Genomic DNA, 72,089 nt, shown 5'->3' with positions numbered 1-72,089 from the left:
GGATATCCTTGACATGGTATGGAAACATTTTACAAAGGTAAGCATTTTCTACTTCATCGTCTGCTATAGCAATGCAATTCTTAGTTAAGCTAAATAAGATATGTCACATTCTCAAATGAGTGCAAGTTTATCATCTTAATTCATATCTAAATTCAATTCTCAGTTAGTCAAATGTCTGTGACAAGACGTTTCATTACCACTTGTTTGCTAAATTTTATCAGCGCACCTTATCGACAAAATCGGACACAAGTTTAATACCTTAGAGTAATCAACTAATATAAATTGCTTAAGTGTAAATTACAGAGTAATGCTCAATTTATTAACAGAACGTACGGCACTTTCATCACCGCCAGTTTCATATGATTGCGACAAGATGTATTGTGTTTTAAATGATTTAATGTTGCGAAGAAGCGAATTTACGCACCAATAGTTCTTTTCCATATGCGAATATTGGAACCCTTCAATGTTTTAAACACCATGTGAAATAAAGAAAAGACAATGGGTTGCAGCTTCGATCAAAGACTGTCGTATTTCATGAAATTTATTTAATATCTCGGAACATAAAAAACGTCGTAACTGATAAGAATTCACTAAAGAGCAATATATTGAGTAGCAACATTAACCCAAAGTGTTTCTAGAACCTGCGACTCCGGTGTGGTCCTTGAAATAAGGTCTATTAATATATATCTGACAATTTATTTTCTTTTATCTATTCTACCTTCTTAGCACTATTTGGTAGGACGAACTACACACACCTGCTACTTCATGAGTCTAAGCCCTACTGAACAACATGATGTCCATACCAACTCAGGATTGGAACAATCAGAAGTACGGTATCCACACAAGTTTCTGTGATTTTACGGAGAACATATAACAATTCATTCATTAAAGATTATATCATCATTAATCAATTACTATTAATCACCAGTTATTAAATTCTTGGCTCTGCGGTATCAAATTCTAAGTTTGGTTTTGGAAGGTAATATTCACTTGTTTGTCTTTTATATAAGCTTTTGATTGCGTTAGATATTGCTGGTGTAATTTTGCATTAATCTTCAAGCTATCTTTAAGTCATTCTTATAGAGGAGTTGGTCAGAAAACACCCATTCTATATTGTCAAATATAGTTAATTTCAATGTTTCAAAAAGGTCTTCGGCTCAAAACATCACGAAACTATCGTATGATGCAGTTTAATTTATTGTTTAGCTGCTGTGAAGTAGTTCTTGCCTGTCTTCATACTGGTTACATGAAGACGAAAACAGACCTCGGTGCATATCACACAATGAGCTATTTACTTGCAGTCTTAGCGAGATATTTCTGATACTAACACAAACTGAAACGATGAATCTAATTTTTGGCTTATATGAAATCTATCTTTTTTATTTTAACAAGATATGACCTTCTATGTTCACTGTTATTCTAAACTGTGTCATGGAACTCATGTGTATGAGAACGTTTTCCTTTGTTTGATGTCGTTCGATTGATCTCCTCTTGTGTTGATCTTTAATGATATATACAATACTAAATATATTATTCTAAATCTCTATTGAAAGAAACTTTTCATTTGCGTGTCTTTTGTACGCTCTATGGTCTTAATATTTGGTAAGAAATATGGACAGTATGTGAGTTTCTACTGTTACTTTTTTGTGTTTTCGATTTCATTTGCTGGAAAATATTGTGCTAAGGCTGATAATATATTACTCCTGAGGTAAATACGTAAAGGAATCAAACAATTTTAAATTTGTCTTTTTCTGAATTAGTAAAACTTGCTAAATGACGCATTCGAAGAGAAAATAAAAGGATTCAAACAGCTAAACAGCTTCCACTGAATTTTTATAATGATAGTGATAAAACGAATTTATAATTGTCATCAAAGAAGTCTTCCATTTGGAATTTTGTAACATTTTGAAATACTGCAAGATAACCTTTATTTGATGCACTGTTATTCCTTCAAACAGCTGAAGATGATACAAATGATCGGAGGCGGAGAGGATGAGCTGACCTCAGACCAGATGTTACGGCATAATCATATTATAGATCGTATGTGCAATCACCATACATTATACATGGTTGGTCCGGTATCTACTGTTGGCCCAACACCTGTTGGCTAATTTGTAAACATTTGTCTACTTTGTTGTAAGTATCTGTACCTGTTGACTCTAGAATTAAATGATCAAGTATCTCATTTGCTACTTGTAAATAACACATCGTTCTTATTATCTTGTGAGTTCCACCATGTGATATATATATATATAAGCATTGAATATATCATGTTTTGTGTTCGTCATAGATGTCAACAAATCTTTATCTATTGTGAAGTATAACATTGTTGTCTAGATCAATAGACCGTCTTAGTTAAGTTCGCTATAATAGAAACAATGTTGAAAGTGCCAAGGCATTGCCTATGGAAAGAACGAATGAATACAATTGTTGCGAATCAAAAGTACCGTTATTTGGAAAATGGCATACAGGATGTTTAGTAGTGCAAGTATTGATTTTCTCAGATGAAAAAAAGGCATTCATATTTAATTTGTCATATATGAACGGTGCTTACCAGTATATTCTATCATTTCAGAAAGGCACGGATACCAAACCAGGAAAAAAATGTGTTTGTCACAAGTTTAATAAAGTTTTTATTGCATTTTAAAAGTTGCATTCTTATCAGTCGCACGTTCATTATGCAAAATATCAGTTTTCTCTCCATTCATTATCAAAATTCAATTTGACTTTAAGTCAAAAACATATGCTACCCTGGAAAGTGAAAACTCTATGGGGAAAAAATAAAGGTTCACAGTAATTAAAACGAAATTGGACAAGAGTTATTTCTTTTCTTATTCATGTAATCATTTATAAATTAAAGCGGGTGTTCGCGGGAACTTCGGTATACTCGGCTATCTATCGAAAGATCTTCAAATTAAATCCTGCAGATGGAACAAATTTAACGAATTTCGATGCAAGGTTAAGTGGCACTCTGAAATCACAAGCGACCTGGTCGGATGAATTCTCAGTTGTAAATAACACGACGTGTCTTTCTCTTATATCTTCAATATGTTTTCCAATATAGACACATCTTGTGGTAAAATTTCCCGACGTGAACCTATTTAAGACATAATTCTATGTGCATAAGAAGTGGTCAGAGCGTGGAGATCACGATAGTCTAAGGTATTTGAGTAATTGAAGCCAAATCTTAATGAATATTTGTTTTCCATGACGGCAGCTGTGGTCAATAGTGGAACATTGTGATCATGTATCATGTACAGTATGTAGCTACTTGTTAGAGAAAGATTTCAAGTCTCCGCTCTTATGGGTTCCTGTCCCTCTGATCCCTGAGGAACACATGTCCCTCATTTGGATTTATAGAAAACATTTCATTTTATCTATGATATTTCAGATTATATGTGTTTTGAATCAACACATTTGTTCATCAGAAAGAGAAGAAATTAAATCAGAATGTACCCTGTTTCCCTGATTAAGTCCCGCCCCTCTAGCGCTAAGAGCAAGCATATCTTCATTAAAAGCCAGGTTATAGTTCAGGTTGCAAGCAACAACCAAATATAACATAATTTCCTTCTTTTGGCCCTGTTCCTCCGTCACCAGTGGTCAACCTTTTTATTTAAGAAAATATTTCTCTCCCCAAGGCTGTTATAAGCAACATTTAACTAAAATCGAACCAGTCATCAAGGAGGAATAGCGTTTAAAAGCAGGTTTTGGTCAACCTATCCTTTTAGGGCCTTATGTCCACGGGTCGAATCAACTTCATTCCTGGAAGTATTGTTACCCTCTCCTTATGACGATTCTTGTTTGAAATACGCTTCGTGCTAAAGAAAAAGACTTTCAATAAAACGTATATTTGCACATTTCTTCTTCCCTCTCCTCCTGTCCAATGGTTTTGAATCAAATACATTCTTTTCAGCAGTAATTCCCTGGCAAAATAATGTGTTGGTTAAAATCTACATTGTCGTTATAAACGAGTAACATTTTGAGGCAAATGTTGCGTTTTAAGCCCCTTCTCGTGTTCCAAGGATTCAAGTCAACCTTATCTATTAACAAAAAACATGATTCTCTTTCACCAATGATGTATCTGAGAGAGCAAGCTTGGTTAAAGTATGGTCAGACATTGAGGAAAAGTTAGATTTTAAAGCAAAATTTTAGAAAAAAATCCCTATTTGACGCCGCCATCTCTCAGTCTCCTTGGATTGAATCAGCATTCTAATTCTAAGAAAGGATTGTTAAATCATTGCCAACTCGTAATAAAGTTGGGACAAATTTAATGAGTGCAAGTGTTGAATATGCACGTTTTAGGGAGGCTGCGCTATGTTCCTGCTAGCCTTATTTTGGTGCGAATCTGAAGTCGATTCACTAAGAAGGTAGGCTAATTAAGCATCTTAAAGGAACACCGATGATGGACCGAACACGATAGCAATAGGTCATTCACATGGCCTTAAATGATCAATACCGGCCCGATGAGGCTGTTCATTATCCTGGTTTCCATCTAGTAGTATTCATAAAAACAACAACAAATAAATACCTAACATGTAAACACAATCATAATTCAAATTCAAGAAACCTCGGCAAAACATGAACAAAAGATAGATTTACACTGGGACTCACCATGAAAAGGAGAATAAGACCAGGTGTTCCGGAAAAGAAAAGGTCTCCTTCTTAATCGACGATACCCGTAATTTAAGTCTTAGTCAATCAGAGTAAATAATGTCACGTTCTCAAATAAGAACGTGTTTAACAACGGAACCATTAGGCAAACTAACGACCTTCAAATAAATCAAGCTTCATTTCGAACAAAAGACATAATAATGCTCAAGGAGATCATTTTGACCACCGTAAATCGTCCCAATAATTTGTTTTCATTAACTTGAATGTTTTGAAACCCTGCGTTACGAGCCGGTCAGTTGACGACTTCTTGCTTGAAATCATAATAATGGAAAAAGGACCCTGGATGTCGAATCAGCTGCTACATGTAAACACCATATGTTGGAGACGCAGGAATGTTTTTCTCTCTGGAAATGTGATAAAATACATTAGGGAAAATAAAACATCATTCTTGGACTTCATATTTATTACAAATGATGTAACAAAAACTTATCAGTATTAGTATCGATATTGTTTGCCTTCAGTCCATTGCTTATATTTGGTAACTAAAATGACAATTTAGTCGTGTATACGTTCTCGGGGTTAAACCTAAATCCATGTGTCCTGTTCAAGAACCTGCAATTATATCCTGTCATTATGTAGAGTATATAATTGACCCACTTACCTGTTATCTGGGGCAAGGGGGTGCATGGACCACTGGTAACCAATTTGCTGATAGGACGTTAACAATATTTGCAAAGCCATTGCAAAGACTTTATGGACAGGAAGACATCTTCAATATTGACAATGAAAAATTGTATTTCTTGAGAACTACATGTAATAGATATGTATAAATCTCGCTGAAATCTCATATGTAGAGTTTTCTTTTGTCCCTTGTCGTGCGTCTATATTTTTTGACTAATCAGGAAACGAAAATGACGTAATGACTGATGGCCATCTTTGTTAAAAATAATATGTTTATTATTAGTATTTTTATAGAAGTTTGGTGTTATTCTGGTCCGTATTTATCCTCATTTGATTTTGGGACTGATCAGAAATAGAAGAAATTGCTCAGAGGCGGCCATCTTTGTTTTTTTCTTTTATTTTTTTACCTCCATTTCCATTTCCATGATTATTGAATCGGTTAGAGGCCGATCAGAAAAAGATATGACAAATTGCAATCAAGGACTTTGCAAATTATTATTTTTTTAAAAGTGCAAAATAAACCTTTCTCAAATTTTAAATTTGAGAACCCCTTAATCCTAGTTTTGTCAATGCTTTACAACTAATTGATTCTTCTTTATTCAATGATATTTGATGCGAATTGAACCATGCATTGTGTTTTCAACATGTGTATTTCTTTAATTCTTCACTTTCCATGTAATATTCATAATTATTTATAGATTGTTATTGAAACCAAATGTAATATTTTTTTATTTTAAATGTCTCGGTAGCTAGTCTTACATTAAAGATGTCTTGTTGGTGCATATCGTCGACAAATCCCATGTCACAACAAGAGTGTCACGATTATAGATAAATGAACAGTTTACAAAAGGTTCATCTGAAGATAATAGCCTATATAAAACAACTTATCTTTGTTTTAAATATCACTTCAGTTTGGAGACCACCTGAGACGAACATGCTAGGAAAAATTTGCATAGTGGCCTTGGTGGCATGTGCTACCGCACAGGTAAGGCAGACAATGAAATATAGATATTCGTCTTATTAATGAATTAAGAAGAATGATGGGAAAACGGACTACCTAGTAGAAGAACTATGTTAAACATATATAACGATTCATAAAAGTGTTAATTAAAATGATATTCTGATAAATCTTATTCCTGTTTTTGATTTTTCATACACGCGATTCGTCTTTGAATTGGTCGCCGCTGACGAATACGACGTTATCATTTACAAATTTCATCCTTTAACTATTTTTTCCATCCACTTCCGAAATGTCTAATTACATAAATAATGAAGGATATTCTTATAAGATCGAACTCGCTTTTATGACTAAAAAATGTAACTTAGTTAGCTATATTTTGCCCCTCAATCTCATATTGCCTTTGCGCATAGCCTGTGTAATTAAATCCAACGCATCCTGTCACTACTCTCCCACATTTTGACGCACTCTCCATTTTTTGTCTGGTCAATCTAGAAACACCATCGTCCTATGTGGTTAAGAAAACAGGAATAGACATCTAAGAGCAAATTTATATTGGAAAGTTCGCTAACATTATTACGTAGGCAGTGGCTATCCTTATGATTATTTTGAACAAATGGTTACTTATTTTGAAAGTTTGACATTAGACATATTCGTGACAATCATATCAACTATACTTTCAAGTAAGTATGTTAAGGATGATTTTTTTTTCAAATATACATGATATCAAAAAAATCGTTCTACCCCTTTGTTGATTCCACACATGATTCGTTGATTACATTCTATCTAGTTCTAGAGGTTTGAGTAGTCAAACAAGGGTTTCTCTTCGTATATTTAGCACGTATGGCCACTGATAATGTCATGAGCAGTAACGTGCTTTTAGGTACATGAGAAGTAAGGAGGAATGCCATCCTTCGGCCTTGACATACCTAAGCTATTGAAATAGTACATCATGCTCACTTCTGGTTGCTCAGCATTGAAGGGGATGCATCACCTTCTTATGAATAATAATCAAAATCACCGCTATTAATCAAGATGGCTTAGATACATGAACATATTAAATTATTTAGATGTTTTCATAATTTCTCATTTTTAATATTTGTATGTTTTAGATATTCCATCTGGGTGGAAATCACCATGATCACGCAGAGCTCGGTTCCTTCAGCTTCTTTTACGATCCAAAATCGGTAAGCGGCAAACCGTTTGACGATGACAATTTGATTGCACACATAATTGCACCGAATCTGAAGGCCAGACGAACAGTGAAACATAAATATTTTAAAATATTTGTCATTTATCATAGTAGGGAAGTTATTTAGATAGGTAAGCGTTTTCTATTTATTGACTTGTATCTAAGAATGATCATATAAAGTACAAAGCCACGTCAAATGTCAAATGTGACGATAATGTTTTTCCTTGTTGTTTTTTGGAAATTCCACCTTTAAGATCGATCTAATACTAACTTGTTTTGAAAGACCATTACGTAATAGACTAAAATGATCTTAATAATTATATGTGGTCCCTATATTCATCACTAAATGAATTGAAATATTCCTTTATTCGGGAACCCTTTAGATCTACGGATCTATTACACCTCTTACTTCAACATCGAGTTTTGGAAATCCATTTAGTAAAGTAAAAGAAAAAATCAATGTTAATTTGTGTAAGAAGAAGCATTTAAGCTATTTAAGGGAAATTTTCTCGTTCGACATGATGTTGGATATGTTCGATGTTCACTAGAACCCCTAGTGTTTTCGTTTGTTTTAAAACGTGTTCTCTCCTTTGGGAAAGTGACATTACATACTAAGATTGAGCAATATTCACATGGGAGGTATCGTAGATGACGCATGAGGCGCTTATCGTTGCGAAATACTGTCTTATTATGCCTGTACTTTATCAGGGGTCTGTATCAATCATTTCTTTAAAAAAAACAATTATGTCATCTTTGCATTTTGAGTTTCGTGGATTTGCCAATACGCTTCAGACTACATACAAATAAGACAATATATCCCAAAGTCTCCACAGGCCGAATGTCATAGTCTGTAGCTGTCAATGGTATGATGTGCTATGAAGCATTCTTTCCTTTGCATGCGTGTCAATATTACTCTGTTACTTTAAAACACATATATTTAAAAAATTGCGTTTCATTTCAACCACTAACTAATTGTATGAAGCAGTCCATACATTCCGAATAAATCATATTACCGACTGTCATGAAAGCTTACATTAACACTCAGCTCACTTTCGTCATAATAATTGATATGTATAAAAAAACAGCAATAGAATTAGATCCAACATTAACCAGATGTTGTCGAGTCTAGAATGTCAACATGATAGTATTCAGGGAAGAAGCTTGCGACTCAAATGTTTTCCGTGCAGTATGACCGATAAACGTCTGAAAAATGTTTTTTCTCTCTTGTTAGCACTACTTGATAGGACGAACTAGCCACAACTGCTACTTTATGAGTCTTGGACCTACTGAACAACACGATATCCATACCAACACAGGATTGGAAACATCAGAGGTACGGTTTTCACACAAGTTTCTGTGATTTTACAAAGAAAAGATAACTCATACAGTTTTTATTCATTTATCTATCTATAAAAGCAGTGGATCGAGTAAGGGATTTTGAATTAACATTGATAAATATTCTATGTGGATATGATAACATCACTAATTATCTACTATTTTATTAGTCATCGATCACTGATATCATTAAAATGTGGGCTCCATTTTATATAATTCAAAATTTGTTTTGAAAGATGCTATCCACCTAATTGTGCGTTGTACAAGCTTTTGATTTTGTTAAGCTTGCTGGTCTCAGTGCAATGCAGCATTGTCTAACTTACAGCTATAATGAGATATGTTTTGATAGTATAACAAAACATAACTCTAAACTGTGTATGGAAGTCGCTAACTTTTATAAATTTGTATTGACAGAAACTTTCCCCTTTGTGTGCCTTGTGCGAAAAGAATTGAAAAGATTTCACGTATGAAATAAGTCCTTTCCTGGCACAGATTTCAGAAAAAATGCGCTTTCGTGTGTCGTGGCAAAGTTCATAAAGCTATGCTGAAGTCCGTCCGTCCGTCGTAAACTTTTATCAGTTCGGACATCTCCTCTCAAAGTTTTCAAGCTATCTATTCCTAACTTGCTGGGCTTAATCATTATGCCATGAAGTTGTGTTTGCTTTGATAGCATTTTGATTTGACTTTATTCGAGACAGTTTCTGTCCTTTGCAGTTCGAGAATCTTCTTCTATAGTTTTCAACCGATCTTTTCACACTGCCTGGGCATAATCACCATGACATGAATCCGTTGGTTTGAGTTTGATTCAAGTGTTACTGCCCGTTCTTGTTCTCATATTTAATATTGTCCTTAGACTTCCTGTAATTTTCAATACCGATCTTTCTCAAACTTGCTGGACTTATTTACCATGACATTAAGTTGGTTTTTATTGAACGGCAGTGGTAGTTCCATTCGACTGTATTTAGATGAGCAACTGCCCCATGCTGTTCTTCACATAATATTAATCATTCATGAAATTTCTTTTGAACTTGGTTAGCAAACTAAAAAGGATTCAAGCAGTTACACAGCATATAAACCTTGGCCTACATTACCACTCCCGCCACACAATTCTGTAATGAAATATCGATTTGATGATATGAACAATATACAAATGCTATCAAAGTATTTTTTTTTTAAACTTTGTGCTGCATTCAATATGATGTTATTGAAATATCATACGTCAACTTGATACATTGCTATTTCCTCAAACAGCTAAAGATGATTACAATGATCGGAGGCGGAGAGGATGAGCTGACCTCAGACCAGATGTTACAGCACAGTCGTATTATAGATCTTATGTGCAATCACCACACATTGTATATGGTTGGTCCGGTGTCAACTGTTGTCCCAACAACTGTTGTCTAATGTGTAAACATTAGTCTACCTTGTTGTAAGTATCATCACCTGTTGACTCTAGGATTAAATTTCCAGTTGTCTAATACTAATAGATAACGTAACATTTGTATATAATTGTCCATTGTAATGTGAGTTCCACAAGATGTTATATATAAGGAGTAAATATTTGATGTGTGTTTCTTTAAACAAGTGCTCATTAATTGTTTGAGGAAGAGGCCTGTCAGGAGGTAATAATGGTACAGTATTGAAAATGTTAGTACAGTACACTGACTATTATGAACGACATTCTAATTTGATGGTAATAGGAAGCGCTTTCATTTGCATGTATGATATTTTCTATCCATGTTTGCTTTTCTGAAGCATTCTTAAAATGCTACTTGTTCCATATAAAATCCCTATTGTTTGTCGTGCATGTACATGTCTTAAAATATACTTTATCATTTCAGAAAGACAAAGACACCAGACACTTATTTGCATTTAGAAAAACAATGTGTGTGTTACCAGTTTAATAAAGCTTGCCTAACAGTTTTGCGTCATGTTATTCTGTAAGCTGTACCTAGGAAGTTTATTTTCATAAACTTTTAATATTTGTCTCCATCTGCTTCCATAATTAAAGTTTTTGAAAAATTAAAAGTCAAACAAATATTCTCTGGAAAGTGTAACCCCTACAGCAAAATCGAAGGTTCATTGTGAGATACTGAAATAGGACACTATAGTGAATTCTTTCTAAAACACAACTTGAGATTTTCTTAGAATTCTTTACAAAGCAAAGCGAGTCTTTACGGTCATTTCGGTACAAAACCATTGACTTTTTAAAAGATTTCAATGTCGTTGCTACCGCTAAGTCAAAAATTAATGGTCACATAAATACATGGCTCTGTGACGTCACAGGTGACTGGTTGGATGGATCTCCCCTTGTAAATGATACAACGTACCCTCTCTTCCTTTGATAGAAGCGAGAACTTCATCAACAATAAACTGGAATCAAGGACTTACCGAAAAGAGTATAATAACCACCTTGACATTCATACTATTTATAGAAAAATCTTATCAAACATCGGTCTTCCAAGACGGCAGTTGTGGTCAGTAGTGTTTCAGTAATTGAACATAGTGGCCTAGTATCAATTGGCAACTTGTAAGATAAGGATTGAAATTCCGTTGTCTCCACTCTCACCTGTTTCTGTCCACGGAAGCCATGTGCCCATTGTTTCCTTTTCTAGAAAACATTTCAGTTCGGTTATATTGTTTCAGACCATATGTATTTAGAATTAGTAAAATTACCCTATGCACCAAAACCGTCGTGCACACATCATGCATACATAGGGCGAACACACACGCACGATACAGTATCGTAGGATAGGATAGCACATTTTGTGCGGTTAGGTAAAATGGTTGGTTAATTTTACGGACTGAAAATTAAACGGAAAATTCTTGAAGCATTTACTAAATAGCATCCACTGGTACATTAGTCATTTTAATACGATAGCTTTCGAAATAACACCGGATTAATTAGTCTTATCATATTTAGTTTCACATCTCATAAAGTGGGGAATATTGATGCCTCTGGTGACAAAAGTTTACCAATACAAAATTAATGAAAAATGAGTAATACAGAAGTAATGAAAATAAAATTTCCTTTTTTTTGTCGGTATGATAATTTAAATGATTCATTGCGGTCAATATATCGTCAATACAAAATCAAACCTTCTTCACCCGCTTATGCTTTAGGACAACTTTTAACAGGATACAAGTATTCCATGGGAACATGACAGATTTTTAAGAATTTTAAAACTTCGACCTCAGAGCCCTAAGACCTCTGGGATCCAAAGCAAACCATTTACTTTAAGATTTGTTCCCCTTCCCCGAAGGATGCTTTTGACGAAATCATAACTTGTCGTTCTTTTACTAGTAGCAGTTATTTAGCAAAAAGGGACAAATGGACGACGGACGTCGCTTTATGGCATAATAATGGTGAACCCAAAGATACCTTTGGAACTTCTTATTCCAGCGTTGACATTGAATTGCAATTTAAAATTCGACAAGCTTTTTATTTCCAGTTGCGTTCGATTTTTAATGACAAAGGTCATTACCAAAACTTTACTCTTGCATGGGAAGTAGAACAAGTATGTTGTTCTTGTTGGATGGCATCAAAGTCTCCGTCAGTTGTCAGTGTGGTGAATTCCATCTTTGAAATGTCAATTTCATTTGTTTTGACAGATATATTGCTGTTTACAAATGTTATAATACTAAGAATATGTGGTAATGTTATGGGTCTGAAGGGTCGTTATAGTGACGTAAAGTTCAGGCGATGAAATATTGTAAGCAGACATTAGTATTTCAGTCGCCTCGACGTCGAATTCACTGATAGGGTCTCTACTAATGGTCTATTATCATACCTATGATTATTAACTGTGCCCCTCTGTTTGTGTTTATATGAAGCTAATTCTATCAAAGAGTTCATCAAAATAGGTCATAGAGACCTTGCAAAGTCGATAAGTTTTAATTTTAGGTGTATTCATGACTTCTTGTCTTTAAATACCAAGAAATGTGTTGATCACGTCCATCGTATAACAGAGTTGGAAATCAAGGACACGGATAGGTCTTCTTTATCAGCTGCTTATCTGGATATTTTCCTACAATAAACCAACATTGACAGTTTTCCACCAAGCTGTATGATCAACGCGATCATTTCGTTTTCCATAGTGTAAATTTTCCATTTCTGGATAGCAGCCTCCAAGCACCCCATATCTACATAAGGTATTTACATGTCGCAGTTGACTAGATATTGAAGAAACGATCTGTTCCATTTATCATGATTTTCCTGTAAGATGTCGTCAACTGAAGGGCAGTCACGTAACAAGGAGTTTCAAAAGATGCATGTTGATGAAAATTATGGGGAAGGTTTAGGGTCGTCATAGTGACCGCGTTGCGATTTTGAAAATAAGATGAATTTGAAATTTATTAGGAAAATCTAACATATTCAGCCAATAATAATTACAAACAGTATAAAGGATTTGTACCAGAGAGCCTGAAGTCTGTTGGAGTGGGTTTTTAATGTTTACAGCTCTACTTACATAAATACATGTTAAAGTTAAAAAGAAAGAAGACGAAGAAAGATAACATATCAGAACACTGAGTTATCGCGTGACTCATCTCGTTGGTCAATTTCGTAGGTGTGAGTAGGGGCGGCGTCTTGTGAATTAATTATGTTGCGTCATACAAGCGGCAGGTAAAAATGTAAAGATTTTATCATTCCTAAAACATTCAAAGAACATGATCAATCACTACTCACAAATCTATCAATTGGGGATACAGGCGCTGCAAACTAAGTTTATATGGCAGTTATTGTTCACGGTGCTCCTTTTCTCTCTCTCTTTTTTTTTTTTTTTCGTTTTTGTCTGTCATATTTTAAAATACATTGTTCGTATTTCCTTCATACTTACATAAACAGATGTCCGCTTCTTTCAAAGCAACAATGTGACATTTTGTTAAAGTAGACATCATTAAACGAATACGAAACAGCTGCACAATGCAGTTCGCCGTTTCGCTCCATTGTATCGAACTAAATTTAGGAATTATATAAAAAGGATTAAATTCATTCTTTGTTTTCTGACCTACCCGAGTCAGTCTTCGTCAGCTATTAATAAAATCCTTTCCCGATACTTTAATCCATAATGCATTATGATGATTCAGCAGTACGAGCGTCTAACCAACGATTTAATGTGCAAAATGTATATGAATTTTCACCAAGATTAATACAACCCTCTTACAATAAAGGTCATTTAGTCATTTCAATATAGCTTTTATACAATAACAGAACTTCTTTAAATGCCTGTTATTAAAATCATGATTTCTCCATTATCTTTTCCAACTTTTGGAATTATTTTGGAGGACAGATAACAGTTTTCTAACTTGAAAAAAATCCCTCTCTTCAACTCACTTGCACATATCCTTAGAACAAACATTATTCCTTACATTTGTGCTCCATATTTTGCTTATTCTCTGCTCTGTTTTTTACTGACAATTTAACTGCAATGGTGTTCATTTGATTACTTCCTTGGTATTTTTAACGCATAGTTTTCAATATCGACATATGAACTACTCGCGCATAGAAAACATATATTTGTTAATCGAGAGAGCGTACTGTTTGGATCCCAAAAATTGTGTAATATATGTTTGCACTTTTCACTTCCATAATCTATAGCACAAACTACTGGCGTGTTTGTAATGTATGTAACAACCCTAGAATAGTATAACTTGAAACGCAAAGTGTGTCCACGTATTTTAAATCAGTGACCCTGTTCGTGTGTACAGCAGCTGTCTTGTTCTCAAGCTGATAGTTTATCTATCTAAGACAAATCTAATGACATGTTCATCTGTCCTTTATGGGTGTCGACATTGAAATTTAGCAGAGTCGGTACCAAATGAAACGAAAAGGGAAAATGCACAGAACATTTGTATTCACTTCCTCTTCCCTAAAATCCTTCAAGTCATATGAAAAAAGAAAATATATAACAAGACAGTTTTCTTTCTTTTCCTGCTCTGTCCTGCTGGTAATATTTGACATTTATTTGGCCGTTCGACTGTGCGAGGAAGTCTGTCTGTGCTGTCCAGTTGCTGAGCCTACCTGAGTCAGTTGTGACAATTTCCAAGCGTTCAATAATCACTGTTTTCCCGAGGACAGTATAATGTGTGCAATAAGTGTTTCTTGCTGGGGTTCTTCTTGCAGTATGCTGCAGTGTAGTAACACAATACAGTCGGCACTGACATAAGGGGGCATAAAATAAATAATAAATCTGAACAAGAGAATCATGAGGCATGCATTGCTCACAGGGTATTTCAGTCATTTGTCATTTAACAAAGAATATCAAAATTAAAGCATAATTTCTGAAATAAGAAAATGATAATTCAAACATAACCAATTTCATTGTGTGAAAAGAGTTTTAAAAATCTACATCTACATCATTTCTAAATAGGGCTTCACATCTCTGTGTTAGACTGCTGGTTTATACAAATCTTTTCAAATAGATATACTTCAGAGTGAATCTGGACAGCAACAAGTCATTCCCACAATGCAATAGAGATGTTTTCTCTATTTTCCCTGCTGGGTAGAATATCGTTTACATTACCTAGGTTATTAACACAGGTAAAAATACCTCGACATCATTAAGTATACCTGTATTGTATATGTACATACAAATTAGGCGAAGTAAACACTGTCCTGTAGGTAACTTGTACCTGCTGCACCAATGGCGTAATCGTAAGACTGAACTAGGAACATCTACATTTTCTCATTTTACATAAGATATATTTGCCTTTAGTTTTAAGGCTACTGTGAGAAAGGCTTTTGGTCCTGTTCCATGATATACCAAAGTGATCAAAGGCGATATTTATTTACTTCAGTATTGTGGTAGTGTATCGACTGGTTCCCCCATTGTAAGTACAGTATAATGTGATTGAGTGGGGCATCCTGTTGGAGACCATTGTATACATCAGTGTGGTAGCACAGTAAAGTCGGCTTCTCTTCCACACTACCTAAAGGAGGCTGACATAAATATAACGCGTACTCCCAGAAATACATGTTCTAACCCCACATATAGTTGCATACATTATAGCTGGGCTGTTGATAAGATATTTGATAATATACACCAAACCAAACAAATGGTCCAGGTACACGTTGTTAACGTAACCGATTGCTATTGCATACAAGTACTAAATAGAAGAATAACAGTTGATTACAACTATATACATTTATTTTCTTACGTTAATTACTCCTAAAGGGCACATCATACATCACACACTTACACTCTATTTCAAAACACAACGAGATATAATACTTTACACAACATTTATGTATATCTACTATATTACAATATACCCTCACTAACAAATCTGAGACCATAGTCTACAGCTTTCAATAGCCGGTCCCACATAGAAAGTCAGAATACCTGCTCCTAATTTAACAACAATTATCGATATCAAATTGTTCCTGTTGTCAAGATAACTGTTTTGTTCTCCAATATCGGGATGTCGTAGCAAATGGCGACAGCGTCATAATCACATGATGAGTACTTTCGTCAAATATACATTATGTAGTGGATACGATGGCATAAAGGCCATAACTGGCCACCATGCCGTACAACCCTACAATAGGCCGTAACACACAGGCTTCCATAACCACCATAAACTCGTGAATACATGTATGAAGGTTCGCTGAGCAGTATGTGCTTCCATAGGTCTCAATCAAACAAAGGCAATACATTTGAATGTCCTGCACGGTAAAAGCTACAACAGATGTATAAGGTCCTGTTACTATTTACAATATGATAACAAAATGATATCTTTTAAATGTAATTAATATAATATAACGTTCTAACTTTATTACACAACATATCTACACTTGTACTTCTCTGTTCGTGTAAACACACACGAGCATCAGCACTAAATCCTACATACACATTTAATACACATTTAAAAATGAACGTAATTCTAGAACAGTATCACTGACAAAATCTATAAACATTCAACGTAGTCGTAAACACCTCTCGCATACCCGACACAAGACACCTGCATGCATGTTCATTACCTACAAACAACGTACTATTAAACACCTGACTTAGACCATATATAGACATGTGTTAATACACCACAATGTATGGTTTGTTATACTATGAACGAAACACATAGGTACAGCTAAACTAAGCTTACATTTAATTAACTGAAAGTGAATTAGTATTTGCCGTGATCTGTGTTTCACGCTGGATTTACGCAACCGTCTTTGTGTGTAAGCATTTCAAACGTGTTTTCAACTCACCTGTTTACATGCGCTCTGGCCCTCTATCTTACTCATATTAATGTACCCGGCTAATCCAGCATTACATATCTGTACTAATTACATATCGATGTGCGACACATTTTCATGATATAATGAACACACGAATAAAATATTTTATCAATCAGTGCTGTATCTGTTTACATGATTTTTTTTATGTGCATTGTGAAGAGTGCTTAACAATAAAACTGAAAATTGTACAAAAAACACAATTGAATAGCACTTTTAAAAACAAATTTATTGTTAGATACAGTAGAGCCAAAAGTGACAAACAATCAATTAAACTGCATCAAGCAGATTCTTCGTCCTTTTTGATCCCATCGGTGTTGAACCTAGGTGGCGACTAAAAAAACCAAAGTTATCGAAAGGAAATTCAAAATATAGCATGGGAGGTGCACAAGAACCATATTCAATTTGCATGTTTCAGATAAAACCACAACGTCAAAAATATATGTATATTCTGAACCGTGCCACTATTCGAATAACGTACAGAGGATAAATACAGTCTTAAGAATGTTTAAGGAATTTGGAACAATATTTTGCCTTTATGCCTAAGAAATGTACCAGAGAGCTTTAACCGTTCGACTGTGTGTTTCATGGATCACTGAAGAGAAAGACCATCGAAAGATAATCGAAATCATTATAAAATATGTTCATGAGAACCATAAAAGGTGGTTGAAATGAATGTTTACTGCGTCCGAAATTATGCAACTGTATTAAACGTTAAGGTATGTGTTACTACACTTCTATTAGAATCAATCTTTCTTTGATTAAATACAATGTGGCTTAGAATGGCTTGGGAGGAATCTGTGTATTTAAAACAGGATACTGTAAAGAAATATCTCCCAGTGTATGTGGTATGCTCATTTACTAGAAAAACCAAACAGAAACATGAGAATTACCGCCGACAAACAGGAATGGAAAGATATCATATCAGTGCTATGCAACAGAATTTAAGCACTTCATATATGGAAACATATCAAGTTTCTTCACCTTAGAGTAGTAAATTGTCTTTACTTAAGAGTTAAAGAGACTAGTCACTTCTGTGAAAATTGTTGAAAGTAACTAATTCGCAAATACTGTCATTATTACTGCGACTTATAACTAGAAACACTGTGATAAATATTAGTGTACTTTTTAATTGATATTATAGATCACTGTTTAGTTTGAATATTTTATTTAAACTGCTAAATATTAAATTAAAATATTGAAAGGTGCCGGTAATTTCAAAAACATAGCATGAATTTGTTTTGAAATGACATTATTTCTTACTTTTCCCGGATCTGTTTTATATATGTACATACCTGAATTCAATAAATAAATCATTGTCTTTTTAATCTAATTGTTTTATTTCTGATATTTAAAGATGTATTCTTCTCAGATGTAAAACAATTCAAGTTTCAATTTTTTTCTGATGTTGATGTTATGAAAGGTTTTGTAATGGTATGAAGTCAGCATATTCATACAACTTATCTTGATCATTCAGGCAATGCTTATCTACCACACGAAATTCAACACAGTGTTTCCTTTCACAAGCCATATAAACATCGATATGAATTCGGAGCCTAGAGAAGGGTTCACAATATATGTTTCGTATGAAATCGTGAACTGTCAACATGATCAGTAATTGCTGCAACCTGTTTATCCGCTGATATTAAATAAGCGAAACCTAATTGTTTACAAAGGTAGCTAGATGTTGTTTACTGATAATATTACTTTAATTATTTTGTCCTCTTTATGTGCTTGACTTTTAAATCCACGTAAAAAATAAAACAATAAGCATTATACTGAGAATCTGGATAAGGTTGCCGGTGACAGTCGGTTTGAATGTCATAGCCTGGAGATGATCGCTCTGGTTTACCATGGCTTCGGATACAGAAACAAATATCCCAGGCAAAATTTCCTTGATTAAATTCGATGTATTCTTAAAGGTCGGCCAATGCAGCGAATGTTAGTACAACGTTGTAAAAGGAGCATCAAACAAGCTAGAATTTAAAGGTCAAAGCTCCATTGGAGATAGATTTACAAACACGACATTACACTTACCAATATTGCAAAATCAAGCGTGATAATGAGTTTGTACATCGTATGGAACAAACCAATAATTCTTATGTATTCTGGATTGTTTTCATATATTGATATTTTCAAATGAAGATTAAACTATACAGTTACTGTAAAATCGTATGTTTCGTGAGACTCAATTTCTTAGGGTTTAAAAAATGAATTGCATTGATACTTGATTTTCGAGAATAAATAAGCTCAATAAATCTTCAGATACGAATTTCAAGAACTTCTAGACATATGTGGTTAAGAATTTGTGTGAATCTGTGGTTAAGAGTACCCAGGAAATTAACAACAACAAAAACCGACGAAAATTCATACAGTAATCATCGGTAGATAAAATATTACGTGAAGGCCGAAAGTAAATGCCATCCAGTATAATGCGTTTTATAGAAACTGACTCACAGCATGTTATATATGTACATAGTCCGTCAATCTAAATACTTCAATGAGAATATGTATTGTGTTGGAATGATCTACTCACAAATGCAGGAACAACGTTATCACAGCGTTATTCTCCAAGTTTGGGTTTTGTAGAATGTAATTTGTTTTCTACACAGTCTTTCTCATCATTTTCTTACTTTCACACCTCAAATCGTTATAAAATTTTGAGGATATATAGTGTAATGTAGTGATTCGGCCTTATTGGCATACGGTCTACCAATTCGTTAGTTAGTGTTCCCACAAATACGGGAACTATTCTAAAACAAAGAGAACATAAACAGGTTTTTTTTAGCTAAGATTTCTGTGGAATAGATGGGGAGTGAAAATAAAATTAACATATTGCAACTTCCTTGTATATGTTAGAAATACCATAGCCTGAGTGATAGTCAGGGATTTTGTAAAAGAAAACGTCCCATCGTTTGATAGACGGCATCCAAAAGCTACAATTTCGCAACCCACACTAAGACTTTAGTCATACTGTTTTATGAGCCATCGATATAGAATGATTGAAATTGTTTCCTTTCTTTTTTAATCTGGTACCGTATTACAACTAATCACATGGCTATCTAAGGATGGTCTGCATATTTATTCGAGGGAAAAAATAAGTTTTCGGGAGAGCTTTGTTTTGCGATAGTACGAAACCTATGCCGACGTTATAGGGTTGTCAATCGAATCACTAAGGGTTAATTCAATAGCCAGTGGATTCCCATGTCAATGATTAATATCAAAATATTCTGAAAGAATTGCATATTGCATAGGCAGCTTTTAACGATTATACATTGATGGTAACACAGAGACCTGCGACAAAGGTAGTTCGGGTTACCCAATTCAATATCTAATAGTTTCTTGTGAATCCAAACAAGTTTCAACCGTAGCATTAAGTGATAAGAAAATGACGACAATGACCTTGACACCTGTTCAATTGTTTGCTTTATATTTCGAGAGGTTACTGACAGGAGGTCATTTTAAATCGTCCATTGATTGTTACCAGAATGTTGGGATTTGCTGCACTCGCCACTTTGTTCACATTCGCTGTAGCCCAGGTATGTTATTAAAAAAAGATAGCTTTGGCCAAATGCCAGTAAACACACATTGTAATTTAAGATTTTTTCCTTTTTTCTTTACTTTTTTTGTTAATGAGTAAACAAAGCATCGATTTTGATTGTCATTCAACGTATAGAACACTTTTAAATGGAAGTGTTAGTCATTCCATTTTTCTAAATTATAAAGTTGATTTTATCAAAGCTGCCATCTTTGACATTTCGTGTTTCGTTTTGTTAGCATCATCACCATGGCATCATCCAACACGGTAATACTTATGATCATCCGGAGCAGGGTGATGTCAGATTCTTTTACGATTCTGGCACGGTATGTATGTTTTGTGTTTTACTCGTTTTGTCGACAATGGATCTTTAATTTCAGTTCACTGCACTTGGTATCTTGTAAGCAGCATGCAAGATACTGATCTGTAAGACAGTAAAAAATTTCTGAATAACCAATACGCGTAGATTCATAGTATTGAAATGTAATACCTATCAATGAAAAACTATACAAAATTATAAAACAGGAAATTTTAATTACAGGGCAGCTTGATGTCTAGGATATTTAACTTATTTCATCTGAATTTTATCGATTTTAATCATTTTATTAATCTGAATGAAAGCAGACATAACGCATCATTCATAGCATACAAGTTGAAAAGTAAATTTTATTTGTATAATGTAATATGTAATGAATTCACTGACTATGAAAAAAGGATGAATAACTGGACGCAAAATTCAATTGGTTAATAGAGATATGAGAATTATAATGATTGGTGGTGTTAGTAAAGTTATATATAAAGATGAGTGATTTTGGCCAAAACGAAAAAAAATAGTGACAATATCTGAAAAGAGAGAAAGTGCTTGGGAAATGATAATCGTTCAGCAACAATGAAAAATGTTATTTTTCTAAACAAAACATTGGCATTATTTAGACTTGTTCACATAAAGTAACATTGACCAATTCACCTAAAGTGTTGCGAATCGATGTGTAAACTATTATCTCAGTTCTTCTAATGTCAGTGACTGGCAGGATGTCTCTGTGATTATTTGATTTCACTAGACGACCAGTGTTCGATTCCCTGATCGGAAGTGAACAAGGATAACTTCTATCCGAGTCACCAAAGGGATTTCATGTATTGAAAGGTAGCTTGTATGTTTGGAGTATAATGACAAATAAGTATACAGACAAGGTCAGAATTTGTGTTATACAATGCTGCATACACTTATATGGATTTCGGTTTAAGTGATGATTATAATGAATCATTGTTCGACCTCATAATAAATATGTTGTATGTTAATTTACAGAACTACCTCATTTCATCTACTCATTCGACCTGTTACTTTATGGCCTTAGACGCCTCTCAGCAGAGCGATGTACACTCCTCCGTCGGTATGGAGAAACTGGAGGTATGACTTTATGTACAAAATGATGTTATACATGTCATGTGCTTTTGAGAGTTTAAAATAAATCTGAAAAGTCCATCCTAGGTTCCGAGAACAGCAGTGTTAATACTTTCCTCGCCATTAAATTTGAGGATGGTATATATAGTTCCTTTCAAGATATATACGTAGTTTTAACATACATCATCTTGTATATTTACTGTCAAAATACAAGATGGCCGCCAGTTGAATATTTTGTACTTCTGATCAGTTAAAAAACAGACAATGGTTAACTACCTTATAAAATTTATAAAATTTGACAATCATCCAACAAGTACCTCTCAAGAAATTACGATTACAAACATGGCGAAATACAAGATGGCCGCTTGTCAACCATTTCAATGGCCCTTAATTTGCCAATACACTACAAGGTAAGAAGAGAGGAAAGCAACATGACATTTGCTAATAATCAATCCCCTGCTATTGTCATCAATATCAACAAGTACATCGTCATCAAAGAAATAGTTTTTAGTATAAAGAGGTGAAGTCTAGGGAAAGATGAACATTTCATTTTTATCACAAATATCTACAACTAAGTAATGGGATCAAAAGTTTGCCTTTTATTCATTTTGTATTTTTGTCGAATAGTTTCGATAATTGAAATAACATTGCAGTGTGTAGGTCTTAAGTATCACGAAATATATATATATAATTTATTATTCTTCTGTATAAGTGAGTAAAATACATGCATAATTTCCAGATGTAATAATAAGATAGATCTACCTTTTACAAGAACATGTGCGTTCATTTTGATTTGAATAACATGTTGTCATCATGGAGTGAATGTTACTGACCAATCTCCGCTGTCCAACTTAGTGACTTACCTGTACGTGATAGATACACTAGTACATCATTTGTACAGGTAATATATACTCAACAAAAAAAGAAAGGTTAACATGTTTCCTTGGCGAATACCTGTAAATGAGTGAAAACAAAATGACGTTAGTGCAATATTAGAAAAGAGTAATGTCTTACATTACAAAATCCAAGGGGGTTACCAAAATCATTCAAGCGTGAAAGTCTGTATTAGCGAAAGAGCTGCACGAGGTTTTCTGCGACTAACTTGTATCTTCGCTTGAATTTCATAAACATTCAAACTGACAACTGTTCCTTAGATCCTTAGGACTTAGAAATCACCGAATATGTAGGCACGATCCAGGCTGGGGAGTCTCGCCGGCATTTTGGTTGCAGTGTTAAGACAATTTGCCAGTTGGTAAGTCGTTTAAACCAAACTGGGTCAACATCCGATCGTCCCCGAAGCGGCCGACCCCGTAAAACGACCGCCATGGATGACGTCGTATACGATTGATACACTTGCGCAATCGATTCGTAACCGCAGTAGAGACTACAAGGACATTAGTTGGGCGTCGTGTGTCTCCCCAAACAGTCCGCAACAGGTTGAGGGCCTACCAATTGAAAGCGCGGCGTCCATACACTGGACCCAATTTGTTGCGACGTCACCGTAATAATCGGCGTAACTGGACCCGTGTTCACCGTCGTTGGGCCTTACGGCAATGGAACAATGTTCTGTTTTCAGATGAGTCCAGGTTTTGTCTGCAACACGGTGACGGAAAGCTCAGAGTGTGGAGGCGACGAGGGGAGCGTTTTGCAAACTGCTGCGTCGCAGAACGGGACCGCTTTGGCGGCGGAAGTGTAATGATTTGGGGTGGTATTTCTGGGGGGACTCGTACCAGGCTTGTTGTGTTAAATGGCAATTTAACCGGCATTCGATATCGGGACGAAATTTTAAGACCAGTGGTTCTGCCATTCTTAAGACGCCATGGCGTTTGCGCCATTTTTCAACAGGATAACGCACTAGCGTACACCAGTCGCGTCAGCAGAACTTTCTTGCAGCAGAATAACGTACAGGTGTTAGATTGGCCATCTAAATCACCTGATTTGTCACCGATTGAGCATGTCTGGGACGTTCTTGGGCGACGCGTGAGAGAACGTCAAAATCAGCGGTCAAATTTGCAGGAGCTGGCCCAAGCCTTGATCGCTGAATGGAACAACATCTCTCCTCGAATTATCCGCCGGTTTACGAGTTCCATGCGACGACGCTGCAATGCTGTTTACTTCGCAAACGGTGCCCATACCCGTTACTAATGGTGTTACCTTTGAAATTGACCCCAACGTCCTTTACAGTCGAATAAAATCAACTGAACGCAAAGTTTTATAATGAACCATGACTGCAGTTTTATCAGAATTGATCAATTACTTTATTCGTACATGATTGGTAATGATTTATGAAGGGGTTAATTAATTAATCACAGAATAAAGTAGTGTTACCTTTCTTTTTTGTTTAGTATATGTAACATATGTGTAAGGAACTACATATCTCTTAATTCCACATGGGTGAGTCGACAATGACCACCTGTTTCGTAAATTTTACAAAGTTTTACAAATAATCTTCTCGCTTTTGACAAGTATTACACGACGTAGCTATATAAACTATAGGATTCAGGAGTCTACATTATCATTGTCAGAAATTCTGGAATTTTAGTTGATCATTGTAAGACATTATGGTATCTAAGTTGATTTATCATTATAACTGCTCAGCATTTTGTAACTTCGCAGACTCATTCGCTTCTTTACAAGTTTCAATGATTTGACAGAACGCTTCCAAATAGCTAATTAAGTAATGTATGTGTAACTAAGATATAAATGAATATTAATTCTGTATTCTTCATAGAACGGATAATTTTCATGTGATTTAGCAGTTTTCAGAAGAAGACTAACAGAAAAAATTGTTTCTAGAAATTGAAATTTTAAAATGTAAACATTTTCAATAATTTTTTTTTTACTACATCGGATTTTTTCCATAGAAAGACATTGTGCTACATTATGCATCAAACGTATATTTTATACTACCCATTTGAATACTCTTCATATGTGTAGTTAAATTTAAAATCCAAATTTGAAAGAAAAAATACAATCATCTTAGAAGTGCTTCCTTTATATAATTTTATCAACGTTATTCATGAATTATTCTTTAATTTTGAAACAAACACAGCTGCACATATGCACGTCTTTGTGAATTCAGTATTTGTGAAACAGCCGTCATCACATTTCACACACCACCCCCCCCCCCTCCACCCATATATAATTAGGTATGATATAATATCAGACAAAAAAGTTATTAAAAACTAAAATTCAGTTATTAAAACAACCAGCTTGAATACCAACTCTCGAATACAAATATTTTGTAACAGTCATTTCTATCAGGTCTCTTCCGTGCTATTCGACACATATGCAAGTTTCACATTTTCAGTTTACCTGTATGGTTGAGGAAATAAAACAATTCTTTAAATTTTGTATGAACAGTTCACCTTGCCCCTGAGGGCCAGAGGGCGGGGCCCAATAGGGAAAATATTTCTTCTGTAGGGATGTGTGAATTCTGTTCCAGTTTGACATGGAGCATCCTGGGGTAAAGAGAAATCATTTTTGTACAAAAAGTTGGTCTCGGCTCCCCTGGGTCCGAGGAGCGGGTCAAATAGAAAAACAAATCAAAAATTCTTCTTGTGTAGAATTGTGAGGATTCTATCCCACTTTCCTCCAATTTTGTTTTGAAATATCCGGGTTGACGGGAGCTCAATATTGCATCCCCTATCCTCACTTCATCCTAATAGGGGAAATGGGAATATGAAACCTGCTTGAATGACGGGCAATAAATTTTGTATAAATGGTAGTCCTAAAATTTGAAGCATGCTTGGGTGATGTGAATCAATTTAGTAGGAAGGTGAGTCAGGGCCAAATAGGTGAAATAAAGAAAATTCTTTAAATTCCTTTACATTTTTTCTGTAGGAATGTATAAACGATGCATTTCATTCTCATGGGGTCACATGGCCTTTTGTTGGCGCCAGGTGATTATGTTTCTGGCAAGTTCAGCAACCGATTATTCCACACAGTACAATAGACAAGACAACAAATACTTTCAAGTATTCTGTTTGACATATTCCCCCTGCATAACATGATTTGAAAAAAAAATGTATTTTCCTTCAATACGATTAGCGTAACTGTATGTGATTTCTACAGAAACTAATACTTTCCACAGTTGTACTCTTTGTATCAGATGTATCTATTCTTTCATCTATACGTTTCAAAAGAATCGCTCTTGCACGCAAATCCATTCAATATTTGAAGAAAAAAATATGGAATTAAACTGGCGTTTTTGTTTATCCATGTCTTCATGTCCTGGCATTTTCGTGGTTGACTATCAACCGATCACCAATGACATCACAAATATGTAGAATTTTATCACATACAAAATGTATCAGGACACTCGACTGGCTTATCTTGTAGACCAATCATAGGCGTGGGAGGGGCGGTATCTTGTGAATTATAAAAGAAGAAAAAAAATTGTCATTTGATGTTACTAACCTAGAATTATATCACGATGGAAAGGATATATCTAGCAAAAATAATAAGTTTGATTAATATGAAGTAAAACACAGAAGTAGAGGATGACTGTCTGCTGATTGACTGCAGGTATTATACCTATATATAAAGGACATATGTATATATTTCAGCAAATGTGTTGCAATTGCAATTTAAATAAAATACAGATATAAGCGCATTTCTTTGAGCTAAATTGTGTTGCGATTTTTTGGTATTAAAAAGACACACTTTCCTGTCCAAGGACTTCTTGGAACGTGTTATGACCTCTTATTAAGACGAGAGACTCCTGGGCCGACGAAACGTTCTCCCAGGAGGATAAACAGACCTAACTTCGGATGACTTTATAATACATTTTGTATTTTGATACTATCCTACTGTATGTCATATTGTTTTGTAGATTCAAATGATGACAATGATTTCCGGTGGCGAAGACGAATTGACCAACGACCAGATTGACCAACACTCGCACCTGTTTGATATGGCTTGTCATAACCACAAACTATTCTTGGTTGGATCTCCGAAGAGTACGACTCCTGCAATGTCCCCAGAAAACTAGGCGTACGTTATTCATCCTATATTGACTTTGATCAATATTTAACGTTTGTTCTCAATTTGTCAATCCTTAAAAAAAGAAATCCCTTTTTATACCTACTAACACTCTTATCGATACGAGGCATGTGTTTATTGTGATGCTCACAATGCGATAACTATTTTGTATTCTGATAAACAATGACATTTTATACCCGTTCGCGAATATTATTGCGTTATATAAGACATGTGTATTTCAGTAGCATTGCCTTTGAACGTATAATGATTTCTCGTTTTATTTTTCATTTTCAGTCAGGCAGAGTCCGCAAGAGTCATTTATTTTCTTTATGAAACATCCTAATAAAACTTTTAATTGAAGTAGACTGCTTGTGGTAATTCAACTTTGACCTTGATTGTAATGTTTAAATAAGACATCCATCGGTATGAATTATATTCATATAGACCCAATGGAATGGAATAGTGATATTTAAAGAGTACATCGCTATGTTTAGGTAATCTATCGCCTTCACGGATAATCAATACATACGTATGTTTGTCTGATTTCAATATATATATATATATCAATCAGGTTTAATTCCCAAAGTCGTAGAATTTAATGAAACTAAACAAGAGTAGCATAGAGCGAAATAAATGTACGACATTTTCGCGCCAAACAGGCAACAAATTACCAGACTTCCAAAATGTTTTATACATGTTTAAGTACAATGCTGTTTAGAAAATTTTACCATTTCAAAACAATGTTTGAAAAACATTATTTAAATCCTGAGTGAGTAATGTACACACACGACTGGCAATAAGGATAAAATATTTCTAACCGCTCATTAACACAAAAAATTCGTCAAGGGCAAAAGTCAATCGACACAAAACAAACGAAACGACGGGGAGAATATGAAAACTTTTGCATATACAGCCACCATTAAAAATCTGGCCTTGTTAGTCAAATCCTGGTGAACAGACCGACAACTTTCAGAAGAGTTGAAATTTTGAATATGTTTGTTCAATAAAAGTTTAACATTAACCATTCTACATTGTATTTTAAGAAAAATAATTTCTTGTAAATTGTAAGTCTGCACAGTCATGTAAAATGAGTTTTACGGTTAACGCCATGCATCGAAGCTAGTCTTTGTTCCTCAACATACAAAAATTGTGCACAAGTGTGTAATGTTGGTATGTTTGAACACAGGCAAGGACGACCGCATCTCTGTGCCAGTCTCTGTAGCAACGAGACCATTCACCTAGAATTAGTTTAAACACGCGACATACTCTTCTACGTCCGCCGCTAATCTCGATATTTTCCTACAACAAAACAACATGGAGAGCTTTCAACCAAATAAGCGTGATGATTTCAATTTCAATAGCTAAATCGCTGAATCCCTAACCATCGTGTTAACAGGTGGCAGTAGATTTAATATCCAATTGTCTGTTCACATTATTACGATTTTCTAGCAAAATGTCGACATCTTACGGACAAACTAGAAAGACAGGCTTTCGAAAGATGGGGAAGTTTTACGGTCGTCATAGTCATTGAGAAACATAATATTTCTTTAATGGTCGTTAGTTTGCTTATTGGCTCCGGTGTTGTATACCTTGTTCTCAATGTGGCATTGCTTACTTACTTGCCTTGACCAAGACTTTCATGGCTGGTGTCGTCGATGAAACAGAAGACTCTTTCTTCTCCAGGGCTTACTCTCTTTGTGCCTTTTCAGGAATCATCGTGTAAATGTTTCGTTTGTGTGTATTTTGTCCTAGTTTTAACAGATTTAAGTTTGGACTATGCTTATGTCGACATGCTGGTATTTGTTTTTCGGTAGACGGCATACAGTAGCTGCATCTATAGCTACCATGGCCGCTGATATCTTATGACTGACGTTTGAACAATCATTATTTAGGAACTGAAAGTCATTATATTCTGGCTGCGGTTTAGAGAATAATGAAGAATAAGGATCGTCATATCATATATATAAGTCAATATTTGGTTAAGGTAAAGGTCATGGAAGAAAGATCAATTGGTCAAACGGGCTGAAATTTATCCACATTGTTTTTGTTTTTGTTTTTTCTAAAAAAAAAAGGTGGGGGGGGGAGGGGGGGGTGTCAATTACCAAACGATGAATTACACATTCTTTTTATCATGCCACAGTAATGACAATTCATTATATAGAGATGGGTCATTGGTATGTACGTTGAGACTTGCAGTTGGAATGGTTTGGTAGGTTTAGGTACCAGTCTTAAACCCTGATGATGAACAGTATCAAATCTGAGATATGACGTTTTAGCGGATCCATAAGTATTTGAACCGCAGTCTAGCTCTAATCTTATTAGATTACTGTCTCAACAAAACTTTCTCATCAGAACCCCAGTCAGTGTGCCACAATACTTTTAGAATGTTAAGTGTTTGAAGACATTCAGACTTCTACTGTTTTATTTGGGGGAAGGAGAGATGATTACCTGTCAAAAAATTTAATTAGTTCGACAACAGGAATGGGTATAACGCCAACAAAAGATTTGGACATCTTCCGGTTTTTGTAATTAACACAAAATGCATACATATAAACTGTTTCAGAGTTGAAAATTATAGTTATCTTCCGATGGTAATCATAGGATTTCACCTGAAGGAAAACATTATTTCATTAGATTTAAACTTTGTCATAAAAGAAATCAGTTAAAACCTGGAAGAAGATCTTCAGACAAGATTTATGTTACGAAAATAAAATACATGAAAAATTACAACGAACGGACGGACAAAGCCATATCATGATATATGAACAACATGAAGGGCGTATAAAGGTGGCTATTTTTACAGACTTGAGAAAACGAGGAAATTCAGTTTACAAAAAATCACGCTTAAGTTAAAAGAGTTGATATAAAACATCAAAGCAAATGAATCCGCTATGATTACATATTGTGTGATTTGCATCCGGTTCGTGTGCTTTATTTTATAAGCGACTGGTTCTGATATTCTGTTTGATCCTAAATAACAGTTATTGTAGATAGGCCTTTAAAAACAATAGAAAATAAATAAATTTTGATCATATAATACTACCAACATAATCATCAATCCTTGCGAAATCAGTCCAATCCTGAACGATAAGCAGGGACTACGTGCAGAACTAGAGGGTTACGACGTCATCAAGTCCTTATCCTCAGTGTGTTTTATAGTGACGGGAGCTAGTTTCCACAACGTTATCGAGTTTTTACATGTTTGTAGGTCGTTTATTTGTATTGACTCGTCTAACCAAGCACAAACAATACATTTATGCAAAAATTCGATGACGTCATCAAAATTGAGCCGGCTTTACAAATATACAAATTAAGAACATGACAAAAGCTGATGAAAAACTCAATAACGGCCTTTTTTATTACCAGTTAATACAAATACACACCCTACAGCCATACCAAAAACTCGATTAGAAAATACTACCATGTCAGCGTAATCATAATCCAAACTCAAATTCAATAAAACTAAATATGAACAAAAGAAAAATGTACAAGGAGTCTCATGAAACAGTATAGGGAGAATAAGACCATGTAGAGTTAGCGTCTTGGGCCTGTCTTGTTGATCAATCAGAGTAAGACCTGAAAACTAATCCATTCATATCAATACCTTACAAGCATGCCAAAACTCAATGACTGTGTCCACGGCTGGCGTAATCTTTCAATGTGCAATATATGTGAATGAAGGAAAATTCATTAACATCTTTTAATTTGTTCAATTAAAACTGTTTGCAATATTGATTGCAGGTGGTAGACAGTGCTCGTGGGCTTTTAGTCCCCGTTGTTTGCCGTATCTTGCACGTCACATTTTAGTTCATTCGAATAGTTGTGCGGGTCAGAATATACTTGAATATAACTTGACGTATCAAACATATATATATGTATATATATTGCATTATAGGGTTATAACACATTCGCATCTTGATTTTGACTTTTTTTTTTGTCAACACATGCACGCACGACGGATTGGAAACACGTGCCACGCACGTTCCTTTATATCAAGCTTTCGGACGGTGGTAATTATAATGAAATACTTACGACCATCACTGGCATTTCTTTTTCCGGTACAATCACACCGGCGTAGGCGTTCGTTGTCGATAAATGATTGTACATATGTCACTTAATGATCATCGTGTGTATGAAATGTTATATATCACACGTGCAGAAAATTACAAGCTAAATCGATAGATCATTGTTAATTATACTCTTCTCTCTTAGAAAAGCAAATGTCCGTACTGCATATCATAAACAACCAAGAGAATTCAAACATGTTACAGAATCTATTTTCGATTCGATTAAAATATTAACAAAAGAAAGATTCACACGGAGACTCCTGAAAACGAATAGTTCCAAATAGGTAAGCATATTCTTCTTCAATCGAAATTAGTGCAACACAACTGGATTTTCATATGTGATTGGGTGGAATAAGTTAGCTTAAACAATAGTTTGTTTAATGTTCAATAGTTTATCAATATATCACATATAGGCAGTTCACAGGGGTGTGGATAATTACTTGTATATATACACTTAGGTTGGTGTAGTCTGGGCCCCGAGAATCTTCGGCCAGTTAATTAATTAGAGACTATCCCCACTTCCTTGATAAATAAACTTATGCAATTTCCCGTTCTGACAGTGACCACCTAGTAGTAGGTTAATTATTAGGGTCCATTTCAAGTAACAAATTAGCACGGGAAATCTCAACCTTGCACCTCGAGTACAGGTGGCTATACTTCAGCAATCGTATCATCTAGCAAAAAGTGAAGTCCATATTAGGGGATGGCCGGACAAACTTGGTCCAGAGTAAGATAAAAGGGAAAAGACCTTTAGGTTAGAGAACACTGCCTTGGGAGAGCCAACCAGACGGACGGACGACACCACACATGTATACAGTGCCAGCAATAAACTACAGAAGTACCAGCAACAGAGTTTGTCTCTTGTTTTGTTACATTAGTAATGCCACGTTTCCTATTGGGAATAAGGTAAATTATGACGGAGCAACCCAGTCATTCTGACGAGCAGCAAACAGGTCAAGCTTCTTATCGGACAAAGAAATACATTATTTTTAATGCTATCATTATGACGACTATAAAACTTCCCCATAATCTTTTATCTGCATCTCTCCAAAACATGTGTTGTGTGTTTGTCACTTGCCGACATTTGCGAGATAATAGTTATATTGGGAACATGCCCTAGATAATCGAATAAACTGCGACATGTTAACATCATAGGTTAAGTATGTAGGAATGTTGCTAGTCAGAAATGGAAAATTCATAATAGGAAAAATGGAATAATAACAATTCTGTTTTAGCTTTGTGGAAAGCTTTCCATGTTTATTTTTGTAGGAAAATATCGAGATAGGCGACTTATATGGAAGAATCTGCTGTGTCCTTGATTTTCAATTTTGGTTGGTATACGGTGGACGTGGTCAATAAAAATCAAACGACTTTGCGAGGTGTTTCTGACCTGTTGTGATAAGCTCAACGATACATTCAGCCTCGTATGAAAACAAAAAAAATAGTCAGAGGGGCAAAGTAAGTTCCCATAAAAATAGCAAACAGCAAAATGCAGTTACTCTTCCAATACAGTCGAATCCAACTTCCTGTTCTCGTCTACTAACGTTTAAACAGATCGGTTGAAAACTGTGAGAGGAGACCTCCAGACAAATGAAAGTCTAGAACATCGTAACATAATACGTCCTGTACGATAATAGATATCAGACATTGCAGATTTGTATCATTTATTCAGTTTAATAACAAAATAACATAATATAATAGGGGCCCGATATAAACATGCCTTGGACAGAACCTATGATCATCCTATGTTAATGTTAGAGACGACCACTAGCTTAACCTATATAAGTGTAGCTACCTTACCTGCCAGAACTACTTCTAAACATCAATTATTCAAAAGAAGATATAGGAACAAAATTAAGTGAAATTACTATTTTGGAAAAAAATACTGAAAACATAGGAAGTGATAATTGAGAGTACATTCTTTTATTCCTTTTTCTGTAAAAATAAAAACATTTTTGATCATGTAATGAGACTTGAATAAAGACATCATTAAACTTAAATGAATATAGGTTTTCCAGCAATCTAAATTGATTTACAATAATTATTTTCTTTTTGGTTGCAAAAGAGTAAAAAATCTAACTGTTTACAGAGTGGATGGAATGGTATGTAAATTGTTATGTCGAGTTGTAGCTTTTCTTAATAAATGTTAAAGAGAATGACACTGAAATGACTTCATAAAATGTTCCTCACTGCTTCCTCCTTATTCTTACGTTTATTTCGACATTACCATTATAAACGACTTGAATCTTTCTAACATAATTTATTCGTGTATATACATCACAGTCTTCTAAATGATAAAACGTGGATTATTAATAGAAATTTAACCGAATCAAATTTACCACTTTACGAGACATTATCAACAAAATACAGTTCAAAACAGTGATGAATATTGTTTAGCTTTATCGTAACGCTTCTGCTTACAGTACATGTAGGTGGTATCTCGTCCCATCAGCATCACAAGAACAGACCCGCGCTCAGTTCGGCTTTGGAGTTTGGAGAGTGCTTGCAAAATTCAAAGTTGGTGTTGTTTTAGCTATTGAATAGCAATCGTATCTAGAAACTGTCATGGATAATTTGACGGGCTTTTCACGATGGTTATGATTCGAATCTCCTGTAATTTAGCATCTGTCGTCAGGATTTCCTTAACACCCCTACCAATTTTCTGCTCAATTGCACCAGGAACATGAAAACAAGATTTCAATGTGTTTCTAAAGATGGCATCCATCTTGAATTTAGATCGACCCAAAAAATAAGAACACTTGGTGAGGTCTATGCCATAATCATTACTGGCAAGGTGGAGCTGAATCCCAAAAAGCAAATCTTTTCACCAAATCCAATTGAAGTGAAATATATGCTCACCATAAATACCCGTATTAAAATGTTAACACAACAACACCTCGTCAACGCATATACACTATTTACAACCTGCACATTATGGAAAACAAATTTGTATATAAGTGTCTAGTCGTTAAATTATCACTTTATAAGCCTGATGAAAATGTTCAATGACTGGAAATTTTTATCCGCAAACAAGAAATGTGCATAAACAGTATCATGTACACCTTATTATGTATGTCTGTTTCAATAGCATTAAGTTTGAAGAATCGCAAATAAGAATGTATTTCTTGTTTTTTGTCACAAAAACATTACCAGTGATAGGTATTTGTTCAAAAACAGCTTAGAATTGATTTGAGTGCAGCCATTGAGCAAACTTTCTTTTTAAAATGCAGTCCTACTGTTTCTAAAAAATGCAGTTTTACCGTTTGTACAAAATGCAGTTCTACTATTTCTACAAAATGCAGTTCCACTGTTTCTAAAAAATGCAGTTCTACCGTTTGTACAAAATGCAGTTCTACTATTTCTACAAAATGCAGTTCCACTGTTTCTACAAAATGCAGTTCTACTGTTTCTACAAAATGCAGTTCTACTGTTTCTACAAAATGCAGTTCTACTATTTCTACAAAATGCATTTCTAATGATTCTACAAAATGCATTTCTAATGATTCTACAAAATGCATTTCTAATGATTCTACAAAATGCAGTTCTACTGTTTCTACAAAATGCAGTTCTATTGTTTCTACAAAATGCAGTTCTACTGTTTCTACAAAATGCAGTTCTTCTGTTTCTACAAAATGCAGTTCTACTGTTTCTACAAAATGCAGTTCTATTGTTTCTACAAAATGCAGTTCTATTGTTTCTACAAAATGCAGTTCTATTGTTACTACAAAATGCAGTTCTATTGTTTCTACAAAATGCAGTTCTATTGTTTCTACAAAATGCAGTTCTATTGTTTCTACAAAATGCAGTTCTATTGTTTCTACAAAATGCAGTTCTACTGTTTCTACAAAATGCAGTTCTACTATTTCTACAAAATGCATTTCTAATGATTCTACAAAATGCATTTCTAATGATTCTACAAAATGCAGTTCTACTGTTTCTACAAAATGCAGTTCTACTGTTTCTACAAAATGCAGTTCTATTGTTTCTACAAAATGCATTTCTAATGATTCTACAAAATGCATTTCTAATGATTCTACAAAATGCAGTTCTACTGTTTCTACAAAATGCAGTTCTACTGTTTCTACAAAATGCAGTTCTACTGTTTCTACAAAATGCAGTTCTATTGTTTCTACAAAATGCAGTTCTATTGTTTCTACAAAATGCAGTTTTATTGTTTCTACAAAATGTAGTTCTATTATTTCTACAAAATGCAGTTCTATTGTTTCTACAAAATGCAGTTCTACTGTTTCTACAAAATGCAGTTCTATTGTTTCTACAAAATGCAGTTCTATTGTTTCTACAAAATGCAGTTCTACTGTTTCTACAAAATGCAGTTCTACTGTTTCTACAAAATGCAGTTCTATTGTTTCTACAAAATGCAGTTCTATTGTTACTACAAAATGCAGTTCCACTCTTTCTACTGTTCTACCAATTTCGATGAATGTATTTTGAGGAATGTCAAGTTTTATTTATTAATAAGGAGAAAAATCATTGTTTTTATACTATATTATGATATAAATTGAAGGTATACATTTGTGGTAATAATACATCCTACACTCCCTAAGTCTGTTCAGGTGAAAAAACATACCGGTCTAAAACTACCTGTGTCTAGTTCTGAAACAACGTGGGAGACTCGGGACACATTCTTGTGTTCAGGTGTTCGTATGAAAAGGATGTCAGCACGTGCTGAAATAAGTGTCTCCCAATTACTACGTAGGCTATATTAAGTCAAATCAAAGAAGTCTACCAGTTGGTTCGTAAATTCGTCGTTTTTCGTTTTGTTTGTTCGTGTTTTAAACTTTCCATTTCCTTTTTAATAAGGACAATCATACAGTTGTATAATACACACGGAGATCAATGATTTTTTTTCATAAAGGTGCTATATAAGACATTTCAATTGTGTTTACACGAATTCATATCGGATGGAGGAAAATGACCCCCACTGATTTTGAATGCAAGATATCCCCGAACACGACAAAAATGGCTGAGACGTGGACAGATTATTCAACTGTAGTCGAACACACACAGCATGCAGCTATGATATCACCGAGAGATGAAATTTGATTCACTACACATCCCGGTGATCTTTATGTCAAACTATGAAACCTGCAATATATAGTTACCGTTGACCTTTCAAATTAATCTAATTCGTCACATCTGCGACTAGCAACATCATGTTCATTACATACCATAGATATAGTGACATCATTCGTACTATGTTGCTACATGTGAACAAGCACTTCATACTTATCCCTTTCAGTGATCGGAAATTGTTTTGTTTCTCATTCAGGAGTCATGTAAACGCATGTAACAAGCAACCTGTGTTGTAACATATTCCAGCTTCAACACAGGCTAAGGTTACGTCGATGTATATAATTATAGATTACAGTGGGCAGGTACAGGATTTTTCATACAAATTATCAGTCGAAAAGTCCCTCTGATACTGGATTCTAGTTCACATAAGCATAAATCATGTTTCTTCAGCATAATTCAGGGAGTTGAACTGTTTTTGATAATCCGTCTCTAAAAATATCCGTGATTCTTTTTCCGCCAAAAAAGTCTGTCGATTCCAACAGCGCTCATAGATTTAGTCCAGAGAGCTAATTACTTTTAAGCGTATTTTATTGGGAACAGTAACTTTGACAAAAACAATAGGTATCAATAGGGACTTTAACATTGTCAATGATTTTGTAAAAATTACAATAGATGATGCGATCTCATTTCGGCAAGTTCCGTGAAAGACTTACACAAGCTGAATAATACGCTGTTAAGGTTTATGGGTTATAACCTCAAAGAGTTTTAAAACATATTTTTTTTTTTTTCAATAAACGGTTATATATCCTCTAGTTCTAAACTGACGGTATGCACTTCTTTTAGCTTAGTAAATTACACTCTTTATTTTTATAAATATATTTAAAAAAGAATGAAATAAGTACCTCGACCTGTTTTTGATTCCGAACTATCATGAAAGTACCTGAAAGACCTTTTTTTAAAAAAGCTGATACCCTGGAAGTTTGGGGAGCAGACCCTGAGGTATTTCTGCATTTATGTCGGTCACTTATTAAACTAAAACGTGATGATTGTCCCAAGATATATGATCAACCCACACATATTTGTAAATCGTTTCGTTTAGCGGTAAGTGCCTTTTGCGCATCGCCAGCCACAATTCTTTGTGTTGAAGCAAACGAACACCACTACAGGCTCAACTTGTTACCTAAAATTAAATTCTCTATCCCAAAAAACATAACCATTTCGAACGCAATCAGAAATTTATCGGTCCATTCAAATACTCGTAAATTCAAATTTAGACTTCTCGTAATTCCGCTTTATTCAATCCGTCAGTCGGATATAATTAATCACTGCACATTAATACTAAATGACATCCTCTCCCTAACCAATACGACAAATGAGTTTTCAACTCGCAATATCCATCCTACACTCTCCTATATACCGAGGGTTCTAAGGTAGATGAGAATGCAGCCAAAGCATGTGTTACAGGTAGTGTATCGTCTCTATTTACCTAATGCTGCTTCTTTCCTCACCGATGAAACTATTGTAACGGTAAGAAAATACCAACATATCAACATAATCATAATCCAAACTCAAATTCAACAATATGACAAGAGAATAATTTACATGGGGAATCCTGAAAGAAGTACAAGGAGAATAAGACCAGATGTTCCGGATTCATCGATGACACCCGCCATGTAAATCTTGATCAAACAGCTTCATATCCGACAAAGAAATATATCTTAATGAGATCACTATGTTTACCGTAAAACTTCCCCATAATTTTCATCAATCTACACCTTTCGAAACCCTGTGTTATGAATAGGTCCGTTAGTCGACGACCTCTTGCACGCAAATCGTGAAAATGGGAACAGGCTATCGAATAACGAATCAACTGCGACATATAATCAAATATAGGTTGGGGATACAGGCATGTTGCTATCCAGAAAAGGAAAATTCACAATAGGAAAATTGAAATCATCACGCTTACCACATAGACTGGTAGTAAACTGTCCATCTTGGTTTTGTAGTAGGAAAATGTAGAGGAGTCTGTCGTGTCTTTGATTTCCAATTCCGGTTGGTATATACAAGGGATCTGCGCAAAAAAATTCTCATTTAAAGACAACATGTCATCAACATATCTGAAAGTGAAATTAAACGACTTTGCGAAGTCTTTGTGTGACCTGTTTTGATAACTCTTCAAAACAGTCAGCCTCGTATGAAAAGAAAGCAAGTCATTTGACTTGGAGGTATATCTTTACGAATTACGCTTCAGTAAAGTTCAAAACCAATTATTCATTATTATTTCTTGGAATAGAAATATCCCGTAACAATAGAACGAACGCGTTGTTTCAGTTACGAAAGAAGATTAAGTTTCAAAACCATTGTAGGATTCAGAACGTGTGCCATCATATTCCTTTGTTGACTACGCCGCGTTATTCTTGGCCATTAGTTGGGCGATTGTCCTTGATAATAAGGCTTTGTGTTCCTTGGTTAAGGCACAACATTGTTTATAAAAATTGTCGTTTCCATTTCCTGTATTACACTTCGAACTTTGTTATTGAAATTACATGTTTTCATGTTGTGTACATTGACCTCGTGTGTTGTTCTGCTTGGGTGCCTTAGGCATTATACTTCACAGAATTGTCTGATGCACTTTCCGGTCATCTGCCACATTCCCAGATTAATTATTGATTTGATTTAGGTTTCATATTTAAGGGTCTTAGCAACGCTGTAAAGACAAACCAGTATATGTAGTGCGAGATGTTGAATCGCTAGTTTAACTTAAAATTCCGTGGCAATTTTACAATGTAATCGACTGTTCTTGATAAAATTGTAACAAAGTTTGGTACGGTAGTTGTGAAATTATCATGACAACAGACACCTCACAAAATTCCACAAGTATAAATACACGTTAGTTAACCGGCATAGCCTTCGCCGAAGACTACAAACGACCGTTGTTAACATCGTGTCGTCTCATTGGATTGTTGACATTGTAATAATGTATCCTTTTAATATTAATACATTATTGAGCTTATAATTTCGATACAGCATTAACTCGCATGCACGAATCCCCAAACAATTAAAATACATTTTATACCACATTAAAAAATCATTATGTACCTGTAAGGCACTTATTGATCGTTCCGAAAATATTTAGATGTCGTTTCTCGATTGTACTCTGTCACCTTTATGAAGAAACGCACGACTTGTAAGTTGTGTATTCTAAATTATACTGTTGCTGGGAGGTAAAAATCGGCAGCTTTCGCTTCACCCGAGATCTACACAGATCGATATACCAATGATATCTTGGCGAGTGGAATGGAAGGTAGTCGGTGCACATATACACTCACTATCACAACGTCCACCCTGGCAATTAGTTAGATGACTTGATAATCACAGGTAAGGATAACGTGACTTTCTCGCTGAGGAATATCGTCATATTCTTAAAGATTTCGAGAGTTACGAAACAACACAGATGCTAATATTTCGCAATACAAAGGATTTCAATAGCATTTATTCTTATAAGTACGTGTTGTAGGACTTAGGTGCCGTTTAACCTCTGGAGGTAATGCACAGTCTTGAATTTTGACAAACCGATTCAGACCTATCAAGTTCACGTTTATAAACTATGAGCTCGTAAAAATGTTTCAAAATCAAAAGGGTATATTGAAATAAAAAGGGATATATCAACAGTTCTATACTGCAGAACGAGTGCTTGTTTCACAGAACAAATAATATATCTGCTATCCCTCATTACATCCGACTGAAAGAAACGATACTCTCTTGCTGGTAGTTGATTAGAAACGTACTTATTTGGACAATAAATATTTTTACAATGAGCACGTCCAGTAGATTGTCGTTTGGAGTATCAGCAGAAACAAGTGTGTCCACGGGATGCTGTTCAGAAGGATGCAAATACAATATCCTCTCATTGAGAGGGCAGCGTTACCAAATGATAAAAATTGTAACACTGGCTTTGGTTCCAATGATTGCTCTTAGTGTTGTCACATCTATCAGTGTTATGGATAGCGCAATCAAATTTTCGATAAAGGAAAATATTCAAAAAGGAATATCGTTCAGTCTGGAAACTGGAATCCTTTTACGCTTTACACAGATCGAGCGCGGAATGAGCGCATTATATCTCAGTTCAAATTCGGACAGCCAGGCATATGAAACACTTTTAGGAAAATACGAAGGAACAGACGGTGCTATCAATGGTTTAAGTCGGTGGCCAAATTATAAAATTGATTATCCGCCTCATTTTCAATCAAAGTCAATATTTTTTCAAAACATTAGATCTTATCGGGAGAGAGTACTCTTTAACAACATAACAATAGGAGATATTGTTACAAAGTACACTTCTGACAATGCTGTAATCATCAGCTGGGTAGGAAACATTATCCGGTTATACACGACAGGCGACCTCTGGACGGCCCTCGTGGCCTACCACGTGCTGCTTTTGGCTAGCGACGAAATTGGAATAGAACGTGCACTTGGAAGTACATATTTTACGACAGGTAAGAATTCGCTTTCAAGTGTCAGAATCGTATGAAGGGATGATTTCTTGATTGTCCTTTTCTTATCATGAACAAAGAAATATCTGTTGTGTTGATTTACCACATAAACGATATTTTTTCTTAGATTTGATGTATTGTGGCCTTCCCTTTAGCATATAAAACTTGGACACATAACCATTTATACCAAACAATCTTCCAAATTTGTGAGTTTTGCGTTTTTGAAAGGGTCAAGGCTACATAGATACGGTATTTACAGATTGTGTAGCTATTTAATGACTCTTTCATAGTGCCGTCACACTGAAATTATTTAATTATCTACAACATTAAACCCAGCTCACTTACGCCAACATGGTATAAAGGTAGATTGTTTTACTATTTTTGTACTGCATTCAAGGATTTAAAAAACAACCCAAACAGTTTCACCTTAATGATTATAAAGGAAGCAGGCATTATATCGCACTTAAAGTGATTTTTGTATCTATCGAACAGCATCCGTCGTCTTTTTCATTCCATTGAATTTTGTTTACAAAGTCGATTTCCTTATAGAAACGTCTGGGGGAAATTTACATTTTATTTTTGTCTGTTCAGTACCTTGGGCATGTTAATAACTCCTTAATATAGTGTCAGCTCATATTAGACAATAACCTTCTGTTCTTAATGTTAACTTAATCTGAAAGTTTTGTATCCGTTTTCAACAATAGTGTTATATTTAAAGCTTGTAGTATAATTCTTTACGGCGATCGAAGTTTTTAGATGAAAATCGTATTGCATAAATAGACATTGATTTTATATTCCGACACGTTTACACTGAATTGTATATCCATATTAAAATCAAAGGAAACGATAGCATGATCGTAAAAGGCGAATAAACATGGAATCTGTTTTCAGTATGTTTTGTCTTTTCACACTTCCAGACGTTCGGCATTCAGTTGAGCGTTCGCCGATGTGATGTAGGCTTTGGGTTCTGTCCCTTGGTATAGAAGATTACTATCCCTGCTTAACGTTCATCTTTAGCTCTCCATGCCCGAAGGGCCTAGTTAGTTTGTCAGTCGTTTGTCATCTTTTCCTATAAATCGCACCTAATCATGAACGACTGAGCGGATTTTAATCAAATTTGGTCTGAAGCAAAGATTGGTCTTGGCCCCTGGAGCCGGAGAGGCGGACTACACAGGGAAAATCTATCATATTTTAAAAGAATTTTAAAGAGAGGAGGGCCCAAAAGGGAAAATTTAGGAATTGCAGGATATTGTGAAAATTTGATCTGGAGCATGCTTGTTGGTAAGCAAATCAATTTTGTATACACAGTTGGTCTGGCCCCCTTGGGGAACTGTCACGTGGGATATAGAAATCATCACATAATCAAAGCAAGATAGATTGAACGGTATGCTCTTCATATATAATGATAATTAAATGTTTCCCTGATGGAGAAATTTAATTCTCAACGTTAAGAAGTGATAATAGCAGGATCTTGGCGCCTACCTTTGTGTGTTCTTACTTTGATATTTAAACTTTTTTCACCGATGTTTTCTCTTAATTCTTGTTTTAACGTGTGCAATTTTGTTCACATCTTTAACGGTCAGATCAAAAACAACAATGGGCCTAATTGAATCCATATGTGAAATTTGGGAAAGATCCTTTGCAGTATTATAGAAATAACGATAGCAAATTATGACTGGCAAAAACCAAGATGGCAGCCTTTCGGCTATCTTGTTCTATCGATCAGTCTCACAATAAACTATGCCCAACTAGGTATTAAGGTGAACTTCCAAATTAACTATTATAATAATACACCGAACACATCTGAAACAAACGCAATAACAAGCATCGTTTTTAAAAATATCACAAGCCCCTTCCATGGATCATAGAATTCAAGTTTATTCAAATTTCGAATTAATTATTTTGTTTTGGAAGTCGAAAAATTGTCGTTAGGTAATAACGAAGATTGTACAAAAGTCATACAAGTAGTAACCCTTCAATTAAAATTAAGAGTTAGATAGAGTAGAGTTGAACAATAAAGTAACCAAGGGTGTTACATTTGTCATATTTTATGTTTCTCAGATATGAGATGATTTTCATGCACTTGTTTAACATTTAATTGTAAAATCATTCCAATCAATTTGTAGGAAACTTTTCAAATGAAGAGTTAGCGTTGTACATCGAGAAAAAAGTGACAGGCGAACGCTACTTGGAACTCAGTAAAAGTTACTCAGAGGACATTCGTCGACTGACGGAAGTGAACTTTAAAAACTCTGAGCTCTCTACGGCTCTTTCTAAGATGCGCGCGAGGATTATACTTAATGAAGACGTGTTGGCTTCAGCTGCTTCTTCCATCCAATGGTTTGATAATATGACGTCATACATTGATATCATTAAGGAAATACAAGACTTTGTCGCGAAGGTAAGAAAAAGATCATATAACGATAATACTTTTGTTTCTATCACATTCCAGAGTCTTAAAAGTGGTAGTTATTGCTTTCTGCCTAACAGCGTTGCGGTAGTGTAATGAAATGTTAGCTCCTTGTAAGTAGGTGACCACGTGTGTGCTCGAGACTTTTGACATAATATAACAGTGTAGTAGTACTGAACACGTAGATTCTGTTGAGGCCGCCCTTCAAGTAATTTAGCAACGATTTTATTGAATTCTTTTATACAGTAAACTAAACATTATGTCATCATACGAAACTTGAAGCTATCAATTTTTTAAATAAAAACTAAGAAATGAAAAGTTTACATCGAATGGTTGCGAAATTCAGCTATACATGTACGTACATCTCTGGATACGTGTTTGTAGTTAGCGCACCTGTTACTGTAGGTAATAAAGTATTTGAAAAAGAGGTATTTATACTCGATGACATGCGAACGAATAAGAATCTTAACACAAACAAGAAGATAAATATCGGACATCTAGGACTAAATAGATAAACATGAATCCTGGTAACGATTCAGCATTAACACGTAAGATCAATTATTTGAAGAATAATAAGTTGAATTCCGTTTTTTGTGAATTTAACAGGTTCATTAAAAACTATTTACATCAGTAGTTATAACACACATGAAGACAATACAGTACTTCATGTTATATAATCTGAATTCTGTTTTGCTGTTATCTGTCTGGGAGACTGGTCGTGTAAATGTGACACCTTCTCATCACTTCAATCATTATGATAAAATGAATATCATTTTGACATGGTATTGAAATTATTTCATTTGCCACTTTCCCGGCCACATGGATTTTCTGCGGATATACCTTTCCCCACAACCTACAACAACCGTAGCACTAACATATGAACATATGTAGAACAGAATTTCTTACAACACAACCAGTACAATATTAGAGTGTGACGTTTCGATAACTACAAGGGCGCCTTCATCTTATAACACAACCAGTAGAATATTAGAGTGTGACGTTTCGATAACTACACGGGCGCCTTCATCTTATAACACAACCAGTAGAATATTAGAGTGTGACGTTTCGATAACTACACGGGTGCCTTCATCTTATAACACAACCAGTAGAATATTAGAGTGTGACGTTTCGATGACTACACGGGCGCCTTCATCTTATAACACAACCAGTAGAATATTAGAGTGTGACGTTTCGATGACTACATGGACACCTTCATCTTATAACACAACCAGTAGAATATTAGAGTGTGACGTTTCGATGACTACATGGGCACCTTCATCTTATAACACAACCAGTAGAATATTAGAGTGTGACGTTTCGATGACTACATGGACACCTTCATCTTATAACACAACCAGTAGAATATCAGAGTGTGACGTTTCGATGACTACATGGACACCTTCATCTTATAACACAACCAGTAGAATATTAGAGTGTGACGTTTCGATGACTACATGGACACCTTCATCTTATAACACAACCAGTAGAATATTAGAGTGTGACGTTTCGATGACTACATGGGCACCTTCATCTTATAACACAACCAGTAGAATATTAGAGTGTGACGTTTCGATAACTACACGGGCGCCTTCATCTTATAACACAACCAGTAGAATATTAGAGTGTGACGTTTCGATAACTACACGGGCGCCTTCATCTTATAACACAACCAGTAGAATATTAGAGTGTGACGTTTCGATAACTACACGGGCGCCTTCATCTTATAACACAACCAGTAGAATATCAGAGTGTGACGTTTCGATAACTACACGGGTGCCTTCATCTTATAACACAACCAGTAGAATATTAGAGTGTGACGTTTCGATGACTACACGGGCGCCTTCATCTTATAACACAACCAGTAGAATATTAGAGTGTGACGTTTCGATGACTACATGGACACCTTCATCTTATAACACAACCAGTAGAATATTAGAGTGTGACGTTTCGATGACTACATGGGCACCTTCATCTTATAACACAACCAGTAGAATATCAGAGTGTGACGTTTCGATGACTACATGGACACCTTCATCTTATAACACAACCAGTAGAATATTAGAGTGTGACGTTTCGATGACTACATGGACACTTTCATCTTATAACACAACCAGTAGAATATTAGAGTGTGACGTTTCGATGACTACATGGGCACCTTCATCTTATAACACAACCAGTAGAATATTAGAGTGTGACGTTTCGATGACTACATGGACACCTTCATCTTATAACACAACCAGTAGAATATCAGAGTGTGACGTTTCGATGACTACATGGACACCTTCATCTTATAACACAACCAGTAGAATATCAGAGTGTGACGTTTCGATGACTACGCGGTCACTTTCATCAGACAAACGACAAGTGTTGAGCATAGTGTACGAGATGGTAAGGAATTGGCCAGCTATTTCGGCTGTACTAGAATTCTATATACACTAATGTCGAAAATAGTGTGACGAGATGGTAAGTCCGTGCCATCGATCGGTATTATTATCAGTTGATTAATGTTTTTACTTAAGTATTCGGAGGTTATTCACCATGTGTTATTTTGCATCGACGTATGAATTTCCGACACCGAAGGATTTCATATAAATGAATGTATTTCCGAATGTCTTAGCATATTGAACGTACATTTTTGGTATGTTTGTTTGTATAGAAATTTGAAAGTTATTCTGTATTGGGATTTTTTGCCTTTCCGGTTTTGTTTGTAATTTCCCCCTGTTCACTGCAAACCTGGAGTTTCAATTTGAAATTACATACATTTTTAAGGACCCATCTCGTCGTGTAAATGGTATAGGCTAGTGGTCGTGTGTTTCGGTTAGGATGTGTGATGATATTGGGGAATGAGGACGCTGTTTCAGTACAGCGATAACTGTATCTTACTATTCTGAAATAAAAAAGATACAAATTACTGTTAACTAAATTATTTTCGCGGCGACTTAATTTCACGATTTCCTGTAACAAATCCGGATATTTAGGACCGGTTTTCAATTCCTTCTGGCCAAATTTAGCCAAATGTGCAGAGCTGTATCAGATAAGTATTTTATCAAATATAGGTAACAGTATTGCGAAAATTGAGGTGTGCTCACTTTTTTTACGTACGCTTGTCTTTTCATTTATCTGACGTCTATACAAAATAAGCCTGGTTTTGTGACTTAGTTTGTGACAGAGTACTGTCAAGTCCAGCCTTATGTTACATTCATCGCCATGGTAACGGGAGGATTTTTTAAATGCAGAAAAAAGCCAACGGAATGTGAAGGGATATATTCCCTGTTATCGATATTCAGACACTTTTAAACAGAACAAGCAAAAATCTATTTCATCGGCAATTGAAAGTCGTACTTGATTAGGCCTACTCATGCAAGTATTTTCGTTTCTGACGCGTAAAATATTTACTTGCCTCTCGTTTATTTACTATTAAGTAAATAAAATTTGTGTTGTAAATACCTTGTGTGAATTATCTTTCAAAATGAAATCAATAATATTTGACGAGATAGGATAGACGGCAATTATCCATCAGTTAACTAGAAATATAAACCCAACTTTGATTGCAACTATTTCGCGGCGATTAATTTTCGCTAATTTAAATCGGCCGTGGAATACACGAAAATTAATAGCATGTGAAAATAAGTTCGCTTACCAGTAGCTCACTACGGCTATTATCTTAATGGTTTATATAAAGTTGGAAATATTTAGAAGGAACATCATGTTCACATCCATTCCTACAAGAAGTATGGCGTAAACCTTCTCAGTCTAGAATACCAGTCTGTCGTACACATGTAATGGATTATGCCGTTCGGCAGCGAAAAAAAAAATAAATAAAAGTAAGCTCTCCATTTCATTTCACAAACAAACCAGTTAAATCATTTCTGTGGATATTCAGTTTGATATGTCATATTTAATGAAAAACAGACTTGGAACTTGTAATTTAAAAGCATTAAAATGTGGCATTTTGATGCTCCACAGTTAGCGGTGACGATGTTTGCCGGTACCAGCTAACACGTTTATATGTGCCGACAACTAAATATGCGGCTAACAATATATTTCTCATTATTGATCAGTGGTTGGATTCTTCAGATACAACAGCATTAATTATGGGCAAACTTACACCCTGTCATCGTGTGTTATCAGGGTTTCCATCTCACCTGGTACATATGTACATATATCCGATTTATATTATATACAGTGATTGTGAAAATATTACACCACTGTTTGGTTACACGATTACAATTTCACCTCCACAATCGAATACATTTTTATACGGATGATAAGTACGTGGTATAGAACCCAGAAATTCATTTTTCCGATTCTAATTGAAATTTTTAATCAAAATAGAAACAAAGGTAAACAAAAAACAATTGGGGAAGGATATATCTTCATAAGATTGTTTCAGAATTCGGAAAATATTAGCCATCAGTTAGACACGATTGAGAATCTCAAACTTTTTTTCTGAAAATAAAGTATCTATTAAGTTGCTACTTTATACTGTGTTGTGTATGTGCAACTGATATGTGACATCTTATTTTTATTTCCAGAATATTTTGGAAAGGATACAAGGAGAACTGGATGATGTGAGTGTAACATACAAATTGAACGTCGGGTTACTATGTGGCTCCCTTTTAATGTATCCTACAATTTTAATTGTTATGTTTAAACTTACGAAACAGATCCAATTAGTGGCCTTATCGTTTAAGGACAAAGCTATTTTGTTATCAAAGGAGAGGAAAAGAAGTGAGACTCTTTTGTGTCAACTGCTTCCGGTTTCTGTAGCAAGGAAAATGATGGAGAATAAGAAAATTGAACCAAGATTATATAAATCAGCCACAGTATGTTTCTCGGATATCGTTGGTTTTACAACTATATGTTCCGGATGTACACCTTTCCAAGTTGTCGAATTGCTGAATCTATTATATAACACATACGATTCCAGACTAGAAAAATACGATGTTTACAAAGTGGAAACAATAGGTAAGAATATCTTCTGTTAAACAAGTATATGCATGTCGTTTATTTTTGTAGTTTACGATATAGGTTCATATTGCACAAATAATATTTCCCGATGAGACGGCCTTAAAACATCAGCATAATCTTCATCAACCTGCATTTTGAAACCAAGTGATCTTAATCTGCTGACATCTTGCACGAAAATCATGATACTGGAATAAATCAATGCGCCATATGAACACTATAGTTGGGGATGCAGGATTGTTGCTGTCCAGAAACAGAAAATTCACAGAAGGGAAATTTATCATACAGTTTGACGGAAAACTCTCCCTGTTGGTTTCAGTGTGGGAAAAGATCGCTGGAAGCGGCTGATGAAGAAGAATATTTAGATATAGAGATAATGCATACTTGTACAAAGACAATAATTTGTCGGTATTGTAACTACTACCTGTACATTAAAATCTTAGTAAAAAACATGATATAGTTCATGGTAGTTATTGTTATAGTATAATGTTTTGTTTCTTGCATTTTTATTAAGGTGACGCTTACATGGTTGTTTCGGGTGTTCCTGAAACCAATGGCGAGCGTCATGTCAGCGAGATTGCTTTTCTGGCACTGGATATGCTGGAAGCTACAATGGGAGTAGATGTTAGACATCTAGCGAATAAAAACATCAATTTGAAGATCCGACTCGGCGTCAATACAGGTAAACTAAACAAATTTAGATGGACTTTTTGTAGTTAATATCGGGTGCTGTCTAAAGTACTGACATCACCCAGTTTCAGTTGATCTTGGTTGTTGTAGATTAACGGACATTTTATCCGGATTTCGTTAGGCATTTCGTCGTAACTATTTCTATATTCGAGAACCCACTTACTTAGAATTTGCCTAGAATCACCTACTCGTTCTTTTTGTTGCCATTTTTTACACCCAACTTAGTAAAGGATTATAAAAAATACAGTAATCACTTTATGTAGGTTTCCGTACCAAGCACAATGCTTCGATGTGTTAATGATGCATAATGAACCAAAGTTACAGAGATTTATATCTATTTGATTATACAATAAAGTTCTGCACTTGATTTTCTTCTGTACGTAGGGAGCTAGAATCGTATTGCTCTCTCAATGATAAAAGTGATATATTTATTTTGAATATAAACGAGGTCGCCTTAATATTACCCTATCTGACCCGCCAGTCGATAAGTGAGATACGTTTTAAAATCATCGTGAAATTGTCCATTTTAGTCTCACTTGATAATATGGCATTTGTTATTTTCTGCATTTTTAGACAATCTAAATGATTTTAACCAAAGCTGCCATTCTCTGAATAATCGTTCATATTATTTAAATTATGTGGTTAATGCGAATCAGAAAAAAGTCGTCTTCTTAACGTCATGATCGAAATCAACGGCCGACGTGGTGGGGAATATTTATCACCAGTGAACGTTATGTAAAATAACCATTTCGTTCCAAAACTCTCTGAAGCATATTTTGGTGAAGGGGGATCAGTTATGTTCATATTGGGTCTCTGCCCTTTGTGGCCATAGGGGAAATAGAGCAAATGATAGGATTATGACCAAATTTGATCTAGTGCATTCTCAGAAGAAGAGGAATCAATTATGCCAAGTGAGCGGTACAGGCCTTCTGAGCCTCTTTGTCATGTGGAATTAGAAGTCTCTAGATTTAATGCAGCGAAAACAAACGGAATCTGAATACAAATCAGTTAAGAAAACAGGTTTTGAAATACCTATTAAGAACGTTATATAAGTTTTGTTTCGAAATAATTTTGAAAACCGATATTAATTACAAATTTACATAAATATTGGATAAGCCATGTCTACTATTCAATTTCGTAATTGGATCGCATAATGGTGGGCGTATAAAATGTGATGCACACAATAGACAGATGTTGTTCGTTATAACAATGACCATTATGTAAAACTGAACCATTCACCGCCCTTCATTGGAATTTTTTATTTTCTCCCAACGTTAAATCCCTCTACAGTTGTGATAATAGATGGTTTCTATTTCAACAGAACATTATAACTCTTGCTGCTGGTCAATGGTACATGGGGAAATTCAAATGATCTGGCAGATGTTAACATATATCTGCACATTCATTTTGAAAATAAATTCCCGATTAACTTTCTTTCATACAAATATATATACCGGTAAGAGTCTTCATGCTCATAATTCACCCACATGACATATCCAATTTGACACTGATTCTGCAGTTATCTTTTTATCTATGTTAGGCAGTAAACATTCCACTCAATGTCATATAAAATTATACATCGTCAGAATTGTATTCATGTTTTCCTCAGTCACCTCACTGACTCCAGAATTTAGGTCCTGAGCAGCAGCTGTATGAAGCAGTTCAATTCATTGTTTAACTCCACTGTATCTAACTCTGAAGCTGAGGTGCTTATTTAATTGTGTCTTGTACAATCGTCGATTGATCAACTTACCAATCCCCCCCACCCACCCACCCACTCACCCGTAATTAAGCACCATTCTGTATTCACAACTTTTAAAGTGATAGAAGATTTATATTTTTTTTTATTTCAGAATGATTTCGATATTAATTTTTTCTATCAAAGGATTACTATGACCGTGTCATGTTTAAGGTCCTCGTTTTCTTAAAATACATATAGGTTACGTGTGTTGTTTACAGGTCCTGTAGTGTCGGGCGTAGTCGGAAACAAAATGCCACGGTATTGTCTTTTTGGAGATACTGTCAATGTGGCGTCCCGCATGGAATCCACAGGAAAACGTAAGTAAAATCTAAACAGGATTTCTTTCCAATGCATTCCATGATATCCTGATCCTTTAATCTGCATACAGAGTTTCCATTTTGCTTTCTTAAATTCGATTTTGGGACGTAAATGCATTCTACCGCCTCATCAAGAAAATACATGTATGTTTTTACTGACCCCGTCATGCGATGGTACAAACTTTAGATGACCAAATTAAAATATTGGATGGACGGTTAACAGCGAATAATTAGAACATAAAATCACTACTTTTGAAAAGAAAGGGGAGATTAATTTAATGTATCCTTGTTCGAAGAAAAAAATCTGAAAATATGTATTCCTTCACACAAAACCGAATATCAGTGCTTCTATTGTACATTGGGTAATACTTAATGATCCCTGGAGAAGCGCGGGTAATACTTTTACAGCTTTGTGCGGTCGTCCGAGATTATTCAACTGAAACGTTTTATATATGTCAGGCTAATGCACTAGTAGCTTTTCCTTGTTGACGAGATTTTGTCTTTGATACTTTACTAACAAAGAAATAAAGTTAGAAATTGATAAAAAAATAACGTTGAAAAACATTCAACAAGTTTGTATATATATATTACACTAATGTCATGAATGTTCCTTTTACTAATGACGCCATGCATCAACAGTGAGCGACAACAAAGTAATCACATCGAAATATGTTCTTTCATAGGTATAGATCTGTGTATGTCTGTTTTGATGTATATATCATCAATAGCGACGCCTTCTTGACGTTTAAATGCAGTAGATATAAACAATAAAGAATGTATGGCGTACATGTACTTTTAGAGTTAACGTCAACCTTTGGTATATACTTAGTAGGTAGTGCAAGTGTCACGTTTTGAGAAAAAAAAAAAGAGAAAAAAAAAATTTAACAGCTCAGTGATGTAAAGTTTGGATTAACCTAGGTCATTCTTTATAACCGTTGTAGATCAAAAGAAGGCATCACGACATTTTGCAATTATTTTAAGCTTATCTTATTTCCTGATCATTTGCTCACTATCCTTACATTCTGTACACGACACTAAGCATCCGCTATATACAGGATTTACATATTCGATCTGTTTGTCAATAAATTACCTAACCATGTTTTTTTCGACTTGAGAGACAGCAATCTTATAATTAGGCAGTGTATATATAACAGCTGGTATGATGGTCTTAAATGCACACTAGTTATGCGCGGTACATGCATACGGTGACAAAAAGGTACAGATATATATAAGACAGAATGTGAATCAACTCTATATGTATGGTACAAATTTGATTCAACTCCCGAAAGGTGACGTCACACTGGATTTATTTATGTTGTCCCTTTACTCCCCTCTGTTCTTGTGTTCCTCTAGAGTATTGCCATCAAGTCGTGTGTGGAACAGGATGTTTCCATGGCGTTTTTTTTTTAAATGTTTCCTACATTACTGCTGTTGTCCCTTTACTCTCCACTGCTGTAGTGTCCATCTAGATTATTTCTGCTGTCCCTTTACTCTCCACTGCTGTAGTGTCCATCTAGATTATTTCTGCTGTCCCTTTACTCTCCACTGCTGTAGTGTCCATCTAGATTATTTCTGCTGTCCCTTTACTCTCCACTGCTGTAGTGTCCATCTAGATTATTTCTGCTGTCCCTTTACTCTCCACTGCTGTAGTGTCCATCTAGATTATTTCTGCTGTCCCTTTACTCTCCACTGCTGTAGTGTCCATCTAGATTATTCTGTTATTCCCTTATTCTCCTTTCTGTAATGCGCCCGCCTCGATTACTAGGATCGGTTACTGTTGTTGTCTATTTTACTCTCCACTACCGTGATGTCCGGATCGGTTATTGCTGTTGTCTATTTTATTCTCCACTACCGTGATGTCCGGATCGATTACTGCTGTTGTCTCTTTACTCTCAACTGCCGTGATGTCCGGATCGATTACTGCTGTTGTCTATTTTACTCTCCACTACCGTGATGTCCGGATCGATTACTGCTGTTGTCTATTTTACTCTCCACTACCTTGATGTCCGGATCGGTTACTGCTGTTGTCTCTTTTACTCTCCACTGCCGTGATGTCCGGATCGATTACTGCTGCTGTCTATTTTACTCTCCACTGCCGTGATGTCCGGATCGGTTACTGCTATTGTCTCTTTTACTCTCCATTGCCGTGATGTCCGGATCGGTTATTGCTGTTGTCTATTTTACTGTCCACTACCGTGATGTCCGGATCGGTTACTGCTGTTGTCTCTTTTACTCTCCATTGCCGTGATGTCCGGATCGGTTGTTGCTATTGTCTATTTTACTCTCCACTACCGTGATGTCCGGATCGGTTACTGCTGTTGTCTCTTTACTCTCGTCCTATTGTGATGCCCCTCATTGTTACTGCTGTTTTTTTTTTAGCTGATCATATACCAGCATCCATCAAACACAACACATGCAGTCATCTCGCTTGCATATAAAAATATTGTACAGCAGATGCGCCGTTCTAATTACGGATTAGCTGCAGTAGAGCCAGATAATCCTAAAAATGGTAACTGATGAGGGCTTGAAATCAAAATTGATAGAAAAACATCTTACTGTACTGCCTAACTTAAATGGTAGTTTATAAAAAAGATGTTAATTTAAACTGATACTATATGCAATATCATATCAAAGTAAAATGGCAGTGTAAAGGAGATTATGTCATATCAAAATAGTCCTATATAAAATTCTTGCTTTAGTGAAATGACACTGTATTGAAATGGTACTATATAAAATTCTTGCGTTAGTCTCACGGCATTGAAGAGGGTATCCTTATTTGGTTCAATTCGAGCAGAAACAGTAATGAATAACCTAGTTGCGATGATCCATCCGGTCCCGAGGATGTAGACCCCCTACAAGCAGTTCCTTTCTTTTCTAAAGCGATAATCCATCATCTTTTTTCATTTGCAGCCCAGAAGATACAGTTAAGTGCTAGTACTGTGGAAGCATTACAGCAGTTCCCATGCTTCCAAACCCAAGAAAGAGGATTTGTGCAAATCAAGGTTAGTGCCAAAGACTCCATCTGGCTAACTAACGAGTTCGGGATGTTTCGTGTCATAGTTGGTGTCATGAAATCACTATCTGGCACCGGATTTCCGAAAATTATATTTATTGTTTTATTTTGCAGTAAAGGGAAATTCCTGTACATGAAATATTTTTGTATATGTATCATTGGCTTGCTTTATTTTTATCATATTCCTTTGTTAGTTGCATGTTATCAAGAAAATCTATTAAATTTTGTATTACATACGAAATGGTTATCCAATTAAAAGAAAAGGAGACACATTCAGTTTTATATAGAGTTCTTTTCTTTGTAGTATCTTCTTTGATGTCTTTGCATATGGCATGGTTGGCGTTGACGCCTTGTACATGTTGATATTTTTCAATATAGTTTCTAATCCAGATTATCATCTAACTTTTGAATTCCTGACAATTTCTAACTTCAAACACGGGAAAAATATAGGATTATTTCCTGTTATCTTGTAGTCATAGTAGCTGTCTGAAGCAGCAGTATAAGATTAAGTTGTCGCGGAATTATCTGATGACATGTGTATTGTGGGACCTTCGTTTAATTAAGTTCCAATTTCTGGTCGTTGTGTCGATATGAATACTGTAACGATTGTAAAATTTATTCAACAGGGGAAAGGCGAAATGAAAACATCTTGGTTACTACGATCAACAATACCCACGACTGTCAATCTGCTACCTCCGGATCGTTGTTCAACAACAGTCGATATGTTTCAAGTACAGCCTAGTCGCAACGTAACGCTACCGCAGGTCTAAGGAGGAGGATTGTTCTTGGCACCGTTATATGTTGTTGTTCATATACATTAATTTTTATATTTGCCTTATGTGCTCTCGACTGTACTAACTATTGCCGTATCATTTTGCAACGGTTGATATATATATATATGTATATATATATGTTTTGGTACAGCCTACTGCAAACATTACATTACAGCACGTACTTCCTCTCATTGCGGTTATAAGTTATATTCAGGAAACCGGATGTCCGTGTTAGTAGACATTACATATCAGAAGTGACATTTCAGAGGATTTATTTATATGACACATCCTCAAAAAACAAAAACAAGAAAATACCAACATGTCAACACAATCGTGATAAAACCTCAAATTTAATCAAGCTAGAGCAAAATATGAACAAATAAAATTTACACGAATACTGAAAAAGCACAAGGAAAAAGTTGAGATGTTCCGGAAGAGTACGCCTGTTCTGCTGTATCGGCGACACCCGCCGTGTAAATTTTTGCCACTCTAGTAATGTCAAGTTCTCAAATGAGAGCAAAGTATACAACAACGGAACTAACAGGCAAACAAACAAAGAACATCAAACAGCTTCATATCGCGCAAAGAAACAATATTTCACAATGAGATCACTATGGTTAATAATGTTTATCTAACTGTATCATTTGAAACCCTTTAATATCAAATAAACTGCGACATGTTAACACCATAGGTTTGGGATGCCGGGATGTTGCTATCCAGAAATAGAAAATTAACAATAGGGAAATTGCAATCATACAGTTTGGTGTAAAGCTGTCCCTTTTTTATTCGTTATAGGAAGTAGAAAGTGAAACTAAAGGACTTTTAAAGGTCTTTATGACCTATTTAATAAGCTCTTTGGTAAATTTCACGCTTTTCCAATATTTTGGAAGATCGTACTTCTTTCCGAAAGCACATAATTAAAAAGCAAAGGAGTCTCATATTTGGGGTTGATTGACAAGTTGTGAGTTTTGTATTGAAGAAATTAAGCAGGGATGTCCTTTTTCAGCTTTGCTATTCCCTGACATTTTAGGCTGTATACCTGAGAACTGATGTCACTTGGCCAGTGTGTGTCGAAGAGGTGACACTGTGTAATATAATAGGCAAGTGTCTTTTGCAAAATGGTCAAAATCGCTGAAAGAGCGGTGATTCAATATTTGCAAAAGAAAGGTCTACCATATCCATACTAATGTGGAAGCAACACCAGGGAATGATGCTCTTTCATATGCTACAGTGAAACGGCTGATGGCGGAATTTAAGCGTGGCAAGCAAAGCTTTGGGAATGATACCCGTCGTGGAAGGCCCGTCACTTATGGACCCCCAGAAACTGTCAATAAATTCCACCATACTGTTATGGCTGAGTTGCGGAGGGAGGGATATACAACTAGTACAGTTGGTGTTTCACAGGAAAGATTTTGCAGTAAGAAAGCTCTCAGCCCGTTAAGTTTTTCTGTTTGTTGATTATCTACATATTATGCATCACTTCTTAGCCAGTTTAGATAAAATATTAAACCGGTGAGTTGTTCCACCAAGACAATGCCTCTGTTCACAAGTCTGTTATTGCCATGGTTGTTATCGACAATTGTGGCTTTGAATTGATTATTCACATGATCTTGTTCCATCAGACTATCATGTATATGAAAAACTGGAAAAGGCCATTTCCGGTACCCATTATCCAGATAATGACATCATACATGCAGTGGAGGACTTTCTGAATGTTCAAAAAAAAAAAAAAAAACATCGCTGGAAAAAGTTTATAGATGCTGATGGGGGTTATGTAACATAGGTAATGTCCGCCTTGTTTGGTTGGTTGACAGGTTTTTCGTCTCAGCCAATCCTCCAATATCTGGGTATCGTCTCAACGACAAACGTCAGTGTTCTGGCGATCTTAGGGGGCGATCTGCACCCCCTCAATGGGATGGAACCGTCTGAAGCGGTGATCGTTGGATTGCACTAGAAGACGGCTCAAGGGTCTAGTAGTGCCTTTTCCTACCTTTAGCAGTTGAAATGTATCCAGAAGCTGAAAGGAAGAGTTGAAGATTTGTTTTGTTGAGGTAATTTTGAATTCCGTCTAATGTCTTGAAATAATAAAAATAGTGTATGGTCTGACACTCTCCCTAGACTCCTGGACTATTTTTAAGAAAAGTCACAGGATGACCTTTAGCTACGGTACGGTGTGAGAAGTGTAGTATTCGTTTGTATGTTGGAAATTTTTGTTTAGAATACGGAAACTAATAGACAGTTATATATGCAGGGAGGTTGAAATGTTGGTACAAGCACTCCTTTTCTCTAATGTTCACTGCTGCTCTATGACCATTCATACGTTGTCTTAAATCACACCAAGCACTTAAGATACGAATCTATGTTCATTAGTTATAGATCAATTCATATCTAAAGTTAGAAATGTTACTTCCGTACCGTCAAGGAATCTTTCTATTGTGTTTTGTTGTCATCTAGTATTTACATAGAATAAAAGAGAATTCTTAGATCATCTGATCTGAACTGATTTGACCTTTGACACACGGGTTGAAAACGTCTTAGCAAAACCAAATATAACAAAGAAAAGTATATTTGTAGTAAGATCAAAAGGAAAAAATTATTGAAGTAAAAGTCACAAAATGTTGCTTCAAGAAAGTACGGTAGTGCTTATGTTTTTGAATAAATGAATAAATTTATGAATGTACATTTATTAGCATTGTCGTCACTACATTTGCATGGTCTTATGAATACCTAAGTAATCACTATAACCATGGTAACCGTGCATCATCCATCATTAGATAGGACACATCTATGTGGGCCTCTTGTCGATAGTGTGATACAGCTGGGACTTATCAGTGAACGACTTGAAAGGCAGCAGTCAATCTCTATTATTAGCTCTAAACTTAATGAATGAAACATAACAAGTTAAAGCTCTTTGAAATATGGAACCATAAAAATCCCTTATCATTCTATATTTAATATATACATAAGACCTGTATTAATCTTACAATGTAAATATTGATTAACCTTACATCGGTGTACGATAGATTACTGGAATCAATGTATATGTCTGCGAAGACAAGCGCATATTCATTCATAGAAACTGTAGAACAATACCTGCTTACTTTGAAGAGACGTTCAGGGAATTTTGTAGAAAATACAGGGCAAAGGGTGGTTTGTTCAAAGCATATAGTAAAATAATCAATGAGATCAATTCCGATTGATGACCGTACCATTTCCTGAGCAAGAGACTGGCACTGACCTTGGATGACGTCATTGTTTGACATCCTATCAATGTTAACTTAGCGGTTTGATTTGATGATATCTCGGTAATGTGATTATAAAACACATCCAGTGAAATCAGTTGACAGATAAAAAGACCGGGAATCTCGTTTGTAATCGGTACATGCCAGTTATTCAATCGACCAATAGGCTATATGGCAAATGACACGAAGACATAACACAAGCAAAGGGATATAGGCAAGAAGGCTCTATCAATGTATTGCTTTCCTTTCTGCGCTCACGTGACATACTTACATCATCATCAGAACAAATAATAACGTACAATTGTTGATCACTTTTATCATACCTATTGATGTTTTATCAAAATAAAACATGATATATTCATATTGTTTGGAAGTTTTTTTCAGGAAACAACAGAAGGATCTGAATTTGTTTTATAGCATTGCACACACGTGGTTACGTTGTTCATTCTTACCAAAGTATCAGAACCGAGTATCTGATCGAGTAATTCAGAGAGGTTAGGTCAATTGTTAACTCCACATAGATGTCTGAAGGAAATAGAAATAACACAAACACACTCAAGACCAGAAATAACATATGTGGAATTATCTTAACAACGATAACCAAAAGATCATGACGTCAAAAACAAACGCCTTCTTGGCTTGATATGCAAATGTTCGTCATGTTGAAGTTATTGTAATTTAGCCAATCAAAAGTCATTTTACATCTCAACTGAATTAGTGTGGTATTTTGTATTTAGAACCAAAAATGGAAAGCACAAGAAAGCTAAAAATTCCTCAAAATTGGATATCAATTTCTAGGAATTAATTAGTCACCAAACGCGTACTTATACATCTATATCTATTTTGAAAATGAATTGAGAAATAATCAATGATATTATTTTTTGATACAAATAATTATTTAAATATACTTTGAAATATTTTAGTTAATGCGAAAATTGCATCATATTTGTATAATGATAGAATTTCCTCAACTCGGAATATAATGTAAAATAAACAGTCTGATACACTGAAATCGATCTGAATCATCAACAAAACGAACCACTAAAATTTAACAAAAAATGGATAAATCACGTAAACGATGCAGGTCAAATGTTGGTAGATTCAAGCGGATGGACCTTTCTTACATCATTTTGCATGTTCTATGATTCGTTTTGTCGAAATCTTGCGAGAATATTATCGACTTAACAGCAGAAACGAACTCGCTAGAATGCTGTTTCCAAAAGGCGTGATGCCGGTTCAGATTCATAACGCATCAACTTTACAAATAGTCCATCTTACAAAACCAATGTTCAAATTTAGCTGACGACTTGTTTGGGGGGAGATCTGATTTTTTTTCTTCACATCATGGTAACGCATACGCTTTCCGAATATAGAAAGTATAGAAACCAATGATTAGATTTATCAGTCATCTTGAAGTAAGTTTTTGTTCACCTTTAGGCTTGTGTTTAATAGTCGACAAATCGTCATTATACTATTAACGTTATTAACTCCCCTTATATTGAAACCATAAGATTACGTCACAATATAGGTTACTACGTAACGCAATTCAAACGCATGAAGATGGCCACAAGGCCGTAAAAAACGTTATCGGCGTTATCGGCGATTTCATACGATTTTATTTGCCATGTTATTGTTTTGATTATATATATATATATAGAAAACCAAAACATTAACATGGCAAATAAAATCAACTATGAACAACAAGCTTAAGATTAGAAACGATAAAACTGAAGCTAATAGTATTTCTAGATAAACATTTACTTCCCTGGATCTTTCAAACGTTGATACCCTATAATAGTTTCTCCATTGTGATTTTCCCGGGCAGGAAATGTACAAATGTCAAAACATAAAATTCACATGTTGAGGGATTGAGGGATACGCAACAAGACATTCAAGCCACGTCTGTGTCGGGTAATACGTTACAAAAGCATAAATTGATGAAGCGTTATAGAATACGAAAGGATAACACAATGTCACATATCATGACACACTCGACTTGAGGGTAGTTTTTTCTGTGACGTCCTTTGTACACTATAAGAAACATTGACCTATGTGCACTCACATCTCGAAAGATACTTCTTACCTTGAGTTTGGTTTTAAACAATACAGATTTTGTGTGCATGTTGGAATTATGCAGTCTTTCTCTGCAATCCGAACTTTCAATGATACAGATACAAAGCTTCATATCTGATAGATGAGTATGGTAAATCGGCTTTTAGATATAGGAAAATTGTCAGAAATTAACCTTATCTATATCGGTACCTTGACAACCGATCCTGGTCAACATTGTTATTGCAAAAACAACAGTGAATGTTGACTGTGTATGGTAAACAAAATATTCATTTTCATACCAATTTAAATGAAATGAGAACCAAGCAAAAAGGCGATTACAGATTATATCCGACTTGTCGGCAATTTTAATCAAATCTTTGGACGACGTAAACATGACAAAATTGCAAGAAATTATCCTTTACAGGGAGAATTAATCAGCATGGACCTGATGTAATCTTAACCCAACTGGTTTTTCATGATATTGGATGTAAATAAACAAGGACGAATGCGCTCCTAATAACACCATGTTATGTTGTCAGTGCATGAACCTTATTTACAGTAGGATAAATAGGACATAATTGAAATTCATCAACATTAATGATAAGTCCGATGCTGTGAATGATCGCCAATCTTCGCTTAGGAAGTCACATCAGTCTTGTTTTTCAATGAGTCAATGATCCGTATAGGTACCTGTAACATTAAACCAATGAGAGAAATGTAGATAGCACGATAATCACACATTCCTGGTGATATTTATAATTTCAAATTTCAATTGCAAAATATGCTGAACCAAAATCCCTCTTGTATATTCGCGTTCTCTGAAATCAGTCTGAATTTCACTTCAGTATATCCTTTTATGCAGTCAATTTCTGTCTAGGATGGTGTTCTGTAACAAAAAATGAAAGATTCCCTTTGCAGCTACACCAATTGACCCATTTTATTAAGTTTGATACATTGTTAATTTAAGTCTTATTATAAAATCTGTTTTATTTATCTGAGAATCATAACACTGGAGTACGCCTTTTTTCTTATTGGTTCAATTTTCCTACTAGGCCCCGGTAGGTCAATGAAAACTAGATTGAAGACGAAACGAACGCGCTAAAAATTTTCAAAGATCAATAATAAAGAATGTCTCTAATTTTATTTGATTCACATTCGAAAATTTTCACTAACGACTGGTTACCTCTGTCCAACTTTTAAACACACGGGACCAAGAATATTCCCGAAACCGTTCTCATGCTCAAATATGAATTTTGTGCTCAAGTCTTGTATCTTGTTTTAGTTAGAAATGAATAAGAAATACTGATTTTGTCAAAGATTTGAAAATATTTTGAAAGGGCTCAAGCCAAATGCTATATTCAATGTTGATATTTGACATTTGTATTATTGGATATGATTTAGATGAATTATGTTTTCTTATATTAAGTTGAGTTCCTGAGTACAAAATCTATGCTTGAGCATGAGAACGGTTTCATGAATACGGGCCCAGGTGAATATACATCATATTGACCGAAATTAAACGTCCTTAATTTAATGTTACATACCGAATATGTACCAGTAACTTGATGGTTGCCTGTATGAATATAACAATCAACAATTAGGTCTATTTTCGCAACAGCTTATCAAACCCCTTCATTAAATAAAATACCTTATATACAATAATACACACCATTCTCTAAGATGTAACTGTCACATTTTTCAACAGAACAATCCATCGTCGTTTCTCCACTATGGAAAATGGATTATTGATAATTGATTTATCATATCACGTATTGAAACCTTGGCGACGAAAACATTTTATCTGGTAACACATATTTTACAATGTTATCAAGAGGTAACACAGGTATTAACAAATAGAACTTTCTCTATCAGAAGGAATCGATTGCTCAATAAGGGAAAAGAAATGAAGAAATATCTACACAGAAAATGTGAAAACAGGATTTTGACTCACATACAGAACGTTTGGTGATACTATGTATAATTTTAAAAACAAAAACGTGACACAACAACTGGTTTTGGCTCGTGGTAAACATTTAGAAATGACAGCCTCACTGGTACTCCTGCTATAAAGTGTAGGTGTAAGCTTTTACATTGAATTCAACATTTTATAGGTGCGTTAGCCTTCCTGTGGTTTCTAGACAAAAGACCATCCATTACAGACACCTCACCCTAGGGTTTCACCTTACCCATATCAAGATTTGTCAGATTCTTTCAACACCTGGTCAGTTTCTTTCATTCTTTAATGGTTTATTGGCTAATCGCTTCCCTTACTTATCTGTACCAATCTCCATTGAAGATGATGTTGTTTCACTGTTTAAAAAGCCTGTTCTACCTAATGTCTCTTCTACAAACAAGTTTGATTATTGCTGTCGTCAATGTATCAATTAAACCTATTAAGATGTATCTATTTTAGTGACTGAAAAAGGACGTTATCGATTTCACCTGTAGCAGGACATCCGGCTTATACAATGTGAACGTCTGAATCAGTATCTGTAATATCTTTATATAGATTATATTACTTATATATTGAAATGAAGCACTTCTATCTAAATTATCAAACTTCAATACTATAATCAAGTAGCAGTTTCTAAATATAAGCTGTTGATCATAACACAACGATATATTTCTAGAAGTTTTTATTCAGTTATGTTTTAAATCAAATCATTAAAGTATATAATATACTTTCTTATATCTGTTTAACAGCTATTTGTGAATACATGTTTGAGAATTGCTAGTCGATAATGATTTTAATTGATTAATTCCCTAAACATCTTTAGATCATATAATCTCTTATACAAATATTATTGTTTTCATTCTTCACATGTCTGTTGTTCTTATTGAAGTTTTTTATAATCTACAGTACAAAAACAAGGTCAACTGTAATATACAGGTATGGACTTCAGAGATTACACCGGCAAAAATCACATTTAGTTGTATGCACTGTCCATTACATATTGGGGGCGATAGCTCCATCACCTGTAACCATGTCCAATGCACAAATACTTTACATGTAGTCTAAACCTCGTCTAAACTTAGTCTTAATATTGTGCACTACAAGTACACTTGGTGTAAAGTTTAGTCTATACTCAACTGTAACAAATGCTGTCTCCATAGTGTATTTATCATCAATATCGATGCGATCTAAGTGACAAAACAAATAATCATGCAGTTTCAATGGATGTCGTCTTATTCGTCTGTCGCCCAAGTGGCATTCATATCGACTATGATAACAATCTGACGACCATTCAATGGTAGTATGACCGTTAAGAATATACACATGTAATTTACGGTCTTTCAAAATTATCATCCATATGAAAATTACAAAATTTATTAATTTATAGGGTAAGTGAACTTTCCCATCTAGAATTTGAAATGTCTTTCGATCACTTTGAATTCCATTTATTAGTCTTCAAACTTTAGGCCTTAAGCATAACTGATTTGTCATAGAAGGGCGAACCAGCTGTATGTTATGTTTATTTTGGTGGCATTATCATGAAGATGTACTATTTTGGCAAATGGCCAAACAGTGTTAGTATAGCATAAGGTGTTTCCGTGCAGTTTCGTCATAGGTTACAGTACCACCAAATATAATATAATGCATGTGTTTGTAATTAACGTAATCGTAGATAATGTAGCAATGCCGAAGACGGATCCTTCATGTTGCATCTTGTTTATGGATGACATACAATGTATTTTTTACACATTTCAAAGAAAGTACGTCAAAGTGTATTTAACTAGTAAATCTACATCAGTTGTGCGGGAAGGCTTACATGAACATATAACAATTTCCTAAACAGCGCTCTCAATACTTGTGTCACAGGGCAAATAGGAGTTAATGTCTTTAAACGTCCTGTTTAATTTGTATTCGTTACTGTCCGTGCATTTACGTGTATGTCCTTATTTGGTGTGTTACCTATTAGGTATTGTCAGTGTCTGTCCTTATATGGTGTTGTCTTGAGACGTGAACGTGTCCAGGTGTGACAGCTGAGGAAGTCGTGCGAGCGTGTGTAGGATAATAAAACTAGGGATACCCCTGGGTGCTGGGCAGAATCACAGATTAGCCACGTCGCTCTGGACGTCCTCGGGAGTCCAGGCGCCACATATAGCTACGGATGTAAAGTATTGACACGACCCAACCGTCGGTGATGTGAGATGGTTTCATTCCTAAACCAGGGGTACCAATAAAAACGTTGAACACGCATCAAATCCTAGTTGATGATGGTGTGGCACTTTCACCAACATCGCATACATGGCGGGCGTCTTTAATGATGAGGGTGTCCCATAAAATGGGTTCACGTGTAAATAGAACGCTTAGTAATATATTGCAAAAGAGACACCGATCATTTATCATCTGAACTTTCGACAAATTAACGGACAAAAGGAGGGTTTGGATGTGATGGTTTAAATCTGATGTTTATATACACTTGTCATATGTTAGGGAAATGAATCAATATAACATTCAAAACATATTTATATATATTTAAAATGTATTCTTTGTAATCAGTAACATTTTGTAGCGCAACCGAATGGTGTGAAATACAAATACATACTGTAAAATCTAAAATAATAAAGAAAACTCTGATCGATAAAATTGGCCCTTTAGAATTACTAGAATAAGAAAGATTACCTTTTAATATCACCCTGTGACATAATGACTGCGGCAAGATAAAAATAGATTTTATTTCGTATAGAGATAATTAACTGTCCCGTGGCTGCACGTAGGTTGCGTGTCTGATGCGCAATAATCAGTGTGTACCGAATAGTATGATCACTACATCATTATAATGTTAATTTTCTTGTATCTAACTCGCTGAGGGACTTTGATAATCAATATACTAATTAGCCAAATGTTTGTTCCCATAACGATAGTTTCCATATCAGATTGTCTTTTATGAACTTAACACCAATTTATCAAGCAACAACATTTGATTGATCTTATTCACGCCATCACACACATAATTTTAATTGGTTTGTAGTCTTAAGGGTTGCTATAAACAAATTGATGAATATCAAATGAAGCTCAGAGCGAAATTTAATATCTCTTTTTACAGACGTCCTACGGGTCAATTGAATGACCAAAGTTACCTATAGAAGTGTCTGCTCTTACTTATCGCAGTGCATAATGAAATCTGTTTTCACGCTTTATACTGTTACATGTAGTACGGTTTGTTGTACAGCAAGATAAAACTCATGTCCCCTCTTCAATACAATAACCTGTCTATGGAATATCTTAACTACACGATAGGGCAAAAGATTTTGGCAATGCTTAAGTAAAAGTGCATAGTGACCTACATTCAGACTATGCTTGTCCGTCATAAAAACCACAATACAATACCGATATAAACAATTTTGTATTTTAGTTTTTTTTCCCTTTAATTTCTTCATCTCTTATTAAGAACTTAAAGCACAGGATTATTTCAAAATACCAGCATAACTGCTGACAGACTGATTTGTGATTGGCTGACACAGGTCGTCAACATCACCACTTGATTCGGTTGTAGACAGACTGATTTGTGATTGGCTGGTACAGATCGCCAATAGGATCACTTGATTCTAGCTATTACAAAAGATAAATGTACGAAATTGCAAAGGCAGAAGTAAAAATTAAAAAGCTTAAGTTACATGTTGGTCTCTTCAAAACTACCATATCTTATTTTTTTATTAAGTTCTTTTGACGTGGTTTAAAAGAATGACTAGGATTTTTTCTGTTTTGGAAGGGAAATAAACTATTTTTATATTAGTTAAGTAATTTTTGACATAGTATAAAAGAATGATGAGGTAATTTAATTTCTGTTTTGACGAGTAAGTTGATGTGATCATCGCCGGATCTACTCTTAGAATTTGTTATTCTTAGCTTACCTAGCCCGAATGTGAGCTTGTGACTTCGTGTGTTGTACGGCTTTTTACTAAATGTCGTTACTAGTCAGGAACGTGGTTAGAATCGTCCTTGGGGAAGGGAAACCAAGTGTATATAAATGGTAGTTCTCGGTCTTAGGGACCTGAGTGGCGAAGCCCAAAAGGGAAAGTTGTTTAAAATTCTTCTGTAAGAATGGTGTATCCTTGTGTGAAGAAATAAATGTAAAAACAGTGGGTCTCAGTCCTGGACAGAGTTCAAAGGTGAATTAGAGCAAATCCTTTAAAATCCTTCTCTCCTACAGGAATGTTTACATTCTGTCCCAGTTTGGTCTAAAGCATCCTTGGGTGAAGAGGAATCAATTGTGTATAAATGGTTGGTGTCGGTACCCTGGGACGGGATTGGTGGGTACCGATCGGTGATTTTGAAATTCATATGCTGTATAAATGACACCATCTCCAAATTTTTTTTTTTTATATAATTTTTTATTTTTCAAAGATTTTTCAAAACATAAATGTTTCACTTGCAGCCTTTCAAAGCCACACATGCCCTCCCACACCAATACACAGACACGCCATACAATTTAAGGGCCTAACATCATTTTCACTCTAAATTGTACATAACATATCATTATCATTCGCAAAGAATTACATGTATCAAACAAGCACCAATCCTCATCATCATCATCAAACATCAATCATCATAATCATCATCATCAAACATCCAGACTATTAACCAACAGAAAATATAGGTGGCTACGGAATTTGGCCCAGCCCATACCTTCTATGGGATGAGTACACACACACACACTCACACACCCTCTCTCACACGTATATACACACACATCCTCACAAGATCATACACACATTACATATGACAGATGGGAAAGGGTGAGGCGGAGGGGAAGGAAAGAAGGGGCAATGGATTGAAGAGGGAGAAGAGAGAAAGAAACAAGCTGGAGGGCTTTATCAGATACTGTCTATTTTAACATTTACAGTTAATATATAGGTCAAAATGAGGAAAATGAAATAATGGTTGAAATTGTGGTGATGTCAAGGTCAATGGAGAAAGTAGCTCAAGATATAATTTATAAGTCCAAAACAGGTTTCCATTTTTTCCAGTTGTTTTCAAAATTCCTTTTTATGTGACAATTTTTAGAGGAAACAATATATTTTTGTACTCGGAAGTGATCTTTTATTGTATTTATGAGACCATTTAAACTTAGAGTTTTGTGCAGACATCTTGTCTTGTATATATATTGTTTAATAATAATCAAAATTTCATTATCTACTACATTAGCCGTAGGAGAAAGAATACCAAAGAGATAAGTTTCTTTGTTCATCCAAAATGGAATAAAGAAAAGGTTGATTAACGATTCAAATCTCTCTAACAGTGTCTGCACCTCGACACACTCCCACAAACAGTGTATAATTGTCTCCCTTTCCATATTACACAAATTACACAAAGGACTAGGACTTAAATTAATTTTGAAAAGAAAAGAATTTGTGACCAATATACGATGAATAATTCTTGCTTGGAACCACTGAAGTTTTGAGTTTTTAGTGATAGTAAATGGGATTCTTAGAATATTTTTCCTCTTCTGTTCATCAAAATCAAACTCTATCCCCCATTTTTGAATTCCAGTTGGTATTGGTGGTCGTTTAATTAAACAAATATAAAAATCCTTTGAACCTTTTTTACTTTTGAAAAATATTTCATAAAAAAGTGGTATGAAAGGTTGTTGAATCTGTACAACCTGAAGTGCATTCTTCCGTAGAAATTTCTTCATAGATGTAATTAGACCAAAGTACTGCAGATAGTTGGCGTTGATTGTTGGGAAAAGATTATCAAACTCATTAAAAGAATAAAATGTCATGTCTTCATAATTCTTTACAAGGTCATTTATGGTATGTATACCTGCATTAAACCATCTTGGATAAAAAACACATTTATTCCCCACCTGAATGTCTTTATTATACCACAAAGGACTTTTTAAGACAGATGTGATATAACATTGTCTAAAAAGTTCCGAGTTAGTAAGTTTAATCATACTTTTAAATACATCTTTCCAGAATGGATTTCTACAATTTAGGCAACAAGAATTAACATATTCTATCCCACAATTTAACATTTTTTTCTCATCTATAATAGAATTCAATAATATTTTCCATTTCCCTGATGAGTGAAATATTCTTCTGATCCAGCCAAGTTTGAGAGAATCTATGAAAGCTACAATATCTATCATTTTTAATCCCCCGTCTATGTAGTTCTGAATGACCACGTCTTTTTTTATCTTGTGTTGTTTGCCATTCCAGAGGAAATCAAATAAAATAGAGCTCAATTTACCAAGAAAACTGTTGGAAGGATTTGGTAGGGTAATAAATAAATAATTGAACTGGGAAATTAATAAAGATTTTATTATACTGATTCTACCTAAAGGAGTAAGCCTTCGTCTTTCCCACACATTAATAAGAGCCTTTAATTTAACAAGTTTCTTATCGTAATTCATTCCAGGAATTTCACTAAGGTTAACACAAAATTCAATTCCCAAAAAAGTAAACTTATTCTTACCCCAAATTAGATTTAACTCTGGAAGAAAAGCTTCCTCACTATATTTCTTACTTCCTATCCAAATAACCTGTGTCTTACTGGTGTTGATATTTAACCCTGATATCTTAGCAAAAGTATTCAGCTCATTAATAGATTCTTTTAGTGATTTTTCAGTTCCATCCAGAATCAGACCTGTATCATCAGCATATTGCACATTTAAAATAGACACATTATTAATTTGTATACCCTGGATATTTTCATTATTTCTAATTCTTGCAGCTAGAACTTCAACACTTAGTATAAAAATATATGGGGCAACTGGGTCGCCTTGACGACAACCACGCTGAATGTTAATTGGTCTAGAAATGTTACCCCCCTGATTAACCACTGAATAAACATTAGTATGCAGAATTTTTACCCACTTCCTAATATCCACTCCAAAGTTAAAGTAACGAAGAACATTATCAATAAAATCCCAAGAAACTGAGTCAAAAGCTTTTTCAAAGTCGACCATTAGTAACATTCCTGGAATATTCAAATCTTCTGCATAACGCATTACATCATAAATAGTACGGATGTTTTCCCCAATATAACGCCCAGATAAGAATCCCGTCTGATCTTCATGAATAAGTTTTCCTAAAACTGATTTTAACCTATATGAAATTACTCCAGATGCTATTTTATATGTAATGTTCAAGAGAGAGATTGGTCTCCAATTTTTTAAAAAATGACGGGGCTTATCTCCCTTAGGTAAGCAAGTTATAACACCTTGTCTCTGAGTAATTGAGAGAAGGCCCACTGAAAAACTATAATTAATCGAACGAATCACAAAAATACCTATGAAATTCCAAAAAGTTTTAAAAAATTCTGAAGTAAAGCCATCTGAACCCGGACTCTTATTGTTTTTCATATCTTTCAATACCTTTCCTGCCTCCTCAAATGTTATAATACCTTCTAAATTATTGGACTCAGCATCAGTTAACTTAGGGACACTGCAGTCATGGAGATGATGATCCAAATCAATTGGGGTAACTTCTTTATGTTTGTATAAGTTTTCGTAAAATAGTTTAACTTCTTTTAAAATATCATCTTGATTGGTAATTATGTCCCCATTATCTTTCTGAATTTTTGGAATAATTTTAGAAGTAAAGTTTCTGTTTTCAAGATTTAAAAAATACGAAGTTGGTTTCTCCCCTTCCTCCACCCATTTGGCCCTTGACCTAATAATACTGCCCTTTATTTTTTTTGACCGTATTGCTTCAAGTTCTCTTTTTTTAACATCTAATTCTTCCTGGTCAGTGTCTATATTAGCTTCCATAATTTCGATAGATTTCTTTAGGTTTTCTTCTTCAAGGTTCTGTTGTTTCTTTCTATGAGATGCATATGATATTGACTTGCCTCTTATTTCCATTAGCAATGTCTCCAAAAACAATTGATCATTAATTAAGAATTGAATTTCTGTATTAGGTAAAAGCGAAACAGAGTTAAGATTATATACAGGTAGGCAATATTGTAATTTTATGTCATCTATACATTTTTTAACCATGTCTAAATAATCTAGTTCAAATAATAATGAGTTATTAAACTTCCAGAGACCTCTTCCTCTTTTAAATTCATTTAATTTTAACGCTATTACTGTAGCCGAATGGTCAGATCTATAACTTGGTTCTATGAAAGATTTTCTTGTACTGGATAATAAACTGTCTGAAGTGAGAAAAAAGTCTAGTCTGGCCTGCTTAATAGGATTTTTTCTTCGCCAAGTATATCTCTTAATATCTGGATGAAGTTCTCTAAAAATGTCTATAAGATTGTATGTCTCACTGATTTCTAACACCTTCTCCCTAGCAGATGCATTGTTGATGTTTCTATATGAGTTATCATAATCAAGCTCAGGGTTAATCACGAGGTTAAAATCGCCACAGACTATTATATTTTCATTTCCAAAGCTGTCAATAGTTTCCGAAATCTGAGTATAAAAAATTGGATTATCCTGATTAGGCCCATAAATGGTTATAAGTGTCAATCTACTACCCTCAATATCAATATCAATCCTTAAAAAATTTCCATCTAAATCACGTTTTTCTCTATAAACTTTACTTTCAAAATTATTATTGTATTTATGAAGAGTTTTATTTGGATAATGAAAAGGAAACGCAGATGTTTCACTATCCTTATGGTGTTGTACATTTCCCGAGGGCAGATTGATTAATGCAATTATGTTCATAGAAACATACCATAGTGTAATTTGTTTGTTATTACGAGAGGTAACTTCCTTACAACAACTAGAGTCAAAATAGGTAAGTTGTCACGATGAACTACATGAGCACAGGAAGAAAAACTAACACAGGAAGGAAAGCAATATATCACGATTCCAAATGCGGACGGCAGATATATGTTCCCTTAGTAGAAGACACGGAAGAAAATCATTTATTTAAGTTGTCTCATGAAGTGGAATGCATCAGACTCTAATTCTGGTATCACCGATAAAAAGATGTCATCAGATAAACTATCCACGATCTGCAAGGAGTTGGCTTTTTAAGAGATGCAGTAAGATACCGTGGTGTATTATTTCTCTTTCATCTAAACGGTGAAATCGTTTATGTTTAAGGATGATGCCATATTTTTATATCTGTTGCTGATCCCTAACACTATACAATGTCAGGAATTATAGATCTCCAAGAAACTAATACTAAGTGAAACTCCATCTTCAGAATTTTGAATCGTCACCGATTGAATTGTTCTCAATTTACCAGTTAATTTCCCAATCGAAACTAGCCCATTTTTCATATTGAATATATTCTTTAAACCCATCGTATCTTTAAAAAAATCAGTCATTTCGAAGATGAATTTGTTACGAAATATGAATATATGCTAATGTTATAGATCGATATGAATATGACAGATAAAATCAAAACTCCGAAAGGCTATCCCAATTTTTTTTTCAATGAAGGTGAACAATCAGAAAGCATTACATCTATATCTACATATGCTACAAATGGCAAATATATTCCATATACGTATATAGTTTTTTTAAATGACTATTTTGTCTTCCGGATGTCATTCGATTGCTTTTTTTAATGGGTCGATTCCATTTTTGAAAATAGTGGAACATAGAAGCACTTGAAAATAAAACTCTTTCTAGGACATTAACTTTTACTTGGGAACACCATTTTCAGATCGAACAAACTATATATCCAGATCTTCAACACTGCAACCACATAATGTCTACCGTTAAGGGTCATATGCTATGTGAAATGCCTCATTGCACGTCTCAGAAACTGTTACTATAAATTACCTTGACCTTGTCATTTTCAATTCAACTCCTTTGTTGACAGGGTGATACATAGGGGAATGGTTAGGCATAACATTATCCAATTCATGGATAAAGGGATGATACACGTTTGGATAAATAAGAAGTTGCGAGAAATCGAAACTCTCAACAATCGGAAGGACAGTTGCACGCGCTTTGAGCCTCTTCTGCATTATGTACTAAAAGACAATTCAATAAACCTAGGCTAAAATATATATTTACACGAAGGCTGCTAAAAAGTACAAGAAAAATAAGACCAGATGTTTCCGAAGAGACAAACTAATGAGCATCACATACTTCTATATCCACAAAGCTTGAAATATAGCACCAAAATACAGTTCGTCATTCCTTCCTTTGCAGCTCCAAATATAGGAGTTCATGCTGTTTTTTATGTGATTAAATTTTACTCACTTAGCGGGCCAATCGGAAACTGGCGCTGTCGATATAAGATACTGTCATTGTAGGCTACGTGGTTTAAAATTACTTTTGCCACCGCTTTGTTTCGTATGTTGCAGGTTGAAACTCAAATCCAATCTCTACAATGAATACGTTACCACGGCTAGCTGCATTCGTGGGACGCATAGTCATGTAGCGTTATAAACAGTAATTTACTGCAAATTTGTGCCTGAAAACACTTAA

General features: G+C 34.9%; 4 protein-coding genes across 4 annotated transcripts in view; all 4 read left to right on the top strand.

Moving 5' to 3' along the window:
* Nucleotides 1-2,111, top strand: part of LOC132552009 (uncharacterized) — a 3,422-nt gene extending 1,311 nt beyond the window's left edge. Inside the window, exons 3-4 of the mRNA XM_060216154.1 lie at nucleotides 727-828; nucleotides 1,959-2,111. Coding sequence (XP_060072137.1) covers nucleotides 727-828; nucleotides 1,959-2,111 — 255 coding nt within the window. The remainder of the gene's footprint in view (nucleotides 1-726; nucleotides 829-1,958) is intronic.
* A 4,115-nt stretch (nucleotides 2,112-6,226) lies between these two features.
* Nucleotides 6,227-10,181, top strand: LOC132552008 (uncharacterized). Its single transcript, XM_060216153.1, has 4 exons — nucleotides 6,227-6,277; nucleotides 7,363-7,437; nucleotides 8,674-8,775; nucleotides 10,029-10,181. Exons 1-4 carry the CDS (start codon nucleotides 6,227-6,229, stop codon nucleotides 10,179-10,181), a joined length of 381 nt encoding a protein of 126 aa, XP_060072136.1.
* Nucleotides 10,182-20,501: 10,320 nt separating this feature from the next.
* On the top strand, nucleotides 20,502-26,946 carry LOC132552007 (uncharacterized). The gene is made up of 4 exons (XM_060216152.1): nucleotides 20,502-20,552; nucleotides 20,791-20,877; nucleotides 21,858-21,959; nucleotides 26,788-26,946. The coding sequence occupies exons 1-4, from the start codon at nucleotides 20,502-20,504 to the stop codon at nucleotides 26,944-26,946; spliced, it is 399 nt and encodes a 132-aa protein (XP_060072135.1).
* Nucleotides 26,947-39,851: 12,905 nt separating this feature from the next.
* On the top strand, nucleotides 39,852-54,439 carry LOC132552006 (uncharacterized). Its single transcript, XM_060216151.1, has 7 exons — nucleotides 39,852-40,533; nucleotides 42,657-42,931; nucleotides 47,476-47,908; nucleotides 48,423-48,590; nucleotides 50,558-50,656; nucleotides 53,567-53,658; nucleotides 54,296-54,439. The coding sequence occupies exons 1-7, from the start codon at nucleotides 39,852-39,854 to the stop codon at nucleotides 54,437-54,439; spliced, it is 1,893 nt and encodes a 630-aa protein (XP_060072134.1).
* Nucleotides 54,440-72,089: the final 17,650 nt, after the last annotated feature.

Source organism: Ylistrum balloti, unplaced genomic scaffold (genome assembly GCF_031769215.1).
Source record: "Ylistrum balloti isolate Yb309-2 unplaced genomic scaffold, AGI_CSIRO_Ybal_v1 Utg370230, whole genome shotgun sequence".
NCBI lineage: Eukaryota > Metazoa > Mollusca > Bivalvia > Pectinida > Pectinidae > Ylistrum > Ylistrum balloti.
This window is presented reverse-complemented; position numbering and strand designations above follow the sequence as displayed.

Excerpts from the sequence above, each read along its gene's own strand:
- LOC132552007 (XM_060216152.1), top strand. The coding sequence starts at position 20,502 with ATGTTGGGATTTGCTGCACTCGCCACTTTGTTCACATTCGCTGTAGCC. Across the intron at positions 20,878-21,857 it reads TCTTTTACGATTCTGGCACG|AACTACCTCATTTCATCTAC; the intron begins GTATGTATGTTT and ends GTTAATTTACAG. Across the intron at positions 21,960-26,787 it reads TCGGTATGGAGAAACTGGAG|ATTCAAATGATGACAATGAT; the intron begins GTATGACTTTAT and ends ATTGTTTTGTAG.
- LOC132552008 (XM_060216153.1), top strand. The coding sequence starts at position 6,227 with ATGCTAGGAAAAATTTGCATAGTGGCCTTGGTGGCATGTGCTACCGCA. Across the intron at positions 6,278-7,362 it reads TGGCATGTGCTACCGCACAG|ATATTCCATCTGGGTGGAAA; the intron begins GTAAGGCAGACA and ends TGTATGTTTTAG. Across the intron at positions 8,776-10,028 it reads CAGGATTGGAAACATCAGAG|CTAAAGATGATTACAATGAT; the intron begins GTACGGTTTTCA and ends TTCCTCAAACAG.
- LOC132552006 (XM_060216151.1), top strand. The coding sequence starts at position 39,852 with ATGAGCACGTCCAGTAGATTGTCGTTTGGAGTATCAGCAGAAACAAGT. Across the intron at positions 40,534-42,656 it reads AAGTACATATTTTACGACAG|GAAACTTTTCAAATGAAGAG; the intron begins GTAAGAATTCGC and ends ATCAATTTGTAG. Across the intron at positions 47,909-48,422 it reads TTACAAAGTGGAAACAATAG|GTGACGCTTACATGGTTGTT; the intron begins GTAAGAATATCT and ends ATTTTTATTAAG.